Raw genomic sequence first — 72,089 nt, forward strand, 5'->3', positions numbered from 1 at the left:
GACCAAAAATGGGCTGCAAACAAGTTAACTGTGCTCCAGATGAGTAACATGAAAACAGCGAAGGGGTGGAGGGGAAGAATTACCTAAGGAACTTTGGATACAGTATGTTCATTATACTCTAAGGCGAAAGTCCAAAAAGAATTGTACACAGCATTGTACTTTAAACAGTAGATTTTTTTTTCATGAGGATATGGACTAGGAACTCTGAAACAACTTTCCATAAACTCTAAGATTGAATTAATAAGTATAACACACGCACACACACATAAATATACATACATGCCACGTTTTTTATTGTTGGAAAAAGGGGTTACCAATAAGGAAAGGGGGGAAGAATGGAATTAATTCTGGGTATAAACTGAAGTTGTAAATATCAATATGAACTCATGGACTATATAGAAATGGATATAGATGTGTATATGTATTCACTGATATAAAATTTCCTAGCCCTGTCTGTTAAAAAGCCCTAAAAGCAAGGTCATTAAGCACATCTAGCACTCAGATATTGATTTTTAGATACTACTCTCTAATTAAAGCAATCTGGGCTCCTTGGAGAAATGGCTAATGCTAGATACAGCAGGGGCAGCAAATGTACAAGATGAGCCCATACCAAAAAGGAAGGGAGTGCTCAAAAAGTGATGTGGCTATTTCAGAAGGAGATAGGAGATAACCAGAAAGGACCACCATTGGCCAAGTCTGGGACAATTTGGATAGTAAAATCAATGAGCAAATGAACAAATACATGAATGGTTAAATGAATAAATGAAGTTGAAGGAAAGCTCTTCCTTACATAGAAATCCAAATAATAAATGTTGCAGAAATGATGAAAATAGAAAACCATCTTTAGGGGGAAAATCAAGGAAATTTGAATAAGATATGTATATTTGATAATAGGATTATACCAATGGTAATTTCCTGATTTTGATAATAGTACTGTAGTTATGTAAGATGTTTTTATATTTGTAAAATCTTGGTAAAGGGTATTCAGGAATTGTTCTATTTTTGTAACATTTTTGTCAGTTTGAAATGATTTCAAAATGGAAAAATTATAATTAAAAACATTAAAATAAAAAAAGGGGCCGGCCCGGTGGCATAGTGGTTAAGTTCGCACACTCAGCTTTGACAGCTCAGAGTTCATGGTTCAGATCCCAGGTGTGGACCTACTACCTCTCATCAAGCCATGCTGTGGTGGCATCCCACATAAAGTAGAGGAAGATTGGTACAGATGTTAGCTCAGTGACAATCTTCCTCAAGCAAAAAGAGGAAAATTGGCAACAGATGTTAGCTTAGGGCCAATCTTCCTCACACAGAAAAATTAAGAAATAAATAAATAAAAAGAAAGTATAAATTGTGTAAGATTAAAATACAGTGTCAAGGGATGAACACTTGGGTAATACAACCATAAAAAAGCCAGAAAATGATTTCTACAAATATCCAGATGAGGCTACTTTGGGATTGAAGAAGTAGTTGTAATTGGGATGGGACACAAGGAAAGGCTCCTGGAGGGGCTTCTGAAGTTCTGTTTCTTGTCCCTGGGGGGTGATGGTTACAAGGATGTCCCCCTTATAATAATTCACTATGTGCTTGTTCTACGTGACTTTCTGTATCTGCATTTTATTTTATGAAAATAAACAGGGGGCCAGTCCTGTGGCCGAGTGGTTAAGTTCACACATTCTGCTTCGGCGGCCCAGGGTTTCGCTGGTTTGGATCCTGGGCACAGACCTAGCACTGCTCATCAGGCCATGCTGAGGCGGTGTCCCACATAGTACAACCGGCAAGAACTACAACTAGAATCTACAACTATGTACTGGGGGGCTTTGAGGAGAGGAAGAAGAAAAAAAAAAAAGAAAATTGGCAACAGATGTTAGCTTAGGTGCCAATCTTTAAAAAAAGCAAAAAAGCAAACACACAAAAAAAAGACCAGAAAAAATATGCCTTGGCTTTCAAGATTTTCTCTCTGATATGAATATCAAGAACCTATTTTGGAATTGAAAGACAACAATTTGACTCTTCACTCTTAGACTAAACAGCCTCTTTTGAGGATATAAATATCATTGGCTCAGTCAGGGGGGGAGGGGTCCTCCAGGGAAATAGGTAGAAAAGAGAAAATTTCTGTTAACTGCTTAGAATTTCTCCCACCCCAGAGCGCTTAACCACTACAATATGCTTTTCAATGAGGCACACGCCCTGTCACCTCTCCCACCACCATTTACACAGATTTATATTTGTTCTTCCTCATCCTATTTTTAATGAGCTTAAGCAAAAGTGTTTCAGAAGTGGAAGAACAAGACTACAGGGAAATAGTCAAGAGGACATGGCTACAAGGACAATTAATTCAGCACACCTCCCACACTTGCTGAAATAAAACTGTATTTCCACAGCTTGATTAAGCATCCGCTACACTCCAGACACTGCCAGAGACTGGGAACAGAGAGAAGAGAACATTAAACTTTTGTCTTGAGTGTGTTGCATAGAATGGTTTGTAAAATTTGTTTATAATCAGAATCACCTGGGAGAGGTTAAAACCTATCTATAGAGAGAGATTCCACAGCCCAGCCTCCAAAGACTGATTTAGCAGGTCTGGAGATAGGTTTTTAAATATATATTATATTATGTTATATAATATAAATATAATCACTGCAGATGATTTCAATGATAAAGTAGATTCAGGAACCACCGGTGGAGTAAGTTGCCACTAAAGCAAGCCCATGGAAGCAAATTAATTGGTGTTATTTGAGGAGACAATGAGACTGTCACCACTGCTCCCGCTCCTCCTGTTGTCCCATTCCCTGTCTCCACTCCTCAGCCCGGAGGAAGCCTTGAAAAGCAGCAGAATTGCAAGCAGAGGAGCTATGAAAGCCATCCGCCGGGCAGTCACTGGAAGGGGCAGAACAGATTTGGAACTTTCAAAGAGCCAACGAGAATTATCACTGTGTACCTATCTGTAATTGTGTCCTCCAAAACACGTATTTAAGTCCTAATTCCCAGTACCTGTGAATGTGACCTTATCTGGAAATAGGATCGTTGTGGTTGTAATTAAGTTAAAATGAGGTCACACTGAATTAGGGTGGGATCTAAAGCCAGTGACTGGTGTCCTTATAAGAAGAAAAAAATTTGAACACAGACACAAATAAGAGACACACAGAGGTAAGAAGGCCCCATGACAACAGAGGCAGAGATTGGAGTGACACAGCTGCAAGCCAAGAAATGCCAAGGATTGCATTAACCACCAGATGCCAGGAAGAGGGAATGAATGATTCTTTCCTAGAGACTTCAGAGGGATCAAGGCCCTGACAACACCTTGATTTCAGACTTCTAACCTCCAGAACTGCCAGAGAATGAATTTCAGTTGTTTTAAACTACCCAGTCTGTAGTAATTTGTTATAGCAGCCATAACAAACAAATACAGGTGGCAACGACACTGTGGCAAACCAGACTGTACAAAATTACAACGGGAGATTTGGGGAAAGAGATGTCCATATGGGGCTTTGCAAAGATCCAACATATTCCTGGGAATCTGGGAAGGCAGATGCACGTGTAAGGCTGTGCACTTGCCCGGGAAAGATCTAAAAAGGTCCTAATTTCTCCAACTCCGGGAGATGCTGAGGTGCCGTGAAAGCAAGAAGTGAAGCCTAAGGTAGAATTGTAAACTGCCTGAGCAGTGAAGGCCTCCTTCAACACACACAGAGTCCTTCTGATGAGGATTTTTAGGCTGCTTAATTTTAAAATGGCTTATGATGAGGATTCTTTAGGCTGGTTAGTTTTAAAACTACAGATGAGATTCAGGCTCCAAGGAGTGGAATTTGTTTGCCCCTTTGTTGGGAAACATTTACATTTCTAAGGGAAACCTCTATCTGTGAAGATGCCTCCCTCTCTGTGCCAGGAAGAAGGGGGAATGGCCTTATCCCTAGAAGCTCTTAATGGGGAAGGCAAGAACTTAAGTTGGTTGCTGTCTGGCAATCTCATGTAACTGGTTTAGGGTGGTGGCTTCTGACCTTTACTTAATCCGATTTGATTCTTGTCTAAAAGTCATGGGATCACCCAACAACCAGACCCCACCTGCACTGATAGCATTTTAACTTTTTTTCATGTTCTTTCCTTTGTCTTGTAAAGAGATGATTCACATACCTATGCCTTAAATTTAGCCCTAACCCTCAACTCGGGGCAGCAGCAGGAGCTCTGACTGCCCGTGGGTCCTGTCCCCATGCACCAGCTCTGCCTGCCCATGGGCTCTGTCCCCATGCCAGCGGGGGGAGCAGAAGCGGCGGCAGCAGAAGCTCTGACTGCCCATGGGTCCTGTCCCCACGCCAGCGGGGGCAGCAGAAGCGGCAGCAGCAGGAGCTCTGACTGCCCGTGGGTCCTGTCCCCACGCACCAGCTCTGCCTGCCCATGGGTCCTGTCCCCATGCCAGCGGGGGCAACAGAAGCGGCAGCAGCGGAAGCTCTGACTGCCCATGGGTCCTGTCCCCATGCTACACTATTCTCTAAATAAAAGAGCACTACTGCCAGATCTTGAGAGTCTAAGAAATCTTTCTTTCGACTCCTCGGCTCACCGACCCCACATCACTTCCACAAAGGGTGGGAGATCTATTGCTCCAATCAATTATATAAACCTCTGTGTAATCAGCAGCTGACCACTAAGCCACCTGAGCAGAGTTGGAGTTTGTTCAGTGGTCACACATGACAGGGAAGACAGACTTGTCAGATATATCAAGCAAAAAGCAACCATAAGACAGCTGAAGTTGTGGTACTAATATCATGCAAAATAGACTTCAAAACAAAATGATTACTAGAGATGAGGAGGGACATTTTATAGTGATGAAAGAGCCCATACATCAGGAGATATAATAATTGTAAATGTAGGGGAGGAAGACATTTCCTCTTCCCAAATGTGGGTTCGTCTGGCCAGAGAACGAATTAAATTCACATGAGACAGAATAGCAAGAGAAAATTAAACAAAGCTTTATGAGGAACCATGGCCCAGGGCCTTTCTTCCTGAAGGAAGAAAGGGCACCGAAGAGGGGTGCACAGAGTGGTTATATACCCCCAAACAGGGTGTTTCACATGTGATTGACATGTCCCTCCCACAATAGTCACAAGATTGCCCTGTCGATACAGCACTTGATGGACACAGCAGGTAGTGGTCTGCTATCTCGGTGGGCGTAGCAGGAGACAAGTCGATTGTCTGGAGCTGGGCGGTCACAGGTGAGCGCAGCAATCAGTTCCTAGCCTAAGGAAAGATGCTTAATCCTTAAAGAAATGCCAACGTTGGGAGGGGGAGGGAAGTCAGTTACAGGAGGTTACCAGAGAAGCACAATAAAATGCGTATTTTAAGTCCTTGCCTTTGGTATTGATTAAGAGTTTCTAGAGAGAAAAGGTCATCTCCTTTCTTCTTCCTGGTACAGAGAGGGAGGCACCTTTTACAGATATTTACCGTACAAATGTAAATGTGTCCTAACGAAGGGCAAGTTCCATTCCTCAGAGCCTCCTTCCCTATCCCAGTTTGTCAAAAGCAATCAGCCTCAAATAATCCTGATGCCAAAGAGACGTATCTTGGGGTGGCCAATTTCAGGTCCCTACCAAACATATATGCACCTATCAACAGAGCTCCAAAATACATTTTTAAAAACCTGGCAGAACTGAAGGTAGAAACAGATCATTCAACAATAAAAGTTAGAGACTTCAGCAGCCCTCTTCAATAATGTCTAGAACAATAAGGAAAAGACTGAACTGAAATAAAAGACTTGAAAATCTCTATAAACAAACTAGCCTTAACAGACTTCTATTGCACACTCTACCTAATAACAGCAGGATACACAATCTTCCTAAGCACCTGTGAAACAACTCCAGGATAGAAGATATGCTAGGCTGCAGGAGAGACCGTAAAACAAGACTCCACAAGTTTAAAAGAGTTGAAACCATACAAAGTATGTTCTCTAACCACAATTGAATCGAATTAAAAATTAAAAACAGAAGGAATTTAGGGAAGTTTGCAAATATGTGGAAATTAAGCAACACCATCCTAAATTACCAATGTATTAAAAAAAATCACAAGGGAAATTAGAAAATACTGAGAGGAATGAAAATGAAAATACAACATGCCCCAACTTATTGGATGCCACTAAAGCAGTCTTGGAGGGAAATTTATAGCTGTAAATGCCTATATTAAAAAAGAAAGATCACAAATCAATAATCTAACTTTCCACCCCAAACAATTAGAAAAAGAGTACACCCAAAATAAGGATAAGGATGGAAACAATAAAGATTAGATGAGAAATAAATGACGCAGAGAATAGAAATGCAATAGGGAAAAACTGATGAATCCAAAAGTTAGTTCTTTGAAAAGATCAACAAAATTGGCAGAACCTTTGGTTAGACTGGCTCCATCCCCAAAAGAGGAAATACTTAAATGACTGAAATTAGAAATGAAACAGAAGACATCACTACCAACCTTTTGGAAATGAAGAAGAATTATATGGGGATACTATGAATAACTGTACGCCAACAAATTGGATAACCTAGAAGTAATCACTAAAGTATTTAGGGGTGGTGGGGCATTAGGCTGGCTATTTGCTCTTAAACAATTCAGGAACACAAAGTTATTTTTACTTTGCAACTTGTGCATACATGAAATTGTTTCAGGAAAAGAAAAGAAAAAGAATGACACCATGTCAGGCTACTATTCACAGCAAGGCTTAATATTGTAAGAAAGAAGGAATCTCAAAGTTCGAACGATAATGGTTTGCTTCTAACCAAGGGCAAAATTCATTAAAGTACAGGTCTCAACATGTGTGCGCACACACGCACAAATGTCTGAATTTGTGATTTCAGATGCAGAACAATTTCAGAATCATCTGGAAGGCGAAGGTGCGGCTGTTGGCACGGATGGCTGAAATGAAGCGGAGGTCATCCAAAGTAAGGAAGTCAAAGAGGTGGAATGCCCAGGCACTGGAAGAATCATCCATGAGGACTTTGAGACTGTGTAAGATAATGGCAGGTCTTAGGCTGGAGAGAAAGACATAAATTCGGTTCCAAGTCTTCCTTGTAAGGAAATGACTCCACAGGCAGCTATGAGATGAGTGTGGGGGTAGAAGCTTTTAGGTAAGAAAGGAATGAACATCAAAGAGGTTGGAGAAGTAATGAAGAAGTGATAGTAGAGAAGTAGTACAGAGAAGGAACTCTGACTCTAGCCTTAGGTAGCTCTTAAGAGACCATCCTTAGCTGGCCTGATTCTGCCATGGCTTCAAAATTTTATGGAAGACTTCATAGCCAGAAATCAAAGGAAATTACATGAAGCTTGTTCTGCAATTGCTGTCTGTCAGGAAATCAAATTTGAAAACAAACTGTTTTCTGTAATTCTTTCCTGATCTACTTAGAAGGGGAAATAATAGGGGATAATGTTAGAGTAATTAAGCTGACAGCTTATTCTTTACATAGGGCATATGGACCCCAAGATTTGTAACGCCACCAGGGGCATGTTGCGTAACGAGTTAATGATGCATTCTCTGTTGTGTTGTAAGAATGATACAAGGGTGCCCTACTTTAAGACAAAGCATGTGTACACACACACACAGATATAGATGATTCTCTCTCTATATATAATTCTAGCTATAGATAATTTACAGATGAGGCTATTTTTCAAGTTACAAAAAAAGTACCATATATGCTATTCAAATAGTTACCTTCTTTACTGAGAGGTCATGTAGTAAAGAGGAAAGATAAACCACCACAACTGAGGTGAACTGAGACACACTGACAATCGGGGACATTGAGTAAACCATTTACTCACCTGATTTTAGTTTTACTTGTGAAATGATTTTATTTAAATTCCTTTGAATGTTGTTAACTCTAATAATTCATTTGTGATTTTATTTAAATGTAACTATTTAGACATATACTTAGTATATGAAGTAAGTTACCTATTACTTTATTCCTTTAATGTTGCAATACCATTCATATACCATATATATGTATTTTATACATTGCACACTCAAGAACATCAAAATGGTTCTATGAAAATATAGTGTAAATTTTCTCCTGTTTTCATTCTTCCTGGTTACCAAGCTTGTTTCTCTATCTTTCTCCATGCACCAACTCTCTCACACTTAAACTCCTAGCAGACTAATAAAAGTAGGATATTTTCTAGGGGTCTCAATTCCACTAGACAGTGATTATTATTATGTCATCTTTTTTTAGAGGAATGCTTCATTTAGATTACTTTCTAATACCCTGGGTCATAACAAGATATTTGTATTTACCACTTATTTCTTGTGCTATTAATTCTTATGGGAAGCTGTTTACCATGCCTTTGTCCATGCAGACTATTGTTAAGTTGTTATCATTCCAAGATGGGCATGTATGGTCACTGCATGCACTTTTATTAACAGGAGAAGGAAATGGTTTGGAATTCAAGATTTTCCTTGGATTAAACAGTGCACAAGAACTTAGCAACTTTGGAGGAAATCCAGTTACATTTGCTTTAATGCACCCAGAAGATCTCAAATCAATATGTAGTATTAACGTTTTAATTGAAAATTAACATCGCCATAATTAGAAATGAGGATCAGCATCCTGATGTTTCAGAGAGGTCTCTTTCATTGGAGAGGTCATTGCACTGGGGAGCACAAATGTTGGAAGAGGAAAACAAATCATCGGTCCCCTTGAGCAAGGACGCACAGAAAACCCTTGAACTGATGGTCAACTATAACCTGCTTCTAGAGCCAGCAACTCTGGCAACACGACAGTTTTGGTTTACAACAGAACAGACAAGTAGCAGTGATTTTGAAAGCAGAGTATAAGGAACCAAGGAAAAAGTTAATAGTTCTTAAAGATCTCCTCCTTATTACCAGATTTAAAGATCTCCCCCTCAATCTAAAAGCAGGATGCCCTCTTGTTGCTATTCCCAGCATGCCCCTCAGCTGTTCTTCCTAAATTACTCCTCCAAGAAACCAATGATATCCGAGTCTGGGTTTTGAACAATCCTTTATTTTTTGCCTGGGAATTTCAAACCGATATACTCCCAGTCTGAACAATCTGCACAGAAGGTTTCCTTCCCACTTTGGTAAAAAATAAAATTTTAAAAATCGTATTCGGTTTCCTATTTGCTTCCAGTGTCTTAAAAAGTTCAACCACTTTGCCAACTCCCCCAGAATAAACACAAGAAAATACCTCTCCCCCGTGGGATCCCGGCCCTCAGTACCACCCTAAGGCACTTGCACCTCTTCCATCTTCAGGGAAGGCGTGGCTAGTTTAGATTTAGCTCCTCAGCCCAGTAGAGGGAATTTAGGGGAAGGGGAATTTCTGCAGTAATCGTCAGTCCCACAAATAAGTTCCTCTTTTCCCTTTTCTCTGAAAGTGAAAAACTCTGCTCACAAGAAGTGCTCCTTGTCCCTTTTCCCTACGTATCACTGGAGCCAAGAGAAGACTCCGTCAGCGAGGCGCGCTCCGCTCTGTCCCGCAGACCACGGTCCCCGACCTTCACCCCGTTGTCTGTGCAATGGGCAGAAGTGGAGCGCAGAGCAGCGGCCTCAGCATCACTCTCCACGCCCGGTGGGGCCAAACGGCCCTTTCTCGGCCGGGAGGAAGGGCTCTTGTGGAAGCAGAGTTTGAAAAGCCCCAGCATTGTCATGGTCAAGATCACCAACACTACCACCGCTATGCTCACAAGTAAGAAGACCACGGTGGAGGAGGAGTCGAAAGGCTGGGAAGGCTGGGGAATGGCAGAGGAAGAGGTGGAATTAAACTTGGGCATTACGCTTCCCGAAGAGGTTATGGCGGCCTTTGACTTGACTTGGGGGGACGTTTGAAGGGTAGATAGCGTGCTCTGTGCTCCCCACCGAGGAATCTCGGGAATAGATGTTGCTGAACCGCCTCGTCCAGGGGTATGGGGTACCTCTGCTGGATTCTCATGGACCCTGGGTGACCACGTTCTCTTCGGCACGGGGCTAGCTGCAGTGGCCGGCGGGTGACTGGTGGGCACCTCGGTCCCCCCAGAGGCCGGCTGTCCTTCCCCACTGGTTACACAAGAGCGTCCGTCTTTCCCCAGCACGAAGCCCGGAGCACACTCGCAGGCGAAGCCTCCCGAGTCGTCGAGGCAGTTAGGAAGCTCCGCGCATTTGCCAGCACGGAGGTACCTCCCAGGGCAGGGACAGAGCACGGCCCCGGAGGGTATCCCGTCCCAGCGCGCGCCGACCTCGTCCGCGATGCAGGTGGCGGTGACGGAGAGCTGCCCGGGGCAGAGCGCACTCACCTTGGTGCCGGGGGGACTGAAGTCCAGCGCGGCGCTGTGCAGCTGGAAGGGCGCGCGGTAGCTCAAGTCAGAGGCGGCCCCGGGGCGCGGCGCGGGGCACAAGCCCTCAAACTGGTACTTGCACAGGTAGCCGTTGGCGCGCGTGTGGCATCGCATCTCCTTCCAGCCCGCGGGCTCGACTCCCCCGGCGGCCTGGAGTCCCGCGCAACTCCGAGCGGTGCAGGAGCGTTGGGGCTCCTCCACCCATGGCAGCGTGTCGCTTTCGGACTCACCGACGTCGGGGGACAACCAGGAGAAACCTCGCAACGGCTTGCTCTCCAGGGTGCAGCGGGATCGCCCGCGCTCCAGCGCCACCCAGAAGAGAAGGTCTTTGGAGCCCCCTCCGGGCCCCGGGCCCGCGCGCAGGAGCGCGAGCACCGCGCGGAGTTCGGTGCCCCCGCGCACCGTGCTGAGCGCCCCGCCGCGCAGGCTGCAGGCCTCCTCGGCCGCCAGCCGCTTGATGGTGGCGTGGTGCAGGCTATAGCAGGCCCCTGAGGCCACGCAGCCCGCGCGGTCAGCGGTGGGGTGCTCGCCGCGGCCCGGCCGGGGCCAGAACGCCTGCCAGAGGAGGCACAGGGCGAGCGCCGGCCTCATCCTGGAGTCCCGCGCGCAAGGCCGCTCCCAACTTGGATCTGTCCCGCCGAGGGCGCGAGCTGTCCCGAGAGCGCGGTCACCGCCCCTACAGCTGGCTCTCCCCCTCCCCGCCCCTCTCCAGCCCGGCCCCTCGACCTCCCGGAATCCCCACCAAGGTCCTGGCGGCAAACGGCTTCCTTAGGCCGCGACAGGAAGCGCGTCCGGAGCTCCGCCAGGCCCCTGCAGCCCGGATTGGTTCTGGGGTCAGGGACACGGCGGGCGCCGGGCCCGGGGAAGCAGTCGAAGGCCCTGCTCGGAGCAGGAGAGAAGGCAGAAAGTCGCCCCCGGGAAGAGTGCATCGTTTCCCCGCTTAGGGGGTTCCAGGACCTCGGATCCCCAAACCCGCGGCGGGCGCACAGGGACCGGAGGATCGCGGAGGGGAGCTGGCCGCCGGCCCACACCGTCCTCGTGCAGTGGCCGGAGCGGGTCTGCCTCACGACGGGGCGGACGCCTCCGGCCTCCCAGCGGCCTGGGACTGCGGGGAACAGCTCCTGAGAACAGAAGCTTCTCCCTTCGCCCCAGGGGAGCACCGGTTCATCGGCCGAAGCCTCACTTCTCTCCTCTGTCAAAGGAGAGTCCAGCGTGCTAATTGCTAATCAAAGGACGCGGAGTTTCTCGTGGATGTCTTAAATGGAAAATCCTGCTTCTTCTTCAGCGCTTGCCTTAAAGGTTTATTTTTGGGGCCTCCCGGCACAGCGGTTAAGTTCTCGTGCTCTGCTTCCGCCTGGGCTTCAATGGTTCAGATCCCAGGCATGGACCTATGCACCAATCATCAAACCATGCAATGGCAGCATCCCACATGCAAAATAGAGGAAGATGGGCACAGATGTTAGCTCAGGGGACAATCTTCCTCTGCAAAAAAATAAAAATAAAAAGTTTATTTTTCGCTTCCATTTGTTTCTCTGAAATGGCCTGATTGGCTCATTCAGGAAAGGAAATGTATTTCTAGGCCTAAATGAAAAATAATGACTGTAGATCTTAACTGATAGCTTGGTGGGTTTCCTTACCACTATATTGGTTCATAACTTCTTCTAGCTTATAGGTTATAGATAAATGAACTCATGGCCTTATTAATGTTTGAGAACTACCCCATGGGTGATTTTATCCTTGAACTATTTTAATATCATTTTCTCCTTTGATTAAGTGCCAATATTTGTAGCAGTAAGTTGTAAAAGTCTCCTTTAAGGGATACTAAGTTCAATATCCTTAGGAAATTAAAATATTTATTACATTATAATGCATATTGTATAAGGTAAAAAAAACACAACTTAAAAGATGGGTGAGCCTGTTTCTTCAGAGTGCCAACTGATGTTTGATGTTTTGTTTTAATAAAAACACTTCCACTCAGTTGGAAGTGGGGAGAAATTAAAGATGAGTAAAGGAAGGAAAAGTTCGACACTGCCCTGTCTATGAAAGGATTTTCTTTTTAGCAACACATACAATTCCACATAATTTTAGGAAATAGATTATCTATCTTAGCTCACAGCTGCTAAATATTGCAATCAGAAATACATGAAGAGTTTCACCTAAGTCCTCTTAACTGTGCCTGATGCTTTTGAATATCTATAATCAGAATGAAGCTTGCCCTTCCATGAATAATGCACACCACAGTTGTAACTCATGGTGTTGTACCGGATGGGGCTGTTCAGGTTCAGGAGGGGGGCTAAGGAGGGAGGTTCCAAGACCACATCTTACACTCTCACCTCAGTTTTACCACTGCTGTCACTCTTCTTCTCCTCTTGGAGATTCCAAGTATCTTCACAAAGGACTGTGAACACCATGAGGCAGGGGCACACATACCTTGCTTTGGCTGACTGTGGAGTTTTGCAGCGGAATTTCTCTCCTACCCTTGCTGTTCCCCAATTTAAAGGACATTCATTAGTCCTTCATTTCAGATGTCCGAGAATCACCTTAAACATGACTTTGCATTTAAATTAACTTAATGTCTTATGAGAAAGAAACATGAAAATCTAGAAATCCAGTTGAAAGATTTTAAAAATACTTAATCACTTGGGCCAGCTCTGTGTACCTTTGCAATCTAATGACTGTGTGTTTGTAAATGTGCCCATGCAACACTGCTGTTTTAACGTTTTACAAACCTAAGTAGTCAATGGAAATCTCTTAGATATGTTTAAAATCAGTAGGGAATGAGGGGAGGTTTCTAGTGCAAGAAAAAATGAATGACTGGAAAGCTTGTAGTAAATATTTTATGACCTCACCCCTTGGCGTTTTGCCTGGAGAGGCAGGATATTAGAAGAGAACACAGTGGCCACAATGACGTCGTGTCACAGTCCTGGCCATGCCTGCAGTGATGGGAAAGAAGAGTCAGAAAAAAAATCAGCTTCAAGTAAGACATATATCATTTTGTAATTGCTTTGTGTTGATCTACATACACTAACATATTTTGAAGTGTATAGTATACTTGAAAAAACTAAAAACGACTAATTTTTTATTTTTAAACAGTATTAATTAAGAGCATAATAAGATACCGTTTTACCTCCATTGGATTCCAAATATTTAAAATTCCTATAACACCAAGCGTGGATCCGCAGGCTCTTTTATATGTGATAGATGAGAGCAACAACTTTAGAAAAGCTTGCCATTTTTTTCCTAAAATCAAAGATTTATGTACTCTATACACTGGTCCTTCCGTGCCCAGGTGTATATTCGAGAGAAACTCTTGCACATGTACAAGAAAAGATATGTAAAAGGAAGATGTTTATAGCAGTACTGTTCATATTAACAAAAAACAGAATGAACCAAATGGCCAGCAACAGAGAGTACATAAATAAACTACGGTACATTCACTCCCTGAATATTGTATAGCAAGTAAAATGAACGCAGTATAGCCACAAGTAACACTATGAATTAATCTTATCAATACAACGTTAGGTGACAAACGTTCCAAAAGATTATACAGAGCCTGACATTCCTTTCGTAAAAACTTTTAAAAATTACTAAGTATATATTTGTGTACTTTTCAGGAAAAAAATGGTTACAATACAAGATAAAAGGAACAATAAGATTCTGAGTGATGGAACATATTAAGAACGTGTTTCTGGGTGACAGATCCTTTGGGTGGAAGGGAGAAGGCGGTTGGCCTGGTGGGCAGACAGGAGATTTGATGTGGCCTGTGGTTAGAGTCTCAGCTTTCTCTTTGGATAGTAGCTTTGTAGGTGATTATTTCAGTATTAAAAATAAATAATTAAATAATTAACAAAGTAAATAAGAGCTCTACACGTGGACATATGATGAGAGAATGACATGAACCAAAAATTACAATTAATCTGACTGAGCAGCTGAGTTCCAAAATGTAAAATAAAAATAAAATCAAGACGTTAGGGGGCCGGCCCTGTGGCGCAGCAGCTAAGTGCGCACGTTCAGCTTCTCAACGGCCCGGGGTTCGCCAGTTTGGATCCCAGGAGCAGACATGGTGCTGCTTGGCACGCCATGCTGTGGTAGGCATCCCACATGTAAAGTAGAGGAAGATGGGCACAGATGTTAGCTCAGGGCCAGTCTTCCTCAGCAAAAAGAGTGGGATTGGCAACAGATGTTAGCTCAGGGCTAATCTTCCTCAAAAAAAAAAAAATGTTAGTTACATTTTCAAAAACCTTTGTCAATAAATTTTCCTTTGATCCATATGTTCTTTTGCAGGTAACACATTTCTAAATTTAAGCCAATTATTAATCTGAAGAAGCATAATAAATAAAATACTTTCCCTATGTTTCTAGACTTTTCAGACAATCTGTGTATTCGTAAGAATCATGTAAGATATTAATTTGTTCATTTATTTATACAAGGGCATCCAAAGAACCATAGAGAACATATCAGGAAAGTGAGTTTAATCCAACATTTTCAATTGAAATATTAATTTAAAATATCAGAAACAAAGATGGAGAAAGACAAAATTTCACTAATCACATTCCAAGTGATCTCATAAATTTATAAAGTTGTTGATCTTCACTGAATAAATTCTATTATTGTTGAAAGAAAACACCTGGGTCTTAGCATATTTCTGAGTTCACTTAAGATACATGAAAATACTTCAGAGGAAATTGAATAGAAGACAATATTCCATTAGGAGAACATAGCATTCAGAAACTGATCTAAGCTAGAGACTAAGAATTGTGAAGATTCATAGCCTTTTACAACTATATCGGATCCTAACTAAATGATCAATGATGAATGTCTTTATACTTTTAACTGACAGCATTTTAAATTCTATTTCTCAAGTGTCCATGGGGCGCTTAATGAGTGATAAAATCTGGTAACTTTATTTGCTGAAAACACAACTTCTAAATTCTCATTATGTACAAGTCCTAATCAGGATATATGGTCTGACTCCTAATCCAACAGATAATATAGGCTCATAACCTAAAAAATTCATATACACCCGAAAAGATAAAGACTTCTTTCAGGTGGCGTTGTATTTAAGCCATCTGCACACGTTTACGTACAGTCAGTCACTTCAGAAATGTATGTCACAATTAGAGTCCTCTTCTGCTTTAGTGAACAGCATGACTAGGTACAGAAATAAGAAACTTTAAAAAACATTAAACTTTCAGCTCCGTCATACAAACTGCTCTCTAAACAGAGGCAGGGCTGACCATATTCCTGGGTACAAGGAAGGTAATAGAAAAAATTATTCTCTGCTGGCCATTATGGAATCTGCCCACTTCCCCATTGCCAAGTCTATAGTCAAGAAATAATGAAGGAATGACTCACGCACGTAAAAGCCTTGTTACAATCCAAATGCCTAACAAGTTCTAAAGTATAAATGTTTATCCTGCTACTCAGGTATTTTTTCAAAATTGCCTACAGAGCTGGTTTATGAGCCACGCTTGAAAGTCAGTCTTGTTAAAGTCATAGTTACACACACGCACGTGCGCACACGTGCACACACACACACACACACACATACCCCTCAAGTCCATAAATCTTGAAGTTCTTCAGGCCCTAGCCATGGCTCCTCTTTTCTTCCCACTGAATAGCCTTTCCCTCGTGTAATCTCATCTCGTCTCATCCCACGGTCTTGGATAGCATCTCTATGCCAGTGATGCCCAAACTTACTGCCACACTCCATTCTTTTTGACTGAGCTCTAAATTCATGTGTCCACCATCTACTTAATATTCCCACTTGGATGTCTCATAGGTATTTCAAATTCTCATTTCCTAGACAGAACTTTGGTTCTTCCCTCTTGAGCCAGCTTCTCATCTTGCCTTTGTCATTTTAGTAAACAGCACATCTATCTTCCAAGATGCTCACCTCCAGCTCCCTCACCTCTTGTACTGGTCAGGTTTTTTCAGGTGTAATTGACAGAAATCCAACTCAAACCAGCTACATGCAAAGGAATTATATGATTCATTTAATGGGAAAAATTCTGGGGTAGTTCCAATAGTCAAATGGAGTACTGCCAAACCACAGCAGCCAGGAGATTCTATCACACCAAGATATGTCTCAATCTCTTTCCCCTTCTCTTCTCTCCAAGGCTGCATCCTCTACTGTTTCCTTTGCCTTTCTCCAAATGACCTTGAACAAGACCACTGACAGTTCTCATGTCAGACCTTTATAACCTTCTACTAAAGAAGGAAAGTCTTCTCCTCTATCTCCATTAGGAAAATCCCAGGAAAGGATACTGATTGATCCAGCTTCAGTAATTTGCAAGTCCTTGGCTCAATCACTGTAGCCAAAAATATAGGACCCAGTGACCAGTGATTTCCTTGAGAGGGCGGAGTCTGTACCAGAAGGATATGTAAAGAATATTCAATTCTATGTCTACAGTATAATTTGAATAGATTCAATTTTATGTCTCCATTTTTGATCATCCTAGTCAACCCTATTATATGTCTTCTCACTGGTCTGCCTGCATCATTCTGATCCCCATGGAATCTACTCTTCAGAGTCATCAGGATGATCTTTAAGAATCTTAGTCTCATTATGCCTCTCTTCTGTGTAAATCCCTTTAATGACTTTGGATTGCTCCTAAAATAAAGCTCAAAATCCTTACTGAGACCTACGAGGCCCTGGCTCCTATTCCCCTTTCCAATTTTACCTTCTTGTCCCTCTGGTGTGAGTTCAATTGCCAGCACCTCAGTGAGCTCTTTCAAGGTAATCCAATCTCCATTACCCCACCGAGCAACCCTATACCCCTAGTCTCTTCTTTGATATTTAGTCTATGGCTCTTTCTATGATATCAACCTATTGTTTTCTTCATAGCCATCATTACTCTCCAACATTACCTTGTTCATTTATTTGTTTTTTGCCTGTCTCCCACTCAATATAAGCTCCATAAAAAGAGTACTTGTCACAAATGTATAAATGAATGTATGAATGAATCTTCCACCATTCTCCCCCTTGTTCATTATGCTCCAGCGACAGTGACCTGTTCTCTCTTCCTCCAAAACACCTACAGAATTCTTACATGATTTCTCTTTACCTAAACCATTCCTGTCTGTCAGATTTTTTTAAATTACATTTTAGGAAAACGTGAAGTGTAATGTACATATAGAAAAGTGCCTCCAACAGTTACGTACAGTCTTCTAAACGACCCTGAAGCCATCATCCAAACCAAGAAACAGAATAGGGCCAGCTTATGGTTACAGCTTCTTTGGGAAATTTCCTTCCTGCTCTGCTCAACCTCAAGGCTACTTGTCTTGATTAGGAGAGGTTTACCCTCCTTTCTGGTTTACCCTGACATTGAGGATGTAGCTCAGCTGATTGGTAGGAGGGTCTCCTTGGGTGGGGCTGGGTTTCGACACTTGTTCCTCTCTCCCCTTGAGGTCCTGAAAACAAATTCAAGATCATCAGGATTGGTGGCAAATTTCCAAGGGCAAAAGTGCCTCAGTGCTCACCTTAGGGTTCTCTGTTCTTTCTTCCCCATAGATTTCAACCTGCTTGTGTGTGTGCATGTATGTGTGCACGCACATATATACATGCATGTGTACATGTGTTTGTATATTTCATCACTGTTCGTTGTCCTCTCCGAGAGGGTTGGTTTCTTAACTTGGGTTCCCTCAAAAGCATACTCTGAGACAAGGATTTGGGAGCAAGTAATTTATTTGGATGTGAGACCAGAGTCATTGGCAAGGAGTAGGATGTGATACAGGGAAGAGGGGAAAGTCAAAGTTATATAAGAATTACAGCTATGGGCATCTAGGGCCCAGTCCTGCTGGGAACCCTCTGACAGACTATAAAACCCAACTAAGTGTGTCCCACTGAGGAGCGGTAAAGCTGGGGTATTTATTTACACACTCCTGTCTCCCAAGCAAGAAGCTGCAGGGCGTTTGGTCTTAGGCTCTTCTAGCAATCTCTGGGCACAGGTCAAGCACACTCTGGTGTCTGAAGAACATCTTCAGGCAGAAGGACACCAAAGGTGTGTGTAGCATTCACTAGAGTTGGTCTCAATAACTCAGCCAGCCATATTCCCACCATCCTTCAGCTGTTACCTTAAATGTCCCCTCTCCTAGCCCTGAGCTATAGATCGGGTTCCCTACTTTATTTGATCTCATGGATTCTTGGACTTTATTCTTCATAGCACTTATCACAAATGTGAGTATATAGTTATTTGTGTGATTTAATGTCCGTGTCCTCTACCACCTTGCTACTCAAATGCCAGCAACGTTGGCATTAAAAGGGAGTATATTAGAAATGCAGAATTATCACAGAGACACTGAATCAGCATTTGCATACTAACGAGATCCCCAGGCGATTTGTATGCACATGAAAGTTTGAGAAGCTCTGCTCCACTAGACTGTGTTTTCTTGGGGGCAGTGGCTGTGTCTCTCTTCTTCACTATTTATCCTGGGTCTCTAGTGATGTAGCTGGTATATAGTAAGCACTCAAGAAATAATACTTCACTGAACACACACACGCCAATGCACACCTGTGTAGGCGTGCACACACATAGTACACACAAATATGATAAAGCACCAGTGATTTAGTAAAAATGCTGTATGTTAGTAATTGAACACATGGAATTTTCTAGCTTTTTGTCAAAAATCAGATTATCTTCCCACGGAGCCAGCAGTTCAGGGACCACTGGCTAGCGTGTCTCCTAGCAAATTGATCTGAAGTATGTGATAGTTTAGAAACTGTTGTTAAGACATTCTAATAACAACAAAGTAGGCAGCATTTTTATTTAGGTTTCTGGACAGCTCACCGTGGCGCCTGACCCAGCGCGAGTTTCACGCTGTGGTTCGGGCTTGGAGGATTTGTGTGGTAAGTGTGCTTGATCATCAGGGCAGGCATGCCTTGAGATGAAAGTGGGCCTTTTCCACTGTTGCCTGTAGAATTTCCACTTCACAGAGCTGGAAGAGGGAGGAAAAAAGTCACAACTACTTACATTCAAATGCTATTAGGAGTATCTGTTATCAGTTTGTAAGAACTAGGGATAATCAGCAGTTATCTTAGCATTTACCTTGTAGGGGGCAGTGGGAACCCTGAAATTATTATTAGCCAGACTGAATATCTGGCCCATTTTAAGGCCTATGTATCTGATAAATTCACATCCCCCTGCACAAGAGACTTGACATTGGCTGTTCCAGAGATGTGATTTATTCTTACTATAATATGGCATTTCAAATACATTCAGAAGATTTTTGTTTAATGGCTGTAAAAATACTCCTCTATTTTCCAATACATATCTTTGTAAGGTTTTTTCCCCCAGTATTTCAATGAAAATAACATATTGCAACAGTTTGAATGTAGAAGCAGATAGGAGAATCCAGCTGTATTCTATTGTCAGACGTTATAATTTCATTCTTCTCACTATTTTTTTTAAATTTTGGAAAATATAGGTTTTTAAATTGAACTCTGTGAAATGTGTCAATATGTAATGAGTTTAATATTTTAAAATAATAAGTAAAATGTTTTAATTTCTAATATGGTAAATATTGATAGATATAACCCATATAAACAAAAGGACCTTCAGATTTAGCATGAATTTAGCATGAATTTTTGTTTTAAAATAGCAGTGATTTAGGCAAATCTATTCAATACGATCGGACGCCATATATTTTCTTGGTGCGCTACCTCTTCATTTTGTACTGAATTCACATAATGGGACATGATTTATTACAGTGGGGAGAGGGAAAGTGCTGCCTGCTACATTACGGTTCTAGAACACACACCTCTGTCTGTGAAAAACTGAAGACCTTTAGTATTATATTTTTGCCAAATTACACCTTTTGTGAATGGTCTTACTGTGGGTTTGGCTTTACAATTATTGACAGATCGGAATAATTTCTAGCAATTTTCTTTCAATCCTTCATATTTAGCGTAGGAATTCACAATTTTCAATGTATTCGTGACCATGTCATTGTTTCATAATAACCGTTCCACACACTCTCTGATTGGCCCGGTGCTGACCGGAAGGCTGGCTGAGGGGTCCTCTGTGGAACTGCAGTTTTCCTGGTCTTCTGTGTAACAGGGTCACCTGAGTCACAGGATATGGAGGTGGAGGGCAAGGAAGGAGTTGAGAAGGACATTGGCCATTACAACCTGGGATGGTCTGGGGTGATGGCAGCCTTGCAGGAATGGTGTCTAAACGTGCCTTCAGGATGAAGTGGGGGAGACATGAGGGCAGGCGGGCTGTGCCTTTTACGTGCTCTGGGTCTTCCGCCCAGTGGCGTGGAAACCCAGCAGAAGATCTCAGGGAAAAGGATGGGTAAATCCCTCTTCCCTCACGCCTGGAGCGCCCTGAGGACTAGGAAGCCTAGTGGAAGCTGATTTCAGCCCAGAGAAGGCGTCGCAGCACAGTGGGAAATCCTCTTTCCCTTCTGTACTGAGAGAAGTCAGAAAAGCCTCTACTGTGTCCCCTTTGTTAAGTGATGGGCACACATCCTCTGACTTTGCTACACCTAGAAATCTCAGCCCAGCAGTGAGGGCCCCCCTGCCCCCCGCCCCCTGTCCTTCTCTGACTTTCTCTTCATGTTGCAGGATAAGCTCTGCTTTATCCTTCTTTAAAGATGAAGGATAAGCATTCAGGAATAAACAAGCATTCATTCATTCAGCATATATTATTGGGCACCTCCCACGTTCTTGGCACTGAGACCCATACTGGGAATACAGTGATAAATAAAATAGAAACATCTCCTTGCTTTAAAGGCATTTACGATCTAGTGAAAGACATAAGTAAATTAACAGATGGATAGTTACCAAGTGTGAGAAGTGCTATGAAGGAAAATAACAGGGAATTACAAACTCAAATTACAGAGAGCATACACTTAGCCTCACTGGTCCTGGAAGGGTGAGGATGCATCATGCCAGCTGAGGCCCCAGGGTGAGCAGGTGGTGTGAGAGTAGAAACAGGATCAAATCCTGCTGCAGGAGACAGCGAGAGTGGTAGCTCAGAGTGGAGTCTGCGAGCCCCCGTGAATGTCGGAGTTCCCTTCTCAGGGGTGTTGGTTGGGGGAAACACTGCAGGCAGCACCTGCTTTTCGCTTTTATGCAAATTTCACCTGCAGTCAGTTGAGTCCTGTCAGAAGTCTGACCTACAGTCACAGAAGTTCATGGGTTTTCTAACACCAAAAGAACCCTGCCTTCAGACTGAAGTTCCATTGTCTCATGTCAAAATGACATAAATGGCCTACTTCCGGTTGAGATCTCTCCCCAGAGGAGAAACTGCAAATACCCTTGAATCTTTCTCTTCCTCTCTTCCATGAACAATTGGCCACTCTTTCCTGTGGTTCCACCCTAGACGTGTCTCTTGACTATATCCTTTGTGCTCTTTCTGCTCCCGCCACCTCTGCCCTAAGTCACATAGACTCTTGTACTGGCCTCCACACCAGCGTCTCACCTCCACCCTGCAGCTCCCCCTGCCCCACCCAGCACGCTCTGCCCTCCACACGCTCTGAGGTTATTGTAAAGCACACAGCTGCTGACGTCACCTTCCTTTCCCCACCCTCCCCACTCTTCTTGCTCCCAATTTAAAACTCTCTGCATGGCTTCTTATTTTCCTCCCACAAAACTAAAGCCTTTGCTCTGTGAACACACTGCTTTGTATTATTTGCCTAGTTTTCTGTGTGATAGTTCCGGCTTCCCAACTACATTTCTTAAGCCAGTAACACTTTGTAATGGGACGATATCTACACCCTCCAGAACAGCAATAGCAATAGAATAGCAATAAACAGGCTGTTTGATTAATTTCAACAGCTAATAAATTAAGTCCATGGGTGTCCTGCGTTATCGCTCGTGGCTGGTTGGAACCATGATTTGCCTTTTCATAATTAAAATAATAAACACCTGCTTTATTTGACTAATCAGAATGTTTGGGTCCCTGTGGGCAATAGCTTTCTTCGTTTTGAGCCCTTGGTCTGTACACACTGGAGGTCGTTTTTGTGAGGGCAGCGTTAACCCCACACTAAATCATCCGCTCATTACTTCAGATACTGCTCCCCGAGTTCACCGCACCCATGTGCTCTCCTTTCAAAGCAATTGGACAGAAAATAGTCTCAAGGTGTAAATCTTTTAGTTCTTTAAGTATAAAGAAGACAAGTTAAACATGATCACAGCTTTAAACTGTGTATGCTTTCAAAGGAACTCAAGTGGAGGTCTCTCTTATTAGTACTTGGACACAAGGAGAAGAGTCTGGAAAACACAGGCTCCATGGACGTGATGAGAGGAGAATCCCTTTCTTTCCTCTTTCCACTAATGTGATCTGAGGTCCTACTTCCAAGCCTGCAAAGCTGTTGGTGAATTTCCATGCTGTGTCCTGAATAGTCATCAGGGGTATTTTGTATTAATACCTTCTAATAATTTCAAATATTCTGGTCTTAAATGAAGAAAGCCAAACATGAGAAAGGACTGAATTTGGCAACAACTGTCTCCACCTGAGACTCATGAGGATCGCAGTCCAGATGCTCCTGAGCTCATGCTTGGTTTGGTCCGGATTCCACCCATCAGGGAATTCCCTCTGCTTTGTGGATGTCCAACTGCTTCTCAGGAAATGGCTTCAACTTCTTCCCATCCCAAACATGAGGAAGTAATATTTTTTCTTACCATTATATTTAAATCTTCTCTCTTTAAACTGCTACTTAACTTGCTTAAGAGTATAATTACCAGGGAGTAGAATGCCTTAGATATGAGAAAAAGAAACAGTAAAATCCACTTGGAACAACTTTTAATATGATATGTCTTTCCATTCCTTCCCAATTATAGTCAAACCACCCACTAATCTCCATTACTGGCAAGCCAGACTGTCCACCACAGGGAACTATCTCATTTTGCGTAGTTGCTCCATGTAGGGCCCCATGCTGCTTACTGTGATGTCCCTTTTCCTGATACATACCCATCACCTCCCTACCACCTACCTACACTGCGTCTCCAAGAGGAATTACTTCATTGATTTTGGGCTGTAATATTTACTCACTTTTAATAGAAAATGTCAGCATGGCAGGAAGGACTTGTCTGATATTTAGAATTTTGGGAACAATCCCTAAGCCATTTTCTCTGAATTAAAAAAGTGCATCTTCCTTTGAAATTCAGAGTGCATCTTTTACTCAACGCAGAGTGAGGCTAAATCAGCATATTTATTCTTACATACCGTATTTATAATCTTATAGGGCCAGATTTTAAATGCCTTCTAATTTATATGCTCCTGCAAGTTGTCCTCGTCTCCTTTGTCCACCTTTATAAATAAGTCTTTATTGTCTTAAATGAAGCAACCGAAATTTCCTAATAAAGTTAAAATGCAAAAAGGGGCCTATTGCTTTGGAAAAATGAAAATCACCTATTATATGGACTACTTTTTAATGGGACTGGATCAAAATTCCTAAATGTAGATATTTTTATTCTGAAAAGTTCTGACAAGATCATGATTCTAAATCTTTCTTAGCTTTACTTTTTTTCTTAAACTCATGGCATTATTATATCCATATATATTCTTGTTAAATGCTGTTTTGACTTTGATTAATAGTCACCAGTATAGTAAAGGTCATTGTCAGAGATGGAGGAGGAGGGTGGGAGGAGGTCAGAGGTGGGGAAAGGTGGGAGAATGGAAGGAAGGGTGAAGGCGGGTTTCTGCTTGTTCATCTCTATCTCCCAACAGGGTGGAGAGATGGACTTGATGGACTGGGGCTTCCTCCTTTCCTCCCTTCCCAGGCCTCCACAATTGGGGAGACTCAACCGTAACCACAGCTCTATTAAGGAATTACCAGGAGAAGGCTGGGGAATCAGGCATGGAAAGGAATGGACATGGTTGCTATTGACACGTGCTATCCCACTGTTGGGGCCTGGACTAGGTTTTCCTTGACAATCCACCTAGAAAAGTATCCTAGAAATGTTTGGTGTTGGCCACTGCCAGTATGCATATCATGTGTTACTGCTTTATCTTAGATTGGAGGAATGAGGATGGATTTGGTGGGATTTCCACCTCTTGAAAAGAGGTAGAAATTCTCCATCCCTCTTCTTGTTTCTGAAACAGTTGAATAAATCATTTTTGCCCGGGGTATAAAATTAAAAGAGGAAAGTTTCTTTTTAGCAAAGAATATGCTACAATTCATTTCATGTTCCTATTACAAAATAAGAAACAGTTTGACTAAACAAAATCTGGGACTGAAGTAGTTTATGACTGTGCTTTTTTTTTTTCCTTATGTTGACAGAAAGCTATTTTTAAAACACTTAAGAACCTGAATAGTGTTTTTGTCTGAATTAACAAATTGTTGTTCAAACGGTTAAAAAGGCATTTTTATTACATTTATGAAAGACTCAAACAGACAGGAGACTTCACAAGTGAACAGGGAAATCAGCACAAAGAATGTTACATGGACCATTTATTTTCTAATAGTTGCATCTGAGAAATGAAATTTGACTGTCGAGTGTGGGTGGTGAGTGTTGCCATAGCAACCTGTTCCTTAGAGGAATCTGGAGGGTGATCATAGTGGCGAGGGTAAAAGTCAGGAAACAGACTTGTCGAGATGTATTTTGAGGCGATATGAGATCATGGATATTTTCATTCAAGGTGCGTGAAGGAGAGCAGCTCCCAGAGTCAACGATCTTAGGTGAGAGGTTCAACACGGGGCTTTGGTTTAAGCATTTGATCATTATGGGTTCTAGCAGCTTGGGTTCCCACAGTGACAGTTCTTGCATTACGCAGGTGCAGCAGCACCAGCCAAAGTGAGACAGAATGAAGCCTACTTTCTCATACATCATAATAACAACAGAAGCGCATGCCTATTTCCCCAGGTGTTCTCTGGAGTACTTTCTTGCAATCTTCATAAGAACCCTATGAGATAGGGAATCTTGTTCTCCCCATTTGACAGATGGGGCAGCTGACACTCTGGGAAGTTAAGTAACTTCCTTTAGGTTGATGTTGAAGATCATTTGGAATGGAGAGAGGATGGATCCTCGTAGCAAGACCCATGAGTGGAATAAACAATATATTACTTCTCCCCACTGGGAATTTTAGAAAGAAAAAGGGTGTGGGGGAGTGGGGCCTTAAGTCAGGGAGTGTTGGCTTGAAGCTCTTCCAGCTCTTAAGACCTGTCAGCAGAACCCGCTGTACCAGTGTTGGGCAGAAAGAAGGTCTATGGTCAGGAGTTACAATGCCCTGAGTTCATGGTCACCCTCCAGGTGACCAAGACAAGCCATTTTAACCTCTGTGTGCTTTAGTTTCCTAATCTTTCAAAAATGATAAAAAAATAGCCGGCCACTTTTGTGGCAGAGGTGTTGTAAAAATACAATGAGGCAATGAATGTGAAAATCGTTCAAAAGCTCAACAGGACAAAATAAACATAAAGGGAGCATTATTAGGGTTAATGACCATCAGCATTATTTTCAGCTGTTCTCAGCCTGATAATGAGTGTGTATTTTTTACTTATCTAGGGAGGATATGAGACTGGAATCTGGTTTCGAAAGGCAAACAATTCTGGCTGGAAGGTTATTCAGATGGAGTATAGAGAAAGAAATCTGTTTAAAATGGCTTTAGGATTGGTAACTTTTTTTTTAAATATTTTATTTTTCCTTTTTCTTCCCAAAGCCCCCGGGTACATAGTTGTGTATTTTTAGTTGTGGATCCTTCTAGTTGTGGCATGTGGGACACCACCTCAGCATGGCTTGATGAGTGGTGCCACATCCGCATCCAGGATCCCAACTGGTGAAACCCTGGGCCCCCAAAGCGGAGCACACAAACTTAACCACTTGGCCACCAGCCGGCCCCAGGATTGGTAACTTTTATAAGAGCTGGCATGTATTAACAGTTTACCACTTGCCAGGCACCGTTCTAAGCATATTTTGCCTGTTTTAACTCATTTATTCTATATAATAGTCCTATGCACTAGGTACCATTTTTATTTTCCCAAAATTTATGGAGGAAGACACTGGGAAGGAAGGTAAAAAATAAGCTTCCTCAAGGTTGCAGAGGTAGTAAGTGACAACCCCAGGTCTCCGGGCCGCAGAGTCCGTGCCTGGACCTGCCGCACTGTGCTCCCTCCGCGGTACCTGTCATTCTTACATTAAAGATAAGGTGGAAGGGTAACACATCAGCAAGTGGGCGTGTAAATTCTTTCTATTTATTTGTTTCTTTTCAGTAAAAGGAAAGAAGCTCTTTCTTCTAAACTACCTGGGTGATATACATATTTAGCTATTGGGAGAACTAGGGAGCATTAACTCAATAAAATGCTGATTTTTTTTTAATTCCAGTTATTTCACCGAGGGATAGTTTTAGGAAAATAACAATAAGAGAGAAGCAGTTAACTTCTAGCCAAGATGTCAGGTTATGCCATCATCCATCCAGCTGCGTTCAGCAGCGGCTCTGGAGGCCAAATGCTGCCAGGAACAAAGGATGCCTATGTCAGTATGTCTGCTCTCCAGGAGCTTTCTGCCTGGATGTGGAGATAGGACGTGTATATGGTGGGGAAGGTAGGAAACAAGAGGTTCAAATAAGATGCTCGAAGCCTTCAGAGAGAGAATATCGGTACACCTGTGTGGGTGGGGTGGGGCAGGATTATGCCTTGGTTTTCCCATCCCTTTTTGTCTATAAGTAACCTCATCTGCTCCATGATTATATTCCTTTAACTATCGTTCATATGTGTTACTAATTTACTGTCTCATGCATTCTGCCTATGTCTCACAAGCTACTTGTTTACTCGTTATCCATACTTAGCATATGCTATGAATTATGCCTTCATGTCATAAGCTACGAATTTACTATCTATCCTTAACACTTCTTATGCATTTCATCCATCTCATTTGTTTTGTAGTTTGTAGAGCAGCATTGGATAGTCTCAAACAATATGGCAAACTCAGATTAGAAGATGTGATGTGACTCGACCTGTCTTCAGTGCTTATGTAAAGTTCATCTGGAAGCAAGAAAATGTAGAGATTCGAGAGAAGGGAGCTCAGGATAAAGCATAGGGGAATGCCCACTAAGAGCAAAAAGGGGAAGGAAGATAATCCAGGCAAAAAAAAAAAAAAACTCAGAGAGGTAGGAAAGCCAAGGTTTCTTTAAAAAGTATCATAGATGTCAAAGGAAGAGTTTCAAATTGAGGAGACGCAGAAACCGTGAGATTAGGGAATCAAACCAAAAGGGTCCCCCTGGAAACACTGACAGGAGAGAAGTCTTTCCCAGAAGATAAAATCTCAGCTGAAGCTGTGGCTGTATCCTGGCTCTCAGAGAACAATGACAACAAACAAGGAGTGTGTGAGTGAGGAGAGTGGACATGGGATGGCCAGACGTCTGTAACATGGGTGTTCAATGCGCGGGTGTTGACAGCCATTGGATCAGGCCCCAGCTGGTGGTCTGACTTTGGATAATTTATTTAACCTCTCAAGACCCAATTTCCTCAACTGTAAAATAGGATAATGATAGTATTTGTAGGGGTACAATAAAATGAGATAATGCATATAAGTAAGGACCTAATAAATTGAAGGTATTATTTTTGACTATCATTTTTAACAACTATTAGTGAAAAACATTAAGCATATGGGAGAATTTGTTCGGAACAAAATGAGGGCTCCTCCACAGGACTCAGCATCGAGGTTAACAGAGTGTAAGACAGGAGGCCGGAGGGAAAGATCTTGGGCTGAATGTGTGGAAAGGCAGTGGAGAGGGTCTTCCAGTTGGCTTCCCCTAGTTCCTTCCACCTCTCACCTGCTTTCATTCGTCTGTAGGCCTGGAGCTAGATGATTAAACTTAATACATTTATTCCTCTCATCAATAGCCACACTTTTGGGACAGTGTCAGAAATTCCTTTATATGTGATCCAGGTTCATGAGAACTCTCTCCTTTCATAAAAAAGGGAATAGTAAGGGGGACCCACAATCACTGAGCCTCATTTTATTACTGGGAGGTCTAGGAAAGCGTCTAAATGCAGTCATTTTCAGGTAGTGTGGAATTTCTCATTAAGGAAAAACATTTGGAGAAATAAAATCATTCACAAAATCCTCTCGTTAATTATCGTTTGAATAAAAATCTACTTCTAAAAATTATTCACAAGCTTATGCACAAAATTAAACTCATAAGTAGTTCATTTGTGGATGCTTAAAAAAAACTTAAGGTCATAGACCCACTGATTCCTTTGGAAGCCTAGAACGAAATTTAATCTTGACTTAAAATTCATCTCCATTCTCTCCCACCAGGTTTCTATCCACCATTACAATTCAATCTTGCTGATTTTATCATGTGTGGTGGGGTGGGTGACAACAGGATACCAAGGCAGATGCAGGTGGTGTGAAGGGAAAGGGACAGGCGTGTTTGAAATAAGCAAAAACACGCAGAGGACACAGTCATTGAAACACATTTGAATCAATGTAAGAAATTTGCATATTGTTACCAGACCCATTGTACAGGTCAAAGAACCTATTGTTATTGACACAGGAATGGTACTTCAACAAGGACATCTTGTTTTCTGGGATAAAAGTGACAAAGACACAACAAGTTATACCAACTGGAGAAAAAACTTCAATGCAATTATAAAGATGAGAACTTGATTCTTTTTAGAAGGATCATAGATGAGATCATTTAAAGATGAGTAAGTCCTTTCTAACTATATGCCCTGCTGTTTACGAAGGAGAAATGGTATAAATAGATCCCCATTTTCACCAATATGCAAACAATTTAATAATAGTCAAAGGATGATTGAACAGCCACAGAATGAAAACTCGTCCAGCAAACATTTCCTTTATTCATTTTCAAGTATTTTCAGAATATTTATATTTGAAAGTATTTGGAAAAGTATAAACACAAGTTATGCCATGTAACTTAGAATATCTGATTAAATAAAGAAGATACATTAAAATTCTTTAATTTGTACCTTGCTTTTACAAAATGGAAGGTGGTATACCATGCACTTGTGGAAATAGAAGTACTTGGTGTAAACAATCAACAATTTTCTTTAGCCTATGGATGAAGAACAATATTTTTGGACATAATTTCAGTAGAATGAATTTTTTCCAAATGATAAATATGCAAATTACATTACTGTTGTTTCCCCTCTTGGAGTGGTGAATTTTCCAAATCAAATTTTTCCTTGCAGCATCATAGATATAGTTTAGCAAGGTGATATGAAGGGCAATGGCAATTATTGGATATTAAAATTCCTCTGGAAAATCTGCATAGCGTATGGAAACCACATCTTTTCCTCTTAAACTTATTTTCTATTTTTACCAAGTTACACATGTATACGATTTAGCATCAAACAGTGTAACAGGCTTGTTACTAAAACAGCACCCCCCTGACTACCGCTCCCTATTTCCCACTCCTCACACCTTTGTGCTTTGATACTGGCCTACATCTTTAAATAATATGTTTATATTTTATCTTCTCGATGTTCCAATTTTACACCAAAGAAAAATGAGGGCTTAATTCTTTTTCGGTCACCACCCACTATATACATGCACACCTCCCAGACTCTCATCTGCCAGTATAGTTCTGTGGGTTTTTTTTTTCAATTTCTTTTAGAATAGCTTTAGATTTACAGAAAAGTTTCAAGGATAGTACAGAGAGTTCAAGTGTCCCTTGCCCCCACTTTCCCATATTGCCGCATCTCCTCTTTATTCACTAAGTGTGCTGGTGTCCTCTCCTTTCCTGCTTGGAGAGGTCTCTCAGAGCCCCGCACGCCCCGGGACAGACTGAGTCAGCTCTGAGTCAGCTGGAGCTCTGAAGTGGTGGGAACCGCATTTACCTTTGTTTCTCTCTTGTGTTGTTTCCTTGATTCCTGGACCCTATGTCTTTCTCTCTCTCTCTCTTTGTCTCTCTCCTGTTTTTTTATTTTTAATTTTTTTGTTTATTGCCTCATTTTCATGGAGCACGTCCTCCAGGGAGACATTGCATGTCTGACAATGACTTTATTTTACCCTTGCATTTAGTGGGTATTTGTTGGGTCTGGAAATTTAGGAAGAAAATGATTTTCCTGCAGTATTGTGAGGCATTCTTCTATTTTTTTCTACATTCCACTGTTGTCCTTGTGATGTCCAAGTCATTCTCCTTTTTTTTTTTTTTAAAGATCGGCACCTGAGCTAACAACTGTTGCCAATCTTTTTTTTTTTTTTTCTGCTTTATCTCCCCAAATCCCCCTGGTACATAGTTGTGTATCTTAGCTGCACATCCTTCTAGTTGTGGCATGTGGGACGCCACCTCAATGTGGCCTAATGAGGGGGTACCATGTCCGCGCCCAGGATCCGAACAAGAGAAACCCTGGGCCACCACAGCGGACCGCACGGACTCAACGGCTCCGCCATGGGGCCCGCCCCGCCATTCTCCTTCGTAATCCTTCTTATGAAACCTGTTTTTTCTTCCTTGATACTTTTAGAATCTTCTTTGTCCTCACATTTGTCTTCTAAAACCTCTGCTCTATTCTCTGAATATTACAGGAATCTTGTCTGCTCTTTTGGATTTGTGACCAATAAACCAAACAGTGTATTGAGAGCTCTGTGTGCGAGTATACGTGGTTTGTTTTCTAGGGTCTTTCTCTAACAGAACCTCCAGCGTAAGTCAGTATATGATGCTCTTTCCTCTTCCCTAGTTAGAGTCCTCAGAGAATGAGCTTCTCATCTCCTAGCTGGAGGACAGAAGCCCGGCTGCTCACCCCCATTTTAATATCCAGTCCTTCAGTCTGGAGACAGTATATTTTATATTTTGCAGAAATTAAAACTCCCAGGATGAGGAAGGCACTGTCATCCAGCTGCTCAGGGCAGGGGAGAAGACCTGGGAATCTAACTCCTTTTCAAAAAAGACTTTCAGTTATAGTTAAATTTTTAGTCCCAATCTTCCCTTAGAGGTTAGTGGTATCATTTGAATCTTTTGAGAATTCATCAGTATAAAATTAAGTTGCTTCTCAGATGCCTGCTGCCAGTTTAGGATTTAGCTTCCTTGTCCATCCGCTTTCCAGTTTCCAAAAACTTGTCACCATTGTGTTTTTTCCAATTATCTTTGTCCTTGTTATGCTATTTAAAAAATCCCTTTATTGTTGTGTTACTGGGATCTGAGCAAGGGACAAAAGCTAATACATACAGTTAACTCACCATTTTAACAGGTGTAACCCTGTCATTAACCCAATGAGAGCAAACGTATTAGAAAGGAAAAAAAATTCACATATCCAAAGCTATTTCCTCTCATTTGATGGGAAATCAGGGCAGAAATTAGAGTAAACGCAGAATGTTTAATGCTTTTAGATTTGCCTAAGACCTCTGACTGGACTTTCTAAATTCATAAACCTTCCCTAATTGTTTAAACTTCAATTTATTTGAGTGTTAGGAGTTATTGAAACACAGAGTTCACGAGAGAGGAAAGCCTCCCCGTCACGCTCCAAAACAACTCTCAGTGTTTACTGGAAAATATTTTTTCCTTAGGGAGAGAAGGTTAAGACTCCAGGAAGCTTATCTGGGTCCTCTCAGATCCAAACTGTTCCACACAATGGCTGGATAAACACGGTAGTGACTGATTACGACAAAGATTCTGATACGATACGAAGGAAAACACAAATCTTAGAACAAAGTAACTTTGGAAAGAATTAAGGATATCCTTAGGAAATACGCCTTTCACTACATAGTTAGGCGCACGATAACTTGTCAATCTAGGCATGTGCTGGCGGGAACTGCATAACTGCAACTCTTACTAGACAGCTGTTTCTTGAATAATCACTCTGGGATACTGTCTTGGAGTATCATATCCCTTTTAAAATAACTTGTATTCAAAATCATTAGAGTATATATGTTTATTTATGATAAAGGCCCAAATTTACGCTAGTCTTAAGTTAAGCAGTATCTGGATTGTTCCCTCAGATTCTTTATGTCAGAACAACGTGTGACAATGCGATGGACAAGATTAGCTTTCAGTTTTGACTTGGAGATTTTTCTGTGCAGAATTTTTTATGCTTTTATTCTCCTTGAAAAAATGGCAGCACAGCCCATCTTAAAATAATTATGCTCTGCTCTAAATACTGGTCCCTGGGAAAATTTGATCTACAAATGGGAATTATAATAGAAGCAGCTTTTTAGAAGGACAATTACACAAGAATTGCCAAAGTGTTCGTATCCTCTAATTTTCATTTCAAGGAATTTTTCCTTGCCTCAGTTGAGAACCCTTCTAAGTGCATCCTACAGGAGAGATTACACTCACTGTTGTGGGACTCTTAGACCATTAAACTCCTAAATGAGGCTGTGCCTCCCTTCGCAATTCCTGAAGTGCGTTCCTGCTCTTTGACATTCTTCTACAGATGAAAAACAAAAAATTAAAAAGGGGAGAGACATTATAAAAAAAAGGAAACCTGCTCAAGCATTTTATGAGGCTAACTCTTATGACGAACACTAGGTGGAGAGTTCTTTCTTAGAAACCATGAGCCAGAGAACTGGTTTGGGGACAGAAGTCAGGAACCACTATGCCCTGGAAGATGACACTGATGCTAGAAAACTTTGAGTCTATTGTTTTGGATTCCACTCTGTGACTTCTGCTGCAAATGGCCCATGAAATATACTCATAAATCAGGATTTTGGGGGGCTTACTTTTTAATGGCAGAGAAGAAAAATCTTAAGCTGATATTGAGAAGATTGAGTATGGATGTAGAGACTCCAAATATGAAGCATACAGCTGCCAAATTTGAGGGTTTCTTCTACGAAAGGAAATCATTAAAGGAAACATTCAGACGATTCCAGCCCCATCTGTTAAGTCATCTTAGTCGCTGAATCTTCCCAGTTGAGGCTCTAGACAGTCGAGAAGAGAGACAAGCATTCCTGTGAACATGATCAAACCATTGCTTTAAGCCACTAAGTTTGGGATCATTTGTTACACAGTAGTAGTAACTAGAACAACTGCTTTAGTATTTTTTCCCTCTGGTAGCCTTATCATTGTATTCCAACAAAGAGGGTTGAAGGTGCATAGCCTAGGAAGTCATAAAACATCACTTCTGCTGCATTCTGTTGGACACTTATGAGTCAAAACCCTACCTATTTTCAAAGGAAGGAAATATAGACCTCATCTCTTGAAGGAAGGAGTGTCAAGAGCATATGGGATGGGAGATAGAGTGTGGCTATATCTCTGGAAAATACAACCTGTCACCAGACTGGTTAAATAAATCATGGTACATCCAAATGTTGGAATATGAGAAACTGAAAACAAATGCTTGAAAACTATTTAACAATAAAGGTTGTTCATGCTGCAATTATGAGTAAATTAACACAGACACACATAATAGAACTTATAAAGTAGAGTAAGAGAAGAATATGATGCAATGCTATTAATCATTAAATATGAACAAATAAAGTGAATACATTTCTGCAAAAGTATAAAATGCCAAAATGAGCATGAGAATAAATATAAAAGTTGAATAGATTAGTACTTATTAAAGGCATTGAAATAATATACAAAGTCTTTGCCAACTCCTAAAAAGGAAAAAAAGAAGACAGAAATAGATATGTTTGATCAAGAAAGTTTTACAGGTGATTTCCATCAAATATTCAAGGAATAGACAATCCCCATATTTTATAAGTTGTTTCAGATAATCAAAGAAAAACGAAAAGGAAAGCTGCTCAAGCATTTTATGAGGCCAGTATAACCTTGACTTCCAAACCAGATAAGGATAGTACAAAAATTTAAAAATCCATGTGTATTTCACTTATTAACATGTATGGAGAATTCTAAATAAATTATTCACTAGCTTTTGACAGAATATTAAAAATAACACAAGACAGGGGCATGCCCATTGATGTGGCAGTTAAGTTCACACATTCCGCTTCAGCAGCCTAGGGTTCGCCAGTTCGAATCAAGCCATGCTGTGGTAGGCATCCCACATATAAAGCAGAGGAGAATGGGGGTGGATGTTAGCTCAGGGCTGGTCTTCCTCAGCAAAAAAGAGGAGGATTGGCAGCAGACATCAGCTCAGAGCTAATCTTCCTCAAAAATAATAGTAATAATAATAAACCAAGGCAATTACTAAGGGTTATCTCAGGAATGCAAGGATGGTTCAACATCAGAAAAATTTATCAGTGTCAGTTACCAAATGTAAATCAATGTAGAAAACAATGCAGAAAAGACATTTGATAAAATTTAATACTTAACTGAGACTGAAAGAAAAAAATCTCAGAAACAAAGAATTGAAGGAAACTTCTTTAATTCAACAAAACCTCTAAACCAAAGCCTACAGCAAATTTTACAACAAATGACAAAAAATTAGACACATTTCCTTTAAGTTTGAGAAGCAGACAAGGGTGCCTGCTCTCTCCACAAAGCTTTAACATAGTATAGCTGGACATCCAAGTCAAATCAGTATAAAAAGGGAAAGGACAATTGAAGGAAAATGATAAAACCATTGTTATTTGCAAATATATGATCATCCACATTGAAAACCAACGAAGTCAACAGGCAAATTATTAGTTAATAAGAGTTTAGTGAGTTTACTGAATAAAATATTAACTTATAAAAATCTATCACATTCTTCTCTATCAACAACAACCAACAGCAAATTAAAATAGAAAATAAAGGACTATGCACAATAGCAACAAAAACTATAAAGATTTTAGAAAATAACATAAAGAATAAAAGACTTTTTGGAAAACATTTTAAAATTTTATAAAAGAATATAAAAAACAAATTGTGAATAAGTGGAGAGGCAAATTATGCTTAGGAATGAGACAACTTAGCAATTTAAAGATAAGTCTACAATTTCAATATTATTTTAACTAAAATTTCATAAGGATTGTTGGGGAAGTTTGAAAACAATTATAAAATATATTTATAAGAGCAAACAGTGATGAGTAATGAAAAATTTTTAAATGAAGAGGAAAATAGAATTTACTACATAGTTGTGAAAACAAAAATAATGTGTTACTGGCTCAGAATAAGCAAATAAAATAGAAAAATAAGTAAAAGAAGTGCCATGATTTACAGAGTACCATTAACTCTGTGTGCCTGAAATACAAGAAAATAACAGAGAAAAAGACAATACACAGTATACAAAATATCTTGTACATGTTGATACCAAAGGAAAAGAGGAGAAAAAAGACTAGGGAAAGTACTTAGTTTTCATTTTTAAAAAATCTTTTCGTTTTTTTAATTGGAAAGAATGACAAAAGTGTTAATAGAGATTATCGTTAGGTGTTGGAATTATGGGTTTTTAAATTTTATTCTTTTCTGTTTCCCAAATGTTTGTAGACTAAACACATATAATTATTATATTAAATAGTGTCCATTTAAAAAAAAGGAAGTGGTATTTGAACAGAGTCTCTGAAGATGGCCGGGAGCTTGCTAAACAGATACTAGCAGGCCAAGTGGTCCAGATGAGGTGAACACAGGTGCAAAGCATGACTGGGTGAAAGGCTGTGGCATTTCAGGGAACTGCTATATAATTTAGGATGGCTGGAATGTAGGATACACATCTGGACAAGTGGTGGAGATGAGGCTGAAGAAGCCTATAAAGTTCAGATCAAGAACACCTTCTGTTTCATACTAAGAAGTTTGAAAACATAGGAAGGTATCAAACGCTTTGAATAAGGAGAACGGCAGGCGGTGTTCCACATTGTCAGCAGTTTTGAGAATGGATTGGAAAGGTTGTATGAGGGAAGATAGGAGGCTATCGCAGGTGGAGGGTTTCATGTGGTAGCCAAGGGAACAGAAGAAGTCAAAAGGATGCTTCTGAGATTCTGAGTGCTAGTACATGCTGATTCCATTAACCAAGATAGAGAATACAAGAGCATGGACGAGGCTCTGCCAGAGCCTGAGAGTCTATGTGTAAAAATCACACTTTATGAATGAGATTAATTAGATGTATGCTAAATGTAACTTTTTCTGAAACAGAGTTGGGAAGAACAGACAAAGGCAAGCCATACTCGCATTTATATAACGGCTATGGGATAGTTTAACTCCCTCTGTCAATCTGAAACATGATACCTTTGGAAGACAATTTGTCACAGAGTAGAGGTGGTGGTGTGTGTTCAGCACTGTTCATTAATAAAAAAGACAGAATATGGAGACAACAACCAGATTGGGTTCATGGTACGCTGGAAGGCTGAAGCCAGGACCTGAACTATGATAAATTCACCAAGTTCTACCCTGGGAGACCGCTAGGCAGCCCAGCCGCTGGTTTCCTCTCTCCATCTGAGATGTATGGGAGACATCTAAATGGAGTTGTCTGAAAGTCACTTGGAATTGGAATGACTCTGGGGTAAAGAAGGAGGGCTTGGACTTCTGGACCACCTAGGTATTAGATTCCGCTTTAGGAGTGAGGGAGGGCCCCCAGGAAGAGCATGTAAAGCGAGAAGAAAAGCAGGTTAGGAGTCGAACTTGCACAACATCAACATAAGGGGAGGCGGCAAGGCACAGCGATCGGCAGACTTTCCTTTTTAGGAATATTTACTTATCAGGAAGTCAATAATCCAGGCAAGGATTTGAAGTTTAAGTGTTTAAGATTTAAGTGAGGATGGTGGCAGCAAAAAGAAAGGAAAAGACAAAACGACGGAGAGAGACTGTGAAAAAACAACAAAGTTTTAAACTGATAAAACAGAATTCCCAGGAGGAGGATGGCAAAAAAGTTGTAGCTAAGATTTTGAACTGAGAGAATGAGCCAGCAATCTAAATGACACAGCAGAAGAATTTCGGTACGCTACCATACGGTACCATACAATACGCCAACGAAAGTCTTAAATTCTTACAGTACCATAAGATTTTATGAAAAAGATTTAATGTTGGTGGAAGAGCAAGAATTTGTTTTGGGGGCATATCAAATAGATATTGACAGGACAAAAGGTGAGGTTTTGAGCAGCCATCTTATTTTTGTTTCCAGGTATTTATTCATGCTTCGACCCTTCCAGGTAGTGAGAATGCACCACTAGAGGAGTCTGGTTTGAGGCTAGAGAGAAAGATTCGGGTAGCATTCACCTGGCAGCCTCATCTGATACAACGTGAGTAAAAGAAGTTTCTGCCGGGACAAAGTGAAGTGGAGCATATGAGAGAAGGGCAAAAAGTTATGAGCAGGGCTGTGGGGCATGTTTGGAGGCTGAAGTCAGAGAAATCTGAGAACAGGTATAGTACAGGCTCCTGGAAAACCAAGAGAAGAGTTTCAGAAAGAAAAGATGGGGAGACTTCCAGGGTCTGGCCCTACATATAAGGAACTTAAAAGTTACCACTTCATCTTAATGAGTAAAAAGCTGTACAAACTGAAAAATCAATGATTCTTCTTGTATCTCTCAGAGACGTGAGGTCACAGGGTAACCCACTGCCTGCAAAATTGCGGAGACAGACACACAGATACAGAAGTTCACACTCACCTGATCAGAGACCTCAGTGGAGACCAGCGCTGGGCTAGGAAAATCTCAACTGCCGCTGACGAATGGCTAGAGGCTCAGTGTGGACAAGCCTGAGAGAGAAAAATCTAGGCAGACCCAGCCATTGGGGGACCCTCATACTTTCTGCGAGTTTTACTCCAGGAACTCTACCATGTTCTCATAATGAAGAGCAGAGAAAAATCCCCTTATGCCTCCCCAGGAGGAGGGGAAAGTTAATCATTTTGAAATATGCTAGACCACTGTCTGTTTCGACAAGGTCTGCCTTTAAGAGAAACTATTTAATCAGAGCTTAACCTGCTGGGGTTTATCAGAGCTGAACTGACCTGAGGAAAAGGAAATACCCAACTCCAGCCTCCCTAACCTTCCACACAGGAGGAAGGACATCCCGAACAACGGCTGCCTCTAGTCATCCTGTCCCACCTAGAGAAGTGGAAAACAAAACTGAGAATCACTTGTCAAGTTCACAGTCCAACGGCGCAGTCTCACTAAAAGACTGGGACCTGGTCGTAGGACTACAGGATGCTTCCTCGCCCCCGTGTCCTTGCCACATTACTACAGGCCTGTTTACGGCAGTTCCTTTTACACAGTGCATCCTGTCCCCTTTTCAACAAAAAATCACAAGGCATGCTAAAAGATAAGAAGCACAGTCTGAAGAGACAGAGCAAGCATCAGAACCAGACCCAGTCATGGCGTGTATGTTGGAATTATCAGACCAGGAATTTAAGTCAACGATGGCTGATACTTAAGGACTCTAATGGAAAAGTAGGCAACATGCAAGCACAGACGGGTAAGATAAGCAGAGAGATGGAAATTCTAATAAAAGAATGAAAAACAAATAATAGGGATCAAAAACATTGTAACAGAAATGAAGAATGCCTTTGAGAGGCTCATTAGTAGAATGGACATGGCTGAGGAAAGAATCTCTGAGCTTAAGGAAATGTCAATAGAAACTTCAGAAACTGAAAAACAAAGAGAAAACAGATTGAAAAAAAGAAAACGCAACTTGCAAGGACTGGGAGATCACTACAAAGGTTGGAACATACACGGAATGGGACTACCAGAGAAGTTATACAGAGCAGAGGAGAGGGAGGAAGGGAAGGAAGCCAGGAGTGACCACCAGGCTTAGTAGCACGACCTCGTGAAGGTGTGTGTAGCCTGATTAAAATGCAGGAAAGCTAAGCTCTGAAACCCGTTGCAAAACAAATAGTGCTGTTCCTGTAATCCAAAGGGTTAGTGTTGTAGAAAAATTACAATGCTCAGAACTTTTCTCCACCTTCAGTTGATAAAATGTAAACTTCACTCAGTGACCCGAAGAACGCAGAGTACTGGTGCGTAGCCACATAGCAAATCTTGAAGAATGATTAGGCATCGTAAAATGGCTTGATAAAAAACTTCTCAAACTGCTCTGTTGTTCAAAATCCTTAACTGGGTCTTGAAATTCGGTTTTATTTTCCTTGTATTTGAGGCTGAATTTTATCTTCAGGAAATAACCTGGAAGGCCATTCTTATTCATTTCCTGCTTTGAATATATCAAGTTTCAATCAGGAAAATGAAAAAGGAGGAAAAGAATGAAGTATGAAGTCAAATAAAAGACAGGACTAAAATAACTCTCCTAAAACGAAAACAAAATATGCTAAAATCAGTTAGAATGGGCTGAAAAATTAGGCAAGGAGAAAAATCAAAGCAAGAGTTTCATTACTACGTTCTTTAAAGATGCAAAGTATTTCCCAGGCTTTGGGTATGAAAATGGGCAGGCATTAATGCTTTCTAGTTAAAACCCTAAGAATAATGTCTTTTTATAATAAGGCCTTGTCACAATATTGCCATAGTATGGTTTTCTTTTTCCCACTTGACATTAAATATGAAGCTTATTTTTATATCAAATAAGAAATGTTATTAAGAAAAGAATGTTAGAAGCAGTGTTGTACATCTGAACTCAGAGACTACTATTGCATGTGAAACATTGATTTGGGTGACTTCTTTGATAAACAAGATTGTTTTGTTGATACTGAATAAGACGGCAAAGCAGATAGGACACAGAGAAGAAATGAGCATTTCTTGCACATAACAGAAGGGCACACTGCTGAATAAATTAAATACAACTTGAAAAAAATGAAGATACCAGTGCTTTAAAAGCCTGAAGCTAAAAGGCATAAGTGAAAAGGACCAACCGAAGAGAGTCATGTGGACTGGATTGCAATTCACGTTCTCTACGCTAACCCCCATTTTCTTCCGACTTCAAGAGGGGTCATAGTTTCAAAGTCCTGCAATTTGTGCCATTAAGGGTAGTTGACTGCTTAGGAGAAAACATTCCTTTCCTCAGGGAACTGCCATCATCTATCCTTCAGGAAGAGTCCATCGTAGATTTTTTGTTTTTTAATAACAAATTACATGTGATTTGTATTTATAAATAAAAATCAAAGAGGATCGGCTTATTACTAAGTTTTCTCGTACTACTAGTGCCTAATAGGAAACGAAAACAGAAACAGTACCATTCCCTTCACAGAAAGAAAGTACGATACTTCTGTTTCATAATTCAAACTGGTTGCTACCAAAAAGATTGCTCCCTCAATGCAAGCATATCTCCAGTTTTGCCTCAGTCGCTATCAGATAATCTTTCAATGTTTGGGGAAATGTCCACTTTCAGTAAATGTCTTTTTTTTCCTCCCACACAGGATGCGAGAATCAAAGTTGTCCTCAGTGGCTTCTCTCAACACTTCTGGACCCCATGAGAGAAATCTCTGAAGCTCGCTAGTCCCCCACCGCACTGTGTAAACTCACTGAAAACCCTAAGTGATGGAGTAAACGGCTTCCTGTGGCTTACTGACTCAAATGCGACAGTGCTCAAATCCTTTCCTTTGCCAAAGTTAATAACCCAACACAATCATCAATGCTGAAAGTTTCATGAAAATATTAAAAGTATCTCATGTATTATAAATGTTTTCTTTCTACATTCAGCTCAACTTCTCTGGTGCTAATTATCCCCAGAATATTTCTGAATTTGTTTGTTAATTCCCTCTTGAGAGCAGTGGACTGTAACTGCATTTCAACTGCCTAGAATATTTTACTTATATGGCTCTGACTGCATGTATCCAATTCTTCCAACACTGCTGATTGTGCTCTTCGTATGATCAGTTCAATAGAAGGTGACTTCAAAAAATCTGGACGCCATTTATGTACAGAATTTGAAGCGTGCATGTTTTTCATGAGGAAGCTTTAAGGGTTTTTTGGAATTTTTACGTCTCCCTCTATTACATTGAGAAAATTGGGTTCAGGGAAATTTGTACTATTTTTCACATGCTTTTAGCAATGTCTGAGAAAATGCTGTTCAGTACCCCAAATGCCTACAAGACAGAAGGATTTCACTTTTCATCCATTGGCAGGTACGCTACCTCCCCTGGGTTTCACTCATTCACCAAATATTTATTGAAAGTCACCAATTTCTTAGGCGTTGTTTCAGCTTGCAGGAATAGGAACAAATTAAACAACATTTCAGTCCTTACATTCTAGAAGGGAAGATAGACAATAAACAAATAAATCAACATGCTACACAGTATCTGGTAACGATGACCGCTATGAAAACAAACACAGTCAGCAACTAGAGTGGCCATGAAAGGGCTGTGTCACATGGATGGTCAGGAAAGTTCTTGAAGAGGGTGGCATTTCAACAGAGATACCAGTTTGTGCTTCTTTTGACTTGTGGTTCCTTGTGGAAGGATTCGTTAAATTCTACAGCTCTTATTTGTCTCGCGGATATTCTTGAGGTTTCCTGCTAAGGGTACTGTAGTGAACATAAGCCCTATATCTAAACAGGGGCCTATCAGACTACTTAGAAGACTTTCTTTCTCTTACTGAGACCCTATCAAATTTGTGCCACCCTAGGTGACCTGTGAGATCAACATTAGGTTCCACGACAGCAATTAAATATAATAGCATATGGTGATAATGATGATGATGATGATATATAATAAAAGGCACCCTTAAGATAGATTTTTAAGCCTCAGTACACAATCTGTTCTTACTTTAGATACTTCACTAGGGCCTAGAACTCCACATATTTTTCTACTATTGTTTTTATAAAAGTAAAATATTGATCATTTCTTCAGAGTTTGTCATATGTTGATTATAAAGGAACATGGACCACTGCTCAGTAAGAGCCTATGACACGTATGATGGGTCATTTTAAGGCTGAGTCATTTTAAGTACAACCTTATTGCTTTTTAATGAATAGATCTCCTCTGCTTGTTCCTTTGAAAGGAGCGTTTAGATTGAAGTGTTCCTAGACAGGGTAACGACAGCTTCAGTTGCCAGGTGTCATCGAGAGGCCAGCTGTGCTCTTACATTGCCAAGTTTTCTGCAAAGACTTTGGTGAAGTAACAGGGCAAATCCTAATTTATAAACATGTTGGGGGGCAAAAGATAAATATACTATAAATGCTGTAATAACACTTTATCTTTTACCTCTTGTCCCTCTTTATGTTGGTTGTATTCAGTTAGATTGATCGTCGATTTGGTGATTTTCTGAACATGATTATTGATTCCGCATCTTGACTTTTTGTTTTACCTTTTCCCATGACTGCTCATGATATTTACATAACTTCAACTAATCAATAGGAGCTTTTCCCCTTTTAATTATGGTGATTATATTGAAGAATTAATTATTCTCTTTCATGGAAACAATAAAATTAAATCTAAATTTGGTCATCCAGTCTTTGTTATTTTATAAAAGAAAGCTTGGTAAGATTAACTGCTCATTAAAGTTAATTCTACTCTCTCTTTTGTTATTAAATGACCTTTTTATTCATTCACCTTTAAGAAAATAAACTAAGTGCTACTAGTCCAAATAAGACAAGACCCCAAATATTTTTACTGTGAAAATTTGGCATATGTATCAAATAGAAAAATAATCCTCAAAAGAATATTTTCTAGCATAACTTTGGGCAAAAGATAGTTGACATTATTTATTAATCCTAATGGAATAGTCACTTGGTTGAGAACTTGGGCGAGTATGACTACACAGTCCTTTTCAAGAAAACTTCAGCTGAAAAATCTGGAATGATGAGGTTAGAGTTTATAAGCCTCAGCCATTCGCCATGGAAATCTACACATTGTCTTTACTTTGTGAAGATAACTTATTTAACCCTTTTAATCATGCCAGAAACTACACTTCATTAAGCTTTACTATAGGTAAACAAATTGAATTCTGCTTGAACAGAAGAATAAACAGTAGATGAGTTTTCAGTAAGAATTGATCTTTTGGATCCTTCACATGAAACTGAGAACACAGAAAGGAACATGCTGTGGATTGCTACCAGTTCGATTAGTAGTTAAAAGGACAACTTAGAAACAGTGGGAACAACAATCTGGAATTTAAATAAAAAATATCACAGTCATAGAGTAATAGAATCCTGAAAACTCTGAGTTTAAAAAATTAACTTAAATTACATGAAATAACCAACTATCTAATGCTATCTCCCCTAAAAATGATTACTAAGTGGTTGTCTTCCAGCCTTGATTGAACACATGCAACAGGCAACTCACTACTTTGCTTCTATCTTTCTATCTTTCTTAGAAAATTGCAATAAGGGGCCAGCCCTGTGGCATAATGGTTAAGTCTGTGCACTCCACTTTGGCAGCCCAGGGCTTGCAGGTTTGGATCCCAGGCACCGACCTACCCATTACTCATCAAGCCATGCTGTGGTGGTGTCTCACATACAAAATAGAAGAAAATTGGCACAGATGTTAGCTCAGGGCCAATTTTCCTCACCCCCTAAAAAAAAATTGTGATAAAAATCAAACCTGCTGTTCATCCTCATTTTATCCTTTGGGGTTTAAATGGAACCGTCTTAACGGATAGAACATATCAACAGCCCACTCTTTGAAGACAGCAGTGAACATTGTGGAGCCAAACGAGGCTGCTGTGTCCTTCATTCTAGAGTCTAGAAACCATTTCTATTAATGTGGTCTAGGATAACATTAGCCTTTGTGGGTAGACATCATAAACTTGACACAAAGTGAACTCAGTCAGTTCTAACAACGTTGCTGCCAAGTTGTGTATCCTAATTAAAACGATTTAGAATCTAATTCTGCCTTCTTTTCAGTTTTTAGTTTAATCTTCTCGTCTTCTCAAAATCATGTCCCATATGTCAGTGTATTGAGTATACGATTATAATTTGGTCCAAATTATTGACAAACATGTTGAAAAGAAGAGATATAAAGAGTTGGGCATTTGATGCACCCCTAGAAACTTCTAGATTTATGTTAAACCTTCAATCAGTGTCATTTGGTACAGTCACTTCACCAGTTTGTAATCTACCTAATTATAGTAGAGTTTAGCTATTTCTTCACTTTGGCAAGAAATCTATCATTGAGATGACTTTTATATATTAGCTGATATCCAGATACCTAGTCTGTTATAGATGATTGTTCTTTGAACTTAGGAATACCATCAAAGAAAGAAATAGGATTGTTCACGTTTTATTTCCTTTTTCTCCTCCTTCTGCAATCCATTCAATCACCAGGTACAGCAGATTTCCTTCTAACATTGATTTAATCTTTTCCCTTTCCATGTTCCTGCTAGCACCTTTGTCCAAGTGTATTTCACCTCAATTTATTGCCTCCTAACCAGAGGTGGATCCATATTTGAGGAGATCTGAAGTTTATACAATTCTAAGGGTCCTCTTTAATAAAAATAATACAGAATTACAAAAATAAAATTATGTGTTCTGAAAGTGCCCTGTGCGAGGGAGGAAGCCTGAGGCTCAGCTTCACAGGAAAGCTACCTCTGGGCTCACTGACTGATCAGCGGTTGGAGTGAAGTGTTGACAAGACGGACAAGGGTCCTGCTCCAGTGGCCTTTACATTCTAATGACAGGAGATATTTCTGTGCGTTAAGACCAGCAACACATCCAGTCTTCGGGTGCTAATTAATACGAGCATAATGTTGGCACAACAAATGGGAAGTTAGCCCTTAAAACAGATTGTGATTGACAGCTCATTTCCTTCCTTGTTTCATTCCTTCCTTCCCTGTTTGCTTCCTTCCTCCTTCTCTCCTTCTTTGTTTCCTTCCCTCCCTCATTCCTTCCTCCTTCTTTCCATCTTCCTTCCTTCCTTCTTTCTTCCTCTTTCCTTCCTTCTTGCCCTCCTTGCCTCCTTCTTTCTTCCTTCTTCCTTCCTTCCCTCTTTCCCTTCTTCCTTCCTTCTTTTCTTTTGTTTTTCTTTCTTACTGTTTTTGTTTTTTTGCCTCCAATTCAGATCCCTCTGCATCCTGACCCACACCCCAAACAGAGCTACCTTTCCCAACTTGACTTGATTTCTGCCTTAATGTTTTAAATTAAGGCATCTACCCCTGGGGAGCTATTTTCCAAACTTCGGGTTCCTCATTTCCTGTCTCAGTGGGACCCCCTCCTCAGGGCCGCGAGCACCACGGGAGGAGCCGGCAGTAGAACGAGAGGCTGAGGAAAGCAGGGCCTGGAGCTTCACAATCTGTGCTCTTTACAGCAGCCTACCTCCTTGTTGGGGATGTTGGAGACACTCTGGGACCATATTTGTGCTTTGCTGTTTTATAAAAGCCGATACTCATTATGATAACAAGTATTTGAACATCAGTTTATTACCTTAAATTGTTGACATGTGCCGTATACCAAACTCTTTCTGCATGTGCACTTTTAGACTGTGAAATTATGTTCTAAATAACACTATTATATTATCTCTTAAAATGCAAGCCAGTGAAAGTGAGCCACATCAGGAATCACAAGGAAGCTTTTAAAATGCTGATTTCTAGGTCCTGTCCCACGATGTGGTAGAGAGAGGAGCAAAGCCCTTCAGGGAAAAAGACAAGGCGAGTGGTTCTCAAATTTTAGCAAGCACCAGAATCATCTGGAAGGTTGTTTAAAACAGATGGCTGGGCCTCAACCCAAGAGTTTCAGATTCAGTCTGTTTGGGGGGAAACCTGAGAATTTGCATTTCTAACAAGGTCCCGAGTGATTCTGACACCACTGGTCCAGAGACTATGCTGTGAGGAGAGTTGGACTAGGCCTCCCATGGCGGCTGACTCACTCCAGCTTCACTAAGAACACCATTCAAACCAACACCTCAGCAAAATCACAAATCTCCATGAGTCACCAATTTAACAATCGTTGTACACGGGCAATTTTCAATCCATAAATGTGAAGAGTCTGCTGAGCTTTCATCTGCCTTTTTACAGTTGAGTGCTACACTGAAGCTTAACCTTCGTCTCTTTTATAAGGGACACATATTTCTTTTTTTTTTTTTTTGAGGAAGATTAGCCCTGAGCTAACTACTGCCAGTCCTCCTCCTTTTGCTGATGAAGACTGGCCCTGAGCTAACATCCGTGCCCATCTTCCTCTACTTTATATGTGTGATGCCTACCACAGCATGGCGTGCCAAGCAGTGCCATGTCCACACCCGGGATCCGAACCAGCGAACCCTGGGCCACCGAGAAGTGGAACGTGTGAACTTGACCGCTGTGCCACCGGGCCAGCCCCAAGGGGCACATATTTCTTTTATCCAAGTACCTGGACAAGGCTGTGATTTAAATGGTGAAAACTCAATGACAATGAACCCAATGCAAAGATCAAGCTTTTATGTAAATTTCCAAGTCATATCTGCTTCTACACATTAGAACTAAAATAGTCATTTATTTTAAATCTATCACAGTGTAGTGAGGACTGCGTATTATCAAATTTTGCTAGGTTATTTGCATGAACAAACAAAGGCAAAATCTCAATGACTTACACTAATAAAGATTTATTTCTTGTTCGTGTTACGAGTCATCTGTGGATCAGCTGCAGCTCCTCTCTATCTATCTTCTCATTCCAGGAGCCAGGCTGAAAGGAGCAGTTCCTGTGGGGGTGTGACTTTGGCATTGCAGAGGGAGGGAGAAATGGCTGAAGGACACTAGGGTTCTCAAAGCTTCTGCTTGGTTACAGTATACTCTACTTCTGTGTACATTCCACTGGGCAAGTAGTCACATGGTCCAGACTGGTGTCACTGTGTCATATGACCACATATGGGGATGTATAATCCTGCAGGTTGGGCATCAAATAATTGGAAAATAAAGTACAATATTACATACTAGAAACTAAGCTTTTCATTTAGCTCTAAATATTCCAGAGAGTATGCCCAGGAATTTCAGTGAAATAAGAGATCTCTTTGAAATAAGACTCCTAAACAAAGAACAAATATTATCTGCCCACTCTGTCTTAGAAAAAAGACAAGACCAAATGATGGACAAACTGAAAAGAGAAGAGCATTGCAAGAGTCCTTTTCAGTCTGCCCCTGAAAATAGAACCCATGGCCAAACTCTTTGGTTTCCCATCTGCAATGCAGAATTAGAAAATATCCCGTAACCCTTTAGGGATAATGTAAGATCTCATTAATTTCCAGAGAGGTTAGCAATTTCCCCCAAGGTATTTTCAAGGTTCTGTGTTCCCTCAGAAAAAAAAAGTGTCAAAAGTCTAAATTTATTTTTAGTTGCTATTAAATTCATGACATTGTACTTATCCTGGAAAGAATATCTGAAAACTTCATTTCTGACCTTGTTAAAGTGATTTTAAAGTGCTTTAACCATTTTTTTTTTTTACTTTGATAGATTATGTATCTTCTACTATTAAATGAGTAGGGCCAAGGGCACTTGGTAATAAAATTAACCTTGATCTCCTTTCTAAACTTAGAATTATCTTATGTACTAGTTAATACATATATAATTAATACTTGGCATAACACGTTTTACTCCTCTGGCATAATTTTCTATTAGCCTATTTTCCATACATACTTAAAAGAAATGTATACTTACTGAAATTTTTGTTCTCTAAGGAAGAAATTCTAATTACTCTTTTACTATAGGCAGCAGCTGAGATAGCAAGACTCCAGCTGCTTTTGTACCAAATCGCTCAGAGGTGTCTAATGTGGTGTCAGTGGCTTCCTGGACCTTTCCCCGGTGGCTTGTGTGAAGACAATGCAGAGAATGATGCTATTGAATTTTCAAATTTGGTAATTCCCAAATACCAAGAACTATGACATAAAACGGAGGGTGCTATTTGCTTACCAGCTGCCACACTAAACAGGACAACTTGTAATTTCCATGACTACTAGAAGCTAACAGTAATGGAGGGGTGCCCGGATTAATCCAAAAGACAATTCAGAACAGCTCTCTGGGGTCTCAGACAAGAACTGTGGTAACAGTTGCCGATGTGAAAGGAGTCGGTCAGAAGTGGAGCATTCCTTAGAGGGGTGTGGTGCCTGATGAGCAAGAGAAAACAGTGATGAAACATGGCTGCCATTCACCGCACCTAGATGCACAATTTCCTTGTCTCTGAAATTAGGTTTTGGCCACCTTATTATTGAGGCACACAGACTTTCAGAGATCTTTTCCATGTCCTGTCTCATTCTCTCCTTGAAGCCTTTCCAGTCCTATCCACTTTGAAGATAAGGAAATCGCATTTCAGAGAATTTAAGTAATTTCTCCAAAGTCCCACATCTCGTTAACAGAAGAACTGGAACTTGAATCCAGGTCCTCCATTTCGTATTCTGATTCCCTTTACCGTAAAGCAAGGCTGCCTACCACTGATTTTTTAAAAAAATAATCAAATTGCTTTAGAACCAATTTAGTTCCCTCCTTAACATTTCTGAGAGCACTGAATTGATTATTTTAAATCTCGTGTTCTTTATCACATGGAAGGTATTTGTATGTGTATTACATACCCACCTATTAGAAGTGTTTAACAATAGCCCAATCTTGCTGCTAGGTGTAGGATCTGCTTGTCAGAGCAGGTTTGGTAAATTTCCAGAGTTACAGAAAGTGTTTCTTACATGCATCTTTAGGCTTGAATTTGCCAAAAGGTTCTACCAGACATCTGAATCACATCCCCCACAGCTGAGACACCAAACTGGAGCACAGATGATGTATCTGGGAGGGGGCTCCAGGGAGCTTTCTGGGGTGTGGTTAAGTATCTATGTCCTGATTTGGTTAAACAAGTATATATGTATACAAAATGTCGACAAACTTGGCATTTACTATTTGCTTACTTACCGAATGTAAGTTTTACTTCAATACAAAAAAACAAATACAAGAAAAACAGAGCGCTCGTGGAGAGTCGGGGGAATGGAGATGGAGTGCTCCCTGTCCCTCAGCTCTCATCTCTACTCCACCTGTACGTCTCAGTGACTCTACCTCCAAAATATATCCCAAATCCAACCACTTCTCTCCATCTCCACCACTTCCTTCCTGGTTCAACCCAATGATACTTCTCATCTGGGATATTCCAGTGCCTTCCTGACTGTCTTTCTGCTTCCACTCCTGCCCCACCTCGCTCAGTTTGTTGTTGGCACAGGGGCCAAAGCCAGATACTTTAGGACAGATCGTGTCACTCCAGCTGGAAGCCCCCCAGGGCTGTTATCTTAGAATATAATACAACCAAGCTCCATGTGACCAGGCCTTTCTCTGACTCCCCAAGATCTTTCCACATTATTCCACCTGCTGTGCTCTAGATACCCTGTCCTTTCTTTTCCTCAAACATGCCAAACTCATTCTCCATCTAGGGTTCTGGAATGAGCTATTCTCACTCTGGCTGCAATGCTTTACCCTGAGATTTCTTGGACTCTTTCTTATCACACAAATCTCTGTCTAAATGTCACCTCCTCAGCCACCTTTCACATTCCAATAAAGGGAAGCTGACAATAAGTAAACAAAGAAATTAATTAAATAATAAAAATATCAGCATTAATAAGAGCTACGCAGAGAACAGAAGTAGCATGACGTGATAGTGTGACTAGGAAGGCCTCTGCAAAGACCTGCTCAGTGACCCCTCCTGCCCTCATGACGATCAGAGCCCCCACTATGGGACATGGAGAAAGCATTGCAGTCTTAGATATAATACTGTCTCTTTCCAAAATGGCACTTTCTTTTTTTTTAAAGATTTTATTTTTTCCTTTTTCTCCCCAAAGCCCCCTGGTGCATAGTTATATATTCTTCGTTGTGGGTCCTTCTAGTTGTGGCATGTGGGACGCTGCCTCAGCATGGTTTGATGAGCAGTGCCATGTCCGCACCCAGGATTCCAACCAACAAAACACTGGGCCGCCTGCAGTGGAGTGCGCCAACTTAACCACTCGGCCACGGGGCCAGCCCCAAAATGGCACCTTTTTTGAGCTTCCCTGAAGAAGTTTGCTAGGTAACCCAAATTACCTTGAAGGAAGTTTCATTAACCACAGCTTGTACTTGTTCACAGAGTCTGAGAGACTACACTCCATTTTAAATTGCTATAGGATTCTGTGAGACAAATTGCAAACCGTTACATCAACCCAAAGACAGTAAAAAAACACACAGACAATTCCTTCCTCCTTTTCTCTATCTGTGGAGTGAAGTTAATGAGACGTTGTAACGTACCACAAAACCATCTTCGTAAAATGGGTTTGGATATAAATAGAAAGAATGGAACTGTTTCGTCCTAAATATGTGTCACATTTATGTACTTTGAATCATCATAGGGTTCACGGATGGTCTGAGAACGTTCTGTGGGTTTGCAATGATTCTGACAAACAAACAAAAGCATCTAGCATTGGCTGGGTCTAAAAACCTGGGCACCAAAATTCCGGACACTGCCCTTAACACAAATCTCAGAGTCATCTTGGATTGTTTATAACAAGTTGAGATATTTTAAAACAAATCTAAACTTATGGAGAGAAAAATGATATCTTTGAGAAAAGTATATCTTGGAACTCAAAAGGAACAGCACATAGGCACAGAAGGTCATAATTCTTAGGGTCAGTTTTCTCTTTCAGGTTGCGTCTTAATGGATAGGAACAGCCATTCAAAAGGAGGATATTTTAAGGAAATTTCCCATCACTGCCAAACAGTACCAGTGCTAATTTCATAAAGACAAAAGGTATCTGATGAACAACTCCTTTCTTTGATGCTTAATATTATAATAGATTTTAAAATTTAATGTGGATTGTCACTTACTATCGCTGTTGTAATATTCTAACCAACAGGAAAAAATTAAGTTCTATCAGGCTTCTTCTTTTCTTCTTGTTTGGTAAGAATGTCAAGACTCTTCCAACGATGATTCACTTTCTGGTCTTTGTAGTTCCACTCAGGGCTTACTTACATAATAAAGAATAATATTTTTAATACACTATTGAGGATTTTAGTACAAAATAAGGCGATCGTTATTAAAAGTGTCAAACTTTTAAAAAGGGAACTCTACAGTCTTGCAAGTCGTCAGATATCTTCAAATTCTAAAGATCAAAAAGCAATCGAAAAGCTGATTTTCAAGTGAGTCGCATTTGCAGAAAAAAATGGAAGAAATACTGGAAAGATTGAGGCATTTTTTAATAACAGAAAATTGCATTGCTAAATTTCTCTTTTTTAAAGCATCTTAAAATATTTCACAAAATCCTTTTCATCAAATGTGTGTCTTCTCTCAGGAAAGAGAATATACACTTGGGATGAGATTTCAGCATTATTCACAAATGGAAAAAGAACTAATATTTAAATTTTATAAATTATGCTAGGATTAGGTTAATACTCACACTAGAATATTGCTGTGAAAATCAGAATATCAACCGTTAGATTAATGTCATTTTACCACTGACTTTAAGGATATATTTTGTCATGTTTTGACTTAGAAAGTATCTATTTAAATCCTTCATTTTTACAATACTCATCATAGCAATGATAAATGATGATTAAATTAAGCTCTACCTGGAACACAGCCATTTTTCCTATATTCTATTAAACATAATCTGCATCTTATGTAGTTTTTAATATGCCAGGCACTATGCCAAATATATTACATGTCTCAATTACTACAATGGCCCTGGGAAGGAACCAGAAGCTGGATGACGTGAAGTAGTTTGCCTGTTTTGTTCACTGATAACATCTAGTACTTAGAACTGTGTGTCACATAGTAAGGGTTCAATAAGTATTTGTTGAACTGAATGACTTTTACGCATGAGGCAAGTGAAAGTGCTACATACATAAAAGAAAAGTCATATTCTTGTTTGGCTAACTTCTTTCTTACCTTCCACCTCTGTGGCACCATATGGCTGACTTTCCAGGAAAAACGATTTCTTCTGGGTGGAGAAAACAATCAATAATTCTGCGTAAGTTCTGAGTTTTCTTCTGTGGGTTTACAATAGCCAGGCCTCCAAGCTCCAGGTCAGAGAACAGCACTGATAACAAAGGATAAATGATCCTAATGCCTAGGGGGAAGCAACACTCAAAGTGCAGTTTTAGAAGGCTCTGAACATGGGAAATTGATATCTTCTGCCTCTCATTTGCAGGGGCCCTGGGCTGCACTCTGAGCATCTGATGGAGCTCCTGACTCCGGGTGGCAGTGGTAACATCAGGAGTCAGACCCCTGAGGTGCTCAGGAGCTTCTGTTTTTAAACATCTTATTGAACTACAGAGCTTCGGCCTATTGAGGTTGGCTCCAAAGGATCAGAAAAGATGACTGAGTGGTGCTCTTGAGTGACTGTGTAGCCAGATTAACTCACGGGTCACCAAGCCACCTTTATATCTGTCACTAGAGTTAAGATATTGCTCTATCCACAATCAAGGACAGAGAGAGACTGAGCAAGTCTATAGAACCCAAGTTGGAATAGGTGTGGTCATGAGGCCAGGGAGGTCCATGCATAAACCTAACTTGGGATTTGCAGGTCATTGGACAACATCATTTAAGAGATCTCTTAAAATGAAGTGCAGGGGCCGGCCTGGTAGTGCAGCAGTTAAGTTCGCACATTCTCGGCAGCCCAGGGTTCGCCGGTTCGGATCCTGGGTGCGGACATGGCACTGCTTGGCACGCCATGCTGTGGTAGGTGTCCCACATATAAAGTAGAGGAAGATGGGCATGGATGTTAGCTCAGGGCCAGGCTTCCTCAGCAAAAAGAGGAGGACTGGCAGTAGTTAGCTCAGGGCTAATCTCCCCCCCCCCCGCCCCCCAAAAAAAGGCAAGTGCATGTTGTATTAGGGAGGCCAAAAAGAGGTAACATGGGTGATTCCAGAAAGTGAGGCCCCAAAGATCGTGGCAACCCAAGCTTCTCTTTACAGCCCTTTTTCCAAGCCCCCCAGAGGCATCGAATGCCCTTTCTTTAGTGCAGGGACCACATATTTCTGAAGCATATTCTAAAAGCCCAGTGCTTGAATTCTGACAGAATGAATATCGGCAAACTTAGGGAAGACAACTGAATTTGTGAAATGCCTTATTATTACCAGCTGCTTCCTGCAAGTGCCATTCCGCACACTAGGGCTCCTTTTGGCTTAAAGTTTCTGCTGTGACCCCCAGTTCTGAATGTGCTCCTTCCTCTCTTCTTAGATCTCCAGCCAGGAATTTGAACACACTGAGAAAAACAAAAGAAATTTCCAGGGGAGTGTAGATACAAAGGTTATCAATTGAAAAAGTTCTCCCTAAAGGTGGTATTTAATATGAATGTTAAAATCTGGTATTACTTTACCTTGGGTGACTGAGAAAGGCAGAAAGCTTCAATTGTTAAAAAGACTTAAAAAATATAATTCAAAAAAGTCTTGGATAAAAATTCAAGCAGCTGTCTAATATCTTGTAACTGTTTAATATGATTTATTGTGAGTTCTTTAGCTTCCTGTTAGAATGTTGATTAGTCAACGCATACGTATGCGCGCATGCACACACACGGGCACACACACACAATTATATCATTAGTATTCCTGCAGCTCACTTAACACATCCACGTGCTGCTTCTCTAACCTCTTGATCCCTTCTCAATGCTGGTGACAAGTAGCAATTGCTACTGACACAAAGCAAAAGAGAAACTACAAAAATTATTACATGATCTTGGGATCAATCAATAATCTGAAAAACATGCTGGAAAAGAAATCATTACCTTTTTAGAGCTTTAACAACAGGCTCTGACTCAGACGATTCTGCCTTGACTTTCTGACTTGAACCTGAGTCTAGGTTAAGTAACCACCACTTCCTCATTCGTAAATGGGCTGTCTTGGTACCACCCGTTACTTCCCCTAGAGGGATTTCCTCAGAAGTCACTAGACTGCTATTAAAACAAAGTTAAGTTTCAAAAGTTTCAGGAGGAGTCCCATGTAATTATTACAAGCATCATTCTAAATCGTATTGTGCTTGTTGCATGAAATACGAGAAGCAAAACAGACATTTTCTTTAAAATTACTATTTTTTTATTTTTAAAATTTTTTCTGACTTGCGAAAGTGGAAAAGCATTTCTACATCCAATAGATAATGTAATATTTTGTAAGTGGTGAACATGTACAGCTGATTAAAAATACCTGTTTTGAGATTAACAGCCGAAGAAGAGTTATTATTAAGCAGAAGTTACTCTTAAATAGAAGAGTTACTATTAAATAGGGCTTTCTAATGAAAATAGGTCTTTATAAATAAGATATTCGAGGTGCATTGCAGTTCTAGAGACTTAAACTGCTTCTGGCACATCGTAAGGGCTCAGTATATATTTGTACTACTGAATGAATTTTACTGATGGGGAAAGTGCTATGTATGGTAGTGAAAAGTAGTTTCTCGTTAGACTAAATGCTTACTTTTCATCCATACCGCACTGAATAGTGGGACGTTCCAGAAAAAGGAAAATTATCTATTGAACTGTTACAGTTCTTTTATTTACTCCTAAAACAGTGCGATAATATGACTGTATATAAGCAAGCCACTAACTACAGTCTCAAATATGATGTATTATTCCTTCAAACTAAAAGCATTATTTGAAATTTTTAAAAGTAGAGGTGACTAGAAAGTCCAAATATAGGTGAAACTGAAATACAAGTTTCAAAATCCAGCATGTCCACTGCAGGGGATTGGAATTGGCCACCTGAAGATATGTCTCTTTGGCATGAGGATTATTTTGGGCTGGTTACTTTTAAAAACTGCAGACATGAGAGAAACTCTGAAAAGCAGAAGTTACCTTTGTAAGAGACATTTACATTTGTAAAGGAAATCTCCATCTGTAAAGGTGTTCCCCTCTCTGTACCAGGAAGAATGGGGAGGACCTTATCTCTAGAGACTCTTATCAATGCAGAAGGCAAGGACTTAAATTTGTATAATAACCTTACTCTTGTTTGCTGTGCTTTTCTGGTGATCTCCCACCACTGTATCCTCCCACCCCCGACATCCTCCTTTGCCTTTAGCTGAAAAGGGTATTTAAGATGAGAACCTCTGCCATTTTGGTGAGTTACTTGGTTTTTCTGGGTCTCTCCCATGTGTACATGTTATAAAGCTTTGTTTAATTTTCTCCTGTTATTCTGTCTCACCTGAATTTAGTTCATTGTCTGACCAGAAGGACCCAGAGTGGGTAGAGGAAATGTCTTCCTCCCCTACAGTTTGGAGACTTGGACAGGATAAAATTTAACTGGCTGCACACTGCTCACTCCTGGACTGCTGCAGTCGAGAGATCCTGGACCCCTGACAAGAGCTGGCAAGAGGTAAGAGTTCTTACCATGTCAGTCTCCCGTATCTCTGCCTGCATGGTCCAATGAAAGCAAGAGTGGTGAGTTTTTTTGCTTTTCTTAATTTAGATTAGCAGGAGAAAATTTTGGTGAGGCTAGCTTCTTGGACTCAGTGACTCTAGGATTTGGTTGAGTACTCATTGGTTGTAGATCCTTTTCCTCCCAGAGATATTTTTCCTTGTCTCTGTCTTTTTTGGTTGTTTGTCATAAGACACAGGCATCTGTATAAGCCTGTTGTCTGGGAATATGTGCATAGGTGGAAGCTGTTGCTAAGGGCATCTTGGAAGCCAAATAGCCTGCAAATTTGGTGGGCGTGGGTCGAGCAGTTAAGAGCCGTTAGGGTGCTCACCACCTCAAGAAGTCTCCTGTGAAAGGATGAGTTGGTCAGGGAATGCGGTGGATGACACAGTTCCCCCACCAACTTCAAGAAAATGTCCATGCAATGACAAGGCACTCTGTAAAGCACACACGACCCCCAACCCCATGGCACCTCCCTCTTAGGTATTATTCTGGCTCCAAGAAACCCGAGGCTTAGCTAAAGCTGTTAATGTGCGTATTAGATGAGGTTTTTCTTTCATCTTGTTCTACGTCTTGAGAGCTTGGCTTTGTGACCTTTCTGGTCTCTGCCATCCAGAGGATACATGTACTGGCACGCATCTTGGTGGCCAGTTGCGTAGACTGGAGTCCCAGGACACACTCTCTTCATCTGGATGTGTCAGCTCTCAGGGGATTTTGTCATAAGGGGTCCCAATTGCTTTCATAAGGGGTCTTTGTCATCTCAACCTTCATCGCTTGCTGTGCGATGAAGGTCTTTACTTTCTTAGACTATTTTTGAGAGTGAACTTTCTGGATTTCTTTTGGGGACGCCTCTTGCATCCATGGTTAAGCTTATTGGTATGAGTCCCTATTAAGATCCTACTCATCAATGTGACCAGACAATGGATCATTTAAATTGGGAAAACTTCTAAATTGGGGGGAAAAAGTTTGTGAGAGCACTCATCATAACTTTTTATTGGTACCTATGAAAAGGCCAAATTAAAAAGGAAATACAAAAAAAAAAAAAGACTAGCCTTAAGACGCTGACTCAGATTACAATTGAATTGAGCAAATATAAAAGTGTAAGTGTTAATAAGATTATAAAGGTTGGAATATTTGAGCTGATTTCCTATAAAGAGGTTATATCAACTTTGCCTGAGTATGTTTTAAAATGTCTGGCTGGGAATACTTCCTCTATCCAATATTATAAAGCCAAGACCTATTGATAAAATCCTAATGGAAGCTATCATTAGAGGTATAAGAGTTGATGGAACTCAGATAAAATTTGTAGAAAATTGATATATTTATGGGCTTTATGTAAAGTGATTGTATCTCTTTTTGTCTGATTATATCGTGCCAATAGACGTTGTCTCACTGGGGAATGTTTCCCTGCCTGATTGTAAGGCTTTTAAAGGTGTGATACATTGTCCTGAAAGTTTTAGAACATATAAATCTTTGATTCACCTCTTAAGTTAAAAACTTCCCTGGTATAAAGAAGCAATTGGAAGGGAGCAGGTGGAGGGGCGAGTCAGCCTCTTTTTTTGTCATTCAGGTTGTAATCCAGTTCTTTGGGGAATTGGAAGCACCCATCTTTGTCTTGAAAATCTCTGCAAGGCCTGAGGTGTGGCTCTGGAGGGCAGTTCAAAGTTCACTTGTCTTTCCGCCAATCCCAAAGCCTCCCCTGTTCCTCCCAAAATACTCCTAGATATTGAGACAAAAGATTGAGACATTAGAAACAGGTAAGGCAAATATGTCCCTGAAACTCCACCTTGAAGAAAACTTGACTTATTTCTCTGCCTTTATGATGTAAATTTTCTGCTCCCATCTTCTCTAGGACCTGAGAGCCATTCTTCGAAAAGCAAGTGTTTCTCAGAAACTAGCGTGTTCTATGCTGCACCTGATTCATAACAAACATTTAACCTCTCTGTCAGTCTATCTGTGTGTTCACGTGTGTCCATATGTATGTTATATATGTGATATTCTACCCCCGGATGGTATGGCCAAAATCAAGAGCTCTGTTTAATTGACTTAAAGTAAGCTCTTATGTCGTTCAAGTTAACGTGATATGAAACAATCTTTGGTGAATGAAAACTTGTTTAGGTTTGTTGGTTTCATTAAAATAGACATGTCCTTAGAGTTATCAGCATTGGATATGATGCAGACACACAGCCTGGGTTTACTAGTCAAATAAGCTCATGTTGTCTGTTACAAATTCACCAGCAAAATAATAGCTTTAAATGATAACTAATTTTGTCTAATGTCTCATGAAGTTTCCGTGAGTAATCTAAACATAATTGTTGGGAACAAATGATTTAGATATAAATGAAATAAGAATTTATAGATAAAGTTTTAGCAATAATGATCGTTTATGGTATGTGTATTTAAAATAACTTCCAAAATCTCTTTGGTAACTTGAAACTTTGAACTTTTGCTGGGTTAATTTAAATGATAAAATTCGTTGAGTACCTAGATCATTTCCAAATAAGATAAGCTATTAGACATTAATTATTAAATGTAAGTTTATCTACTTTTAGCTTCTTATTGCAGAAAGGTTAAATGTGTTTGGGTCTATTAGTAAACATGCTTTGTGTTTTATTACCATGAAGTGGTGTGTTTCTAGAAAGTATGAAAAATGTTTAGAATGCTGGTATAAAAGACAGTTCGTAATTGCTTACCTTTTTGGTTTTTACTAGGGTCTGTAAGGGTTAAAAATTCTAATTAATATATGTAATTAAAGCTACTGGAAATTAATAAGGCAAACATCTTTGTATTCAAGGAAAATAAAATGTATGTTTTTGGTAAAGAAGGTATAAATAATGGAAGTATTTTTGTTGGTCAAGAAAGATAAATTTGTCATAAGTATTAGAAGGAAAAAAAAGGAAGCATGGGACAAATTCTGAATGTAAAAAGAAAGTTATAGAAGATTTGTGAAAGAGAAATTCTGAAAGAAGTTTTGTACCTAGTCAAGTTGGCTAAGATTAAAGTAAATCCAATTAAGTAAATGAGTTTTAATGGAAAAAAAAATGAGCTGGTGCAAAAATTAAAATTTGGTTTTCTCTCAAAGGATAATTTTCTTGAACTTTTGGCCTGCTCTAAGTCTACCTAAAAGACTAAAAACCTATGTTTTGCTAAAATAGTTTCCTATGTTCGGAAAGAAAGAGATCTCTCTCTTAGGATTTTTTGACTGTTTTATCTGCCCTTGACTGTTTCTGTTGTCACTTTGAATAGATACCTAAGCATTGTTTCACAGTGAGCATTGTTTCCTATTTGAACAAGTGTTTTAAAACCTTTTGATATTTTTGACAAGCCCTGTCCCCCCAAAATATTCAAGTCCTGAATAAAGGCTTTCTTTTAACCTGGAAGAAGGAGGAGAATTTCTCTAAGGATTTTCAGAGGGCCCCTGAGATTTCTCAAAAAAATTTTATCTCTCTTCCTATAAGGAGGAAAATACTAAACTAAGTAAGCTTATTTGGTATGTTAAATTACATGGGAAGCATTGTCAGATAAGTGATGATAAACTTTCTTAGTTGGTATTATGTGGATAAACATTATTGATACAAATGTTTTGAAATTACATAACATTCCTAAAATTCTGATCTGTCCTGGTTGTCAGCCATAATTCTAGTTATTATCTTGAAGTGTTTTATGTCACAGAAATAGCTGTTTCTTTGTCAATTGCCCTTTTTAGTCTTTTGTCATTTGCAGATAGTTGCTGTTTTACTCTGAAGCTTTCGCAAATATGTTTCATCTTCAGAGAGATTCAAGGAAAGGACTTTGACATTTACTCTGGAAAGCAGGTTTCTGATAAACTTTCTGATTGTAAAACCGAATTGGGTAAGAAATTACAGAAATCAAACTGAGAAACTGATGACCTCATAAATCTGCTAGTAGAAGATTAAGGTCAAGAATCGATTATACAGGACTATGTGAACTGATGAGGATAGTTATAATTTTTGATGACTTTTGTATGAAATATTAATTTTTTGATGCTTTATTTTCTCAGATTTAAGGAAGTCTTTTTCTCTTTTCTCTTATGCTAACTATGACTTACAGCAATTTGGTGAAATTATACCTTTGTGAGTAGAACTAAAACATTTATCTTTTTCTCCCTATCTGCTCGTTCCAAAATTTGGAAACTCTTAGTAAGTATTGTTATTTTCATGGCAATATAGTTATTAGCATAAGTTCAATAAGAATCTGTTCTCCTTATAACAAGACATAATTGGAAACATTGGTTATCTTACCAAAGCTCTGACTGGAATGTCATATTTGAGAGAAACAGGCATAAACTCAGATATGACCAGACAGCTTTTGAGAAACAAGGATTGGACTTTATGGAATAAAGCCACTTGGAAATATTGGCCTGGTACCTTGTTTCCTAGCAACCCCAGGTAAGCAAGGAAGGTCACTTATCTGGCAGGTGCCTGGAACATTGAAGTATTTTGGGGAACCGCAAGAAAAGAGAGGAATTCACCCAAATCTAAGGTATTGCAGGCAAGGTCTGATGGCAAATCAGTGCTTGGCTTTCCTGGCCTTGAGAGGCCTTTACAGTTCAATCTGAGATTCCTTATAAAAAGTTCCAGCAAAGCAGATTTAAAAGAGCCTGTATGATCAATGGCTATTCTTGCTGTACTTATGTAAATAATTGGGCCAAGTTTATTGAAACTCAACTTATTTTGCAAACCAATTAGTCTTAATTTGGGTATCTTTGGTAAAAATGAGGGTGATTTTAGAGAGAAAAGTTATGTTTCAGTAAAAAACTAGAATACAAGTTTGTGGATATTAGATCCTAGTTCTGTTAATTGTTTTTGAGGTTTTTTTCTACCTGTGAACTGGACTGGATCCTGAATTCATCTCCTGAAATATCTGGCTACAAATCTCCAAACTAACATTTTCAATTTTTTCCCTCATTTTCATTTGGAATCACTGAGAACTGAACCTGCACTTTTTCCTGAAACCTTGCAAACTGAAGCTGAACAATGATATAAACTTAAGAGAGATACATGTCTGTTGCTGTGTAAGCTGCAAGCCATTCAGAAAGATGCTTGAACGACTGACAACATCATCAGAGACATCTCGAGCTGCAAAAGATGCTTCAACACTGACATCTAGAAACCTTGACTGGCCACCCCCTGGGCTCAGGAGCTGGTTTATAATTTGCTGTAACTGTTAGCCTTGTTTTTAACTTTTTACTTCCATGGAAATACTTCTTGTTAAATAGCTGATTGCTTGCTTCCACAATATAGGCCTAACTTTGGGAACCAACCTGCATCAGTACCTTCTAAAATAATTTAACTGAACTGACCTATTATCAGGACTAAAATATGTGTTCACTGAGATGAAACAATCTACCACTCAGCTTCTGGACTATGAAACTTCTTAAAGTTTCAAAGGACTCTGAAACTTAAAAGTTTCAAAGGCAGTACTGTGGGGGACAGGAATTGGCCACCCAAGGATATGTCTCTTTGGCATGAGGATTATTTTGGGCTGGTTACTTTTAAAAACTGCAGATATGAGAGAAACTCTGAAAAGTAAAATTACTTACCCTTTGTTAAGAGACATTTACATTTGTAAAGGAAATCTCCATCTGTAAAGGTGTCTCCCTCTCTGTACTAGGAAGAAGGGGGGGTGACCTTATCTCTAGAAACTCTTATCAATGTGGAAGGCAAGGACTTAAATCTGCATAATAATCTTACTCTTGTTTACTGTGCTTTTCTGGTAATCTCCCACAACTGACTCTCCCCACACCCAACATCCTCCTTTGCCTTTAGTTGAGGAGGGGATTTAAGATGAGAACCTCTACCATTTTGGTGAGTTACTCAGTTTTCCTGAGCCTCTCCCATGTGTACATGTTATAAGGCTTTGTTTAATTTTCTCCTTTTATTCTGTCTCATGTGAATTTAGTTCGCTGTCCAGCCAGAAGGACTCGGAGTGGGTAGAGGAAACGTCTTCCTCCCCTGCACCACTAAGGAAATCTGTTGAATGTCTGACAGTGAGTGAGGCATCTCCTATTTTTACTGCTTCTTAAGTAGTAAAGTAAAAGCTTGAGTCAAGTAGTGGATCTAAGATCATATTGATCCCAAAACCAAAGTAACCTTCAAGCTAAAATTTTAAATGACATCCTGCTACCTAATTTATTTCGACAGATTTTTCTCATCACCAATATATAAGAATGGTATTTATGCACATTCAATCCTTTTCTGTCTGTTTAGCAACATTCTTTACATTTTAGTATTGGATGGATGATTTTTTTTTTTTTGGCCATAAAAACCAATAGGATTACACCATAACAAGGATAATTCAGATACAATTAATCACTTCCAAATTAGGAAAAAAATTTTTATCCTCCTTTCATTATTATTTATCTTTTGCCGCTTCATTACTTATTTGCTGTCTTGTTTCGGGAAAAAAGAAAAACAGAGAAAGGAGGTAAAATTAAGATAGATAGTTATGACTAATTGCTTAAAAGTGATGAAAGAAGGGAAGATTGGAACTAGTCTTGGAGCAAGAACTCTTGACGAATTTTAAGTAATTTTTTTTTTTTTTGAGGAAGATTAGCCCTGAGCTAACTGCTGCCAATCCTCCTCTTTTGGCTGAGGAAGACTGGCCCTGAGCTAACATCCGTGCCCATCTTCCTCTACTTTATATGTGGGACGCCTACCACAGCATGGCATGCCAAGTGGTGCCATGTCCACACCCGGGATCTAAACCGGTGAACCCCAGGCCACTGAGAAGTGGAACATGCAAACTTAAAGTGCTGCACCACCAGGTCGGCCCCGAGGAATTTTAATTTTAGCCAAAGGTAATAAATTATGTGAATGCTCTGACATATTAGTCCCTTGCATAATATTGGTCTTAGCTGAGAGTCTCTCTCTCTGGTCATCCAAAGAGATGACTTGTTCCAGGTTTGAAGATAATGGAGGTGGCGAAAGAGAGCTGACATTGGAGCTTCTTACAATGACAATTTATGTTTAAAAATAAATTTTGCAGTTACAATTTCCCAACATTTGAATTTTCTTGTTCAGTTTCAGTTTTATATTACTTGTTTTAAACAAGAAACACTATCCTGTTTTGTATTGAAAATGTGTGCAAATGTGAACTTAATATAATACTCAGAATTGTTGTCCATTTGGCTTCATACCTGCTTGTGTGTAAACATTTTCTCATTTTAGTTATATTATACCCTGGTTGCAATCAAGGAACAGCTGCACTGTGGTTCAACTTTCCGGTTAGAGTGTGGAATATGTGAGACTTACTAAAAGGACATTATCCTGAAAGATGATTGCAAGTACTGAACATGGATGAGTCCATAAAATTTAATAAACTGCTGGGGTGCAAGGCAAGTGAAGTGGAAAAACTCTCAGAATTTTACTGACTTAAGTAGATTTCTGATTTGTATACGAAGTTGATCATTTGCCATTGATTTTCAAATCATTGGTTATACAGTCTGATAGGCATAAATAATAGATATGTCTTGGTTTGTTTCAGATATTAAAATTCTATCTCAAAAGCCTTCATAGAGTATAAAACACACTGAGATGTTGATATCCTTGTGTGCAGACATATTTTATGATATATGTATGAATGTGTGTATTTAAGTCTGAGAATCTTAAAAATTTACTGGTCAGTTAATGTCATGAGTTAAAATTAAATGATGTTGCTAATGAGTTTGATGTCATGGGTAGAAATCTTACGAGATAGAATTCCCATTGAGTTATATACAATTTTTTCTATGTTTTACAATTTCGTGCTTTAGCTCGACTATTTCCAAAATGTCTCCCTGATCACAAAGAATGGCATAGGAAAGTGAAAATAATTTTCAGTCATGTAAGTACAAGTAATCAGCATGTTACCTAGCACACAGTGTTACATAAATATTAGCTATTATTATTACTACTACTGCACAATGGAAGACCAGTTTCTACTAATAGTAATCAATACCAATTTCATAAATGGTCACACACAATGAAAGTGAATGGCTACAATTTTATAGGTGTGGCAGATCTTGATAGGTAAATACACGTGTTCATTTCCACTAAAAAATTGACCTCTTTTTTGATATCTATAGGAAATGATCCTACTGGATAATGCCATCTAGAAGTGATATATTTTATGGATTGTTTTCTTAAGGAGATATTTGTAATAACAGAGAGGAAAGAACAGACTTTCCTATTTTCAGATTCCTGGTAGATGTGCCCAACATCTATCAAGGGATGGTGGCACTGTGGATGCAAACCACACGGTGGTCAGTGTGCATTTCTGCTGCAGAAGTTATTGTGACTGCAGCTATATCTATAATTTTAAATATTAAAATCTTAATAGAGAACTAAGCTTCAATTAGTGTAAAGTCTATTAGACAATTAATCGAAGCGTGTGTCTTTTCAAAAAAAGAAGTAAACACAATACCAGTGCATGAACATCTTCTGGCAGGGCAGATAACACAGCTCACGTCATCCTTTCACTACAGTGAATGTAGAACAATGAGCGAGGGAGCTTTCAGATCAATAGATTTGTGCACCTCAGAAGTTGGAAAGACCTTGCAGCTAAGCACTATGAAATATGAGCTTGTAACAGTCACCCAAAAAGAGACACCGTCCAAATTTTAATGTGGTGATTGTCATAAGAGCGATGTCAACTGAGACCTTCAGGGGCCTATGAAACCCCTGCTCCCCACCCCTAATTTTCCACTCTTCTACTTTATTTCATGATTTTCCTTTTTTTACGTTTCCTCAGCAGTCCCTCACGGAGCTGTGATGTGTGCATGTTCTCCACTCTCTAGGATGTGAGTCATCCCGGCCAGGAAGCTTGGAACACATTTAGGACTGCCAGGTGTTTTCTTAGATTGTTCTACCCCGTCTTGGACTTCCTTTCCTGCCCAACAATGTTTTTCTACACTTTTTGGTGCCAATATTATTCATGATAGAGAAGAAAAATCAGGGTGCTAACTAAAAAGACATTCCAGAAATAAAAAACATCGAGTTTTAGAGACAAATTATGTGTGAAGGGTTAGGGAAGTATGGAGCTGGGGACAATTTCCAGGACTTTGGATGGTGTATCAGTCAGAATTGTCCAGAGAAACAGAATCAATCAATAGGAGATAGGTAGATAGACAGATTTACTATAAGGAATTGGCTTTCATGATTATGGCGGCTGAGAAGTTCCCAGATGTGCAGCTGGCAAGCAGGAGAGCTGGTGGTATCAGCTGATGGTTTCAGTCAGATTCGGAAGGCCTGAGAACCAGGAGAGCAGATAGTCCCAGCCCAAGTCCAAAGGCAGGAGAAGACCCAAAGCCCAGCTCAAAGACAGGCAGAGAGCGAATTCCCCCTTGCTCCGCCTTTTTGTTCTATTCAGGCCTTCAACAGAATGGCCCCTAACTGGGTGAGGGCTTCAGCTGGACGAGGCCCACTCCCATCGCAGTGGGCTTTACACCATCTGCTAACCATCTGCTAACTCAGACGCTAATCTCATCCAAAAACACCCTCACAGACACACCAGAATAACGTTTAACCAAATACCTAGGCACCCCAAAGTCCAGTCAAGTTGACACACAAAATTAACCATCACAGGTGGTCAGGTGAATTACGATGTTTTCATTAGATTTGATGTCAGCAGAAGTTTGAAATGCGCATGCGTGGCTGGGTTTGCCCTCTTGTGCTTTTGCCACCACCATGAAACAATCTATCCCAGCCAGCTGATTAGTTAAAGAAGGACAGAGAATTATGGAGCAGACCTGGAGGCAACCTGCCTTTGGAACTATTCCCAGTTTAATTTTGTCTAGATAACCTGACCTTCAGCCAACTTGCAGACATGATAGTAGAATAAATCATTGTACTATACGCCACTGAATTTTGGGGTGGTTTACACAGCAAAAACTGACCAATACAGAGTTCTTGAGGAGAAACGATATGTAAGGGATCAGTTAAGGAAAAGGAAACAGAGGCAGAAAAAAGACTGAGAAGAATAAATCAGATGTAGAAGGGAAATAATGAGGGAACAGTATTGAGGAAACCAGGATTGAGGGAAATTTCAAGGGAGAAATGGTCACATTCCACAAAGAGCTCACCCTTGTGAATGCAAAGCAAAAATAAACCACTGGCTTTGTAAATTAGGAGTACATTTTTCGTTGACTTTTGCCAAAGCAGCAGTCAGTTTGGTAGAAGCAGAAATCCTATTTCAGTTGGTTTAAAAATAAGTGGGAAGAGAGAAAGTAGAGGCAGGGCCTGTAGACCACCCTTGAGCATGGCAACGAAGCGGAGGAAGGTGGAGTCCAAGAATAACACACAGACCACCAGAGCAAAATCTGAGAGGAGTTTGTTTTCTTGCCAAGCAGAGGGGAATGGAGTCCCCTCAGGAAGAGGGCCTCCACAAGCTGACAGAGGAAGGACTTGATACCACAGAGGGAGTTTGTTCCGCATGAGGAAGAATTCTAGGCATTAAATTCTAGTTTGCTAAGGAGAGGGTTGTAAACTGTCTCTTGGAATTGATCATCAGTCTGCTTCACGTCACAAAAGTATGACAAGGTCTTTAAGAGTCCTAGCAATGCTCTGTTAGGCTTGGGGCTGTGTGCTGGGTGTTTTCGTCTGCGCGATACCTCTTCCTCAAACACAGCAGGTGACGCTGAGTGGAAATGAGGTGGAGGGGGAGAAACTGAAGGCGGAAGATTTCACTCCTGCTGACTTCTGCTTTCTCTGAGACACTGAGGGTGGATCATCTGCTAAGAGTGAGGGGACAGTGGATGTGTCCCTTCTGTGATCACCTTCTTGTTCCAAATACAATTTTAAGAACATAGTTCTACCCACAGCAACGTGTACACGTCTCAATTCATTTTATACTTTAAACTCCCTCCTTGCTTAATCTAAAATTCATGAATATACATGGGAGGATAAATTGATACACATTTGGAAGGCAACACGGCAATTGGTATCAAAAATGTTAAATATTCATACACCTTGATTTAGTAATCCCACTTCTATGAATTTATGAAAATTAGAAAACAATACACAAAATTGTAATTGAAGAATTGTTTTATATTAGTGAAAAAATGGATGAAGCCTAAATATACACCAATAGAGATTTTTAAAGGTAAATTGCATTATGAACACACACCCACAAAAATTCTATGCAGAAATAAAGCTACAATATAGACTTATACTTATGTCTACAACAATGTCGGTGAGTGAAGAAAAGTCACAGATTAGTAGTTTGCTACTATAACGTGATTCCATTTGTGTAAAATTGTTTACACTGTAGTGTGTGTGTATATGTGTGTGTGTGACCAAAATGTTAACAGAACTTATTTATTGGTTGAAGGATGTGGGGTAGTTTTTCCTTTCTTCTTTTTTATTTGTTGTATGGTTTGAATTTTTCAGGTTAAGCACTTATCACAGGTGTGATATAAATGAGCCAAAGATGGCCTCTAGGTATCAGAGAGGTTGTTCATTTCTTCACCGCAGCTTGAGACTCATTAGCTCAAAAGCCCACCAGCATCAATCTCAAATTTTGACACATCCAGCTGTTTTTAAAAAATGCCCAAGCAAGTACATTTTTAGCCATTTAAAGCCTTTCTGCTTTGCATACCCTGCGCAACCTCACTGGACAGCGGTTCCCATTGATAAGATGGAGCCTTGTAGTTATAAGACCCTAAGCCGCTCCGGCCCTTTGGAGCTCTCTGACCCGGAGACTCCTTGCTGCTGCTGACAATATCATCTAGATGTGTCAGCCACCGCTCAGATTCTCCTCTCCCCCGAGGAGTCCCTTTGCCTCCTCCCGTTCCGGATGGTGGCCTTATGTCTCTGGACGGTCTCACGGGACTTCCCCTGTGACAACCCTGTCCACACGAGCTGCCGCCCAATGAAGCTTGTTGTGTTACTGCCTCCTGTGGTCATATCTTCTTATTGATCAGCCCCCAAATGCCTTGAGCCCCCTACCACAGGGATTTGTAATAGCACATAAAAATAATAAAGCCATTTTTTACACCAGTTTTTTAAAAAAGAATTCAAATGGGCCCCCAGCCTGTGCCAAGGAGAAACCGGGCAGGATCCAGCTTCCAAGAAAAGGTGCCTTGCAAAGCCAGGAGCCAGGGCCTTAAGCCTCCAGTCAGAGGGTCTCAGTTGACAGCCAAGGTCAGTTAGAAACTGTCCTGCCGATTCTCAGCCATGACCACAAAAGCACCTTGTCCTGCCTTTTGATCTCAAATACTCTTTGTTTTAAATGTTCCCCAGGCTCTGTGACTGGTATGCAGGCAGTGGATATTCTAGGTGTTATTTCAAGCCAGTTATCCAGTTCTTAACCCCAGTGAGCCATCAGGGACCTCCCACAACTTCCTCCTTCCTGTCATGTGAGACCGGCTCCTTCTATAGAAATTCATAGATTCTTCCCAGCGCTATTTTCCTCCCTCCTACCCAGTGAGATTGCAGACCAGCAAGCTTCCATGTTTCTCCCCTCGTGGGACATCCCCTGCCCTTTGGAAACAGTCTTCCTCTCAGTATCTTCAACTGTGCTTCAGAATCCAAATCCAGTTTATTGATTTCATCTGCATCTCTCAGATCTTTCTCTCTCCACTTGCAAAGCAGAGGGTTGCTATTTAACTATCTATCCCCACTCCCTATTATTGATCAAGTAAAAGTTTGGTTACTACCTAAGAAGTGATCATCAATCACTGGACTTTGATAATCAACAGATTATGAAGAATACTGTATCCATCTCTCTCTATTCCTAACTTCTTGACTGTGCAGGAAATTTGCAAATTCGGCGGATTCTATTGAATAATTTGACGTACAAATACTGTATATTGAACCTTTATTTGACTCAAAAAGATGAGATATATGGTAAGAATGATTCTCATTTTTCACTGGGGAATCTGACAACGTTGAGAAAGCAGGAGACAGATTTGGCCGCAGAGTGAGAGGGAAGGCTGCTCGTTACGGAGAAAGCAAGTTAATTTCCTGAATTCCAGTTCCATGTTCTTTGGAGATTTTCCTCGATAACCTTTGCCTCCTTTCTTCTCAACCAAAAAATGCTTAGTGCTAGTGCTCCCCACATGAGACACTCTGATTTAACCAACAATGGGGAATGGAAAATCATACTCCGGCATCTCTTTTTGCACACTATCAGGGAAATACAGATAAAGAAGAGCTGAAGAGGGGTCTGAGGTGAATTTCAGTCCATGTAAGCTTTGCCATTCCTCTCTCCCAGATCTGTTGCAAAAAGTGATTGCCCGGTGAATGGGCCTCTGTAGCACGTCCCTCTAGACCATTTTGATAGAATTATATGTTTCTTTTTCACCTAGGATCCTCTCGTTCCTTGTACCTTTTGTTACAGCTCTTGTCTCTAATTCTCACTGGTCATTGGAAGTGATTTACTCAGGCTACAGAGTGTCACTTTCCTTCTTTCCAAATGTCAATCCTCAGAATTTTCTCACACACTCTGAGAACCACATCAGGGTTAAAAAAGACTCCCAAATCAGAGGTTTACTTACGGTCACTATCGAGGGCACAGCTGCCTCTCAGTAACGACTAATTTAACAGCGTTCAAAGGACAGTTCTAACCGGGATCCAGAGTTTTCAAGCACTGAGTGGTTTCATCATTTCCTTACTTTCATTTCCTTTTAATAAACCAGGAATATGCTTCAAAGAACAAACTTAAAGACTTCAGCTCTTAGACTTGGTTGATTGTTGCGTATAATTAATACAATCTTGTTCTCTATTTAATTTAGAACAACAGTAAATTTCCAGGCAACTCACAAACATATATGTGGATTATTGGAACACAGTTAAGAAACCCAGTTGTCAGTTGGCAAAAGCTTCATTCAGAGACATCTGGAGCCCAGTTGACGAGGAATGCTTTTGTGCAAACTTGCAACGAAGGCAGGCTTAGCACTTCTCCTTGTTAGTGTGGTGTATTCATTCTCCTTTAAGCACCCTCCCAGCCACCTCATCACCACCCTTGGCTCAGAGGACCCCTCAGGGATGTGAATCTTCCCTTACAGGAAGTGTCTCCCACACTGCAGGGGGCCACTTCATCAATGGAGCAGCTTGATGAACGAGGTATTGGAGTAGCCATTGGAACAGTGGCTTCCTGAACTAACGCCTCTTCTTTGTCTTCCAGACCCATTAGTGGTTCCCCTGGGAGCAATTTCAGTCCTGGGAACAAAAACATCCTCTTCTTAGCTTCCCAGTAAATATTCCTCAGTATAAAAAAAGCCGTGTGGCAATACTAATAATAATAACAATAGCAGTGAATAATAACAATAAGAAATACACACGCCCAGGGCACTTATTTGGCTTCAAAGCACTGTAAGTGCTTTTCACATGTGTTAACTGATTTAATCATCATAAAAACCCTAGGAGGTTGGTGCTATTATTATCTGGCATTTCACAGGTGATCTTTTGAGGGGGTATAGAGACTGCTTTCCCATTGACTTAGGAGTCTACAATGACATGCAAAAGCTTCTTAACAGTAGGTAGAACATATCCAGGGTGTGCATTGTGGTATTTCTGGTGTCATGATATGCTGCAGCAAAATCCCTGGCAGGAGAGGATAAGGGGAGTCGGCTCATGGTGCGTGGAGGCCAGAACCAGACGGAGGTTCAGCAAAGATAGGGGGACTTTCACAGCAAAAGGAGATGACTCAGGAGGATTTCCTCGGCTCTTGCAGTTTTAGGATACCATCTACTTATGGGAATGTTCTGAGACACCCACTAAAGACATCCTTTGAGGGGGGCTGGCCTGGTGGCATAGTGTGATGTGGTGGGCTCCGCTTTGGCAGTCTACGGTTCATGGGTTCAGATCCCAGGCAAGGATCTGCACACCGCTCATCAAGCCATGCTGTGGCAGGCGTCCCACATACAAAATAGAGGAAGATAGCCACAGATGTTAGCTCAGGGCCAATCTTCCTCACCAGGAAAAAAAAAACGATAGCCTTTGAGGAAGAATTGGTGACAAAAATTCTAGGAAGCTATGGCATAGATTTCTAGTTGCTGTCCCAACATCCATTTATTTTTTCTTTGTAAGAGACCTCCAATTTTATTCAGGTGGCAATGTGCTAGCTAAAATAATGCATTTCTCAGCTGCCATTGGTACTCAAGTGGCCATTTAAGTGAGCTATACTCAGTAATAAGTAAGCAAAAGCTATTAGGTGGAGAAGACAGACAGCTAGGGTGTGCCCCTCTGCCCCTCCCTCTTTCCTACACCTGCTTCCTGGAATGCAGATTTGATGGATGGAGCTCCAAACACCCTGTTGGACTACTGAGGTGACCTTGAGAATGGAAGCCAAACAGTAAGAATGGAAAAGCAGAAATAGAAATGGAAGGTGGGTCCCTGACAAGCCTGGAGCCCCCACATTTGCCCTGGACTGCACGCCTCCAAACTGATCTTATATGAGATAAAATGCAATACATGTTCATGTGTTTAAGCCATTGTTACTTCTGGCTTGTTATATGCAGCTGAACATGATTCTAACCGGGTGCATAAACTTGGCTGGAGGTTTTGTGGGCTGCAAAGACTTAATTTTTTACGAGGAGAGAAAACTTAAAAGATCCCTCTGTCAGTAGACTCATCCAGTAAAGAGAGGCCAAGTGAAGAAATCTGGGCCAGGAATTTCCCAAACCCTGAAGGAGGGAATTAACCTCTCTGCTTCTCAGTCTTTCATTTTATTTATTTATTTAGTTTTGGTGAGGAAGATTGGCCCTGAGCTAACATCTGTTGCCAATCTTCCTCTTTTTGGTTGAAGAAGATTGTCACTGAGCTAACATCCATGAAAATCCTCCTCTACTTTATGTGGGATGCCGCCACAGCATGGTTTGACGAATGGTACTAGGACTGCACTCAGGATCCGAACACGTGAATCCTGGGCCACCGAAGCAGAGCGCATGAACTTAACCACTCCAGCACCGGGCTGGCCCCTCTTAATTTTCTCATTTACAGAACAAGGATGCTGGTGTTTGGTCATTAAAGCTTGAGGACTCCTTATCCAGGTTACACAGAGATATCTGACTGAATCAAAGGGAACCCAAGGCAGGAAATCCCAAGAGGAGACTCGAACTAGAAAGTGGAGAATTCCCTCTTCTTGTCTCTGGTCAAAGGGATATGTAATTTCACTTTCCCTCCTGCTTCTCACTGCTGTCTAGCTTTCTCTGCTGCAGTCCTTACTTGGTAGAAAAATGAAAACGCCTTTCCCAGCTCTACATCATCTCATATGCAAGCTAGTATGCCACACTAATTGAGACACCATGCCGTTCGAGTTCTTCATTGAATCTGATTGGCTCAGGTTACATTAGCAAGGGCCCTGGGTGGGCATGAGCTCCCAGGGTACCCCCCGGAGCAGGTAGGGCTCAGGGGCTGGTTCTCCAGGAAGCAGCATGACTGGAAAGGGACGATTTGCATCCCTAGAGAAATAGTGAGGAGGTCTTCCAGCGTTCCTCTTTAGGAGGGGATGCGTTTCTGTGCAATCTAAGAGCTCTGTCCATGGGACTTTGCTGAAGCAGGGCAGGGCAAACGTCCACACACCATAGCAAGATATTAAGTTGTGCTTCCTAACCTACCTGGAGTGGTGAAATACATCACTGTTTTGAGTTTGTAACACTCACTACAGATGTGCTATATGACATGCGTGTACAGATGTACTTGGAATGATTACAACAAATTGAAAGAAAACTGCTTGTGAAATTTTTCTTGAGAATCCAGCAGCATCCCTTTAGATAACTAAAGTGTCAGAAGCAGGATTGAAAACTGCTAATTTAACCTCTCTTTTGTCTGTTTCTCCAGCTCTTGTTACAATGTTTTCTACTTCATGTAGGCCTTGTCTGGGTTATTCAGCCCTTTCTAATTACTACCTTAACCAGTTCCAAACTCCATTATTTGTGCATCACCTTGATAATTAACTGAATGTTTCTATATTTTAATTGGATAGAATTCATCCATTTACAGCATATTTACAATTATTTTAG

At 40.5% G+C, this 72,089-nt stretch overlaps 1 protein-coding gene and 1 long non-coding RNA gene across 6 annotated transcripts; both read right to left on the reverse strand.

Annotated features, from left to right (window-relative positions):
• Positions 1-8,964: 8,964 nt before the first annotated feature.
• On the reverse strand, positions 8,965-39,040 carry CLEC14A (C-type lectin domain containing 14A). 5 transcript variants are annotated; one of them, XM_070629338.1, is made up of 5 exons: positions 37,613-38,060; positions 32,858-33,055; positions 19,080-19,227; positions 13,140-13,223; positions 8,965-11,772 (listed from the first exon to the last, which is right to left on the reverse strand). In XM_070629338.1, exon 5 carries the CDS (start codon positions 10,879-10,881, stop codon positions 9,397-9,399), a length of 1,485 nt encoding a protein of 494 aa, XP_070485439.1. In that variant the 5' UTR covers positions 10,882-11,772; positions 13,140-13,223; positions 19,080-19,227; positions 32,858-33,055; positions 37,613-38,060; the 3' UTR covers positions 8,965-9,396. The 5 variants fall into 5 exon arrangements, 3 of the variants coding, with proteins under 3 accessions (XP_070485439.1, XP_070485450.1, XP_008519471.2); XM_070629349.1 differs by lacking the exon at positions 32,858-33,055 and having other exon boundaries at positions 37,613-38,144; XR_011542502.1 differs by lacking the exons at positions 8,965-11,772; positions 13,140-13,223 and having other exon boundaries at positions 19,032-19,227; positions 32,858-33,085; positions 37,613-37,950.
• A 7,342-nt stretch (positions 39,041-46,382) lies between these two features.
• LOC103551691 (uncharacterized) lies at positions 46,383-53,604 on the reverse strand. The gene is made up of 5 exons (XR_545054.2): positions 53,509-53,604; positions 52,862-52,989; positions 51,672-51,822; positions 47,699-47,892; positions 46,383-46,676 (listed from the first exon to the last, which is right to left on the reverse strand). It is a non-coding gene; the product is annotated as an uncharacterized lncRNA (long non-coding RNA).
• Positions 53,605-72,089: the final 18,485 nt, after the last annotated feature.

Source organism: Equus przewalskii, chromosome 1, assembly GCF_037783145.1.
Source record: "Equus przewalskii isolate Varuska chromosome 1, EquPr2, whole genome shotgun sequence".
NCBI lineage: Eukaryota > Metazoa > Chordata > Mammalia > Perissodactyla > Equidae > Equus > Equus przewalskii.

Excerpts from the sequence above, each read along its gene's own strand:
- CLEC14A (XM_070629349.1), bottom strand. The coding sequence starts at position 10,881 with ATGAGGCCGGCGCTCGCCCTGTGCCTCCTCTGGCAGGCGTTCTGGCCC.